This window comes from Salmo trutta, chromosome 13, assembly GCF_901001165.1.
Source record: "Salmo trutta chromosome 13, fSalTru1.1, whole genome shotgun sequence".
NCBI lineage: Eukaryota > Metazoa > Chordata > Actinopteri > Salmoniformes > Salmonidae > Salmo > Salmo trutta.
The window spans coordinates 19,846,051-19,918,139 of NC_042969.1; the positions used below are offsets into that span (position 1 = coordinate 19,846,051).

The 72,089-nt window shown below is 43.4% G+C and overlaps 2 protein-coding genes across 2 annotated transcripts; both read left to right on the top strand.

Moving 5' to 3' along the window:
• The first annotated feature begins 7,795 nt into the window (after positions 1-7,795).
• LOC115205406 (A disintegrin and metalloproteinase with thrombospondin motifs 2) lies at positions 7,796-32,016 on the top strand. Its single transcript, XM_029771367.1, has 17 exons — positions 7,796-7,974; positions 14,259-14,364; positions 14,843-14,986; positions 15,302-15,434; positions 17,596-17,709; positions 17,968-18,113; positions 18,365-18,540; positions 20,548-20,681; positions 20,883-21,006; positions 21,516-21,596; positions 21,705-21,871; positions 21,943-22,102; positions 22,213-22,345; positions 22,546-22,753; positions 23,569-23,698; positions 24,431-24,523; positions 29,908-32,016. The coding sequence occupies exons 1-17, from the start codon at positions 7,821-7,823 to the stop codon at positions 30,849-30,851; spliced, it is 3,147 nt and encodes a 1,048-aa protein (XP_029627227.1). The 5' UTR covers positions 7,796-7,820; the 3' UTR covers positions 30,852-32,016.
• A 13,725-nt stretch (positions 32,017-45,741) lies between these two features.
• Positions 45,742-51,724, top strand: LOC115205409 (uncharacterized). Its single transcript, XM_029771369.1, has 3 exons — positions 45,742-45,998; positions 48,539-48,622; positions 50,378-51,724. The coding sequence occupies exons 1-3, from the start codon at positions 45,917-45,919 to the stop codon at positions 50,899-50,901; spliced, it is 690 nt and encodes a 229-aa protein (XP_029627229.1). The 5' UTR covers positions 45,742-45,916; the 3' UTR covers positions 50,902-51,724.
• The last annotated feature ends 20,365 nt before the right edge of the window (positions 51,725-72,089 follow it).

Here is a 72,089-nt window from a genome sequence, read left to right on the forward strand (position 1 = left end):
ACATCATCTATATTCCTTTACCTCTATATCACATCATCTATATTCCTTTATCTCTATATCACATAATCTATATTCCTTTATCTCTATATCACACCATCTATATTCCTTTATATCACATCATCTATATTCCTTTACCTCTATATCACATCATCTATATTCCTTTATCTCTATATCACATCATCTATATTCCTCTATATCACATCATCTATATTCCTTTATCTCTATATCACATAATCTATATTCCTCTATATCACATCATCTATATTCCTTTATCTCTATATCACATCATCTTTATTCCTTTATCTCTACATCACATCATCTATATTCCTCTATATCACATCATCTATATTCCTTTATCTCTATATCACATCATCTATATTCCTTTATCTCTATATCACATCATCTATATTACTTTATCTCTATATCACATCATCTATATTCCTTTATCTCTATATCACATCATCTATATCCCTTTATCTCTATATCACATAATCTATATTACTTTATCTCTGTATCACATCATCTATATTCCTCTATATCACATCATCTATATTCCTCTATATCACATCATCTATATTCCTCTATATCACATCATCTATATTCCTCTATATCACATCATCTATATTCCTTTATCTCTATATCTCATCTATATTTCTTTACCATATCACATCATCTATATTCCTACCTCTATATCACATCATCTATATCCTTTACCTCTATATCACATCATCTATATTCCTTTATCCTATATCACATCATCTACATTCCTCTATATCACACCATCTATATTCCTTTATCTCTATATCACATCATCTATATTCCTCTATATCACATCATCTATATTCCTCTATATCACATCATCTATATTCCTCTATATCACACCATCTATATTCCGCTATGTCACATCATCTATATTCCTTTACCTCTCTATCACATCATCTATATTACTTTATCTCTATATCACATCATCTATATTCCTCTATATCACATCATCTATATTCCTCTATATCACATCATCTATATTCCTCTATATCACATCATCTATATTCCTCTATATCACATCATCTATATTCCTCTATATCACATCATCTATATTCCTCTATATCACATCATCTATATTCCTCTATGTCACATCATCTATATTCCTCTATATCACATCATCTATATTCCTCTATATCACATAATCTATATTCCTCTATTTCACATCATCTATATTCCTCTATATCACATCATCTATATTCCTTTATATCACATTATCATCTATATTCCTTTACCTCTCTATCACATCATCTATATTCCTCTATATCACATCATCTATATTCCTTTACCTCTCTATCACATCATCTATATTCCTCTATATCACATCATCTATATTCCTTTACCTCTCTATCACATCATCTATATTCCTTTATCTCTATATCACATCATCTATATTCCTTTATATCACATCATCTATATTCCTCTATATCACATCATCTATATTCCTCTATGTCACATCATCTATATTCCTCTATATCACATCATCTATATACCTCTATATCACATCATCTATATCCCTTTATCTATATATCACATCATCTATATTCCTTTATCTCTATATCACGTAATCTATATTCCTCTATATCACATCATCTATATTCCTTTATCTCTATATCACATCATCTATATTCCTTTATCTCTATATCACATCATCTATATTCCTTTACCTCTATATCACATCATCTATATTCCTTTACCTCTATATCACATCATCTATATTCCTTTATCTCTATATCACATCATCTATATTCCTCTATATCACATCATCTATATTCCTTTATCTCTATATCACATCATCTATATTCCTCTATATCACACCATCTATATTCCTTTATCTCTATATCACATCATCTATATTCCTCTATATCACATCATCTATATTCCTCTATATCACATCATCTATATTCCTTTACCTCTATATCACATCATCTATATTCCTTTATCTCTATATCACATAATCTATATTCCTTTATCTGTATATCACACCATCTACATTCCTTTATATCACATCATCTATATTCCTTTATCTCTATATCACATCATCTATATTCCTTTATCTCTATATCACATCATCTATATTCCTCTATATCACATCATCTATATTCCTTTATCTCTATATCACATAATCTACATTCCTCTATATCACATCATCTATATTCCTTTATCTCTATATCACATCATCTTTATTCCTTTATCTCTACATCACATCATCTATATTCCTCTATATCACATCATCTATATTCCTTTATCTCTATATCACATCATCTATATTCCTTTATCTCTATATCACATCATCTATATTACTTTATCTCTATATCACATCATCTATATTCCTTTATCTCTATATCACATCATCTATATTCCTCTCTATCACATCATCTATATTCCTTTATCTCTATATCACATCATCTATATTCCTCTATATCACATCATCTATATTCCTTTATATCACATCATCTATATTCCTTTATCTCTATATCACATCATCTATATTCCTCTATATCACATCATCTATATTCCTTTATATCACATCATCTATATTCCTTTACCTCTATATCACATCATCTATATTCCTCTATATCACATCATCTATATTCCTTTATCTCTATATCACATCATCTATATTCCTCTATATCACATTATCATCTATATTCCTTTACCTCTATATCACATCATCTATATTCCTTTATCTCTATATCACATCATCTATATTCCTCTATATCACATTATCATCTATATTCCTTTACCTCTATATCACATCATCTATATTCCTTTATCTCTATATCACATCATCTATATTCCTTTATCTCTATATCACATCATCTATATTCCTTTATATCACATCATCTATATTCCTCTATTTCACATCATCTATATTCCTCTATGTCACATCATCTACAGTATATTCCTCTATGTCACATCATCTATATTCCGCTATATCACATCATCTATATTCCTCTATGTCACATCATCTATATTCCGCTATATCACATCATCTATATTCCTCTATGTCACATCATCTACAGTATATTACTCTATATCACATCATCTTTATTCCTTTATATCACACCATCTATATTCCTTTACCTCTATATCACATCATCTATATTCCTTTACCTCTATATCACATCATCTATATTCCTTTACCTCTATATCACATCATCTATATTACTTTATCTCTATATCACATCATCTATATTCCTCTATATCACATCATCTATATTCCTTTACCTCTATATCACATCATCTTTATTCCTTTATATCACACCATCTATATTCCTCTATATCACATCATCTATATTCCTTTATCTCTATATCACATCATCTATATTCCTCTATATCACATCATCTATATTCCTTTACCTCTCTATCACATCATCTATATTCCTTTATCTCTATATCACATCATCTATATTCCTCTATATCACATCATCTATATTCCTTTATATCACATCATCTATATTCCTTTATCTCTATATCACATCATCTATATTCCTTTATCTCTATATCACATCATCTATATTCCTTTATCTCTATATCACATCATCTATATTCCTCTATATCACATCATCTATATTCCTTTACCTCTCTATCACATCATCTATATTCCTTTATCTCTATATCACATCATCTATATTCCTCTATATCACATCATCTATATTCCTTTATCTCTATATCACATTATCATCTATATTCCTTTATCTCTATATCACATCATCTATATTCCTTTATCTCTATGTCACATCATCTATATTCCTTTATATCACATCATCTATATTCCTCTATATCACATCATCTATATTCCTTTATCTCTATATCACATCATCTATATTCCTTTATCTCTATATCACATCATCTATATTCCTTTACCTCTATATCACATCATCTATATTCCTCTATATCACATCATCTATATTCCTTTATATCACATCATCTATATTCCTCTATTTCACATAATCTACAGTATATTCCTCTATGTCACATCATCTATATTCCGCTATATCACATCATCTATATTCCTCTATGTCACATCATCTATATTCCGCTATATCACATCATCTATATTCCTCTATGTCACATCATCTACAGTATATTCCTCTATATCACATCATCTATATTCCTCTATATCACATCATCTATATTCCTTTATCTCTATATCACATTATCATCTATATTCCTTTATCTCTATATCACATCATCTATATTCCTTTATCTCTATGTCACATCATCTATATTCCTTTATATCACATCATCTATATTCCTCTATATCACATCATCTATATTCCTTTATCTCTATATCACATCATCTATATTCCTCTATATCACATTATCATCTATATTCCTTTACCTCTATATCACATCATCTATATTCCTTTATCTCTATATCACATCATCTATATTCCTTTATCTCTATATCACATCATCTATATTCCTTTACCTCTATATCACATCATCTATATTCCTCTATATCACATCATCTATATTCCTTTATATCACATCATCTATATTCCTCTATTTCACATAATCTACAGTATATTCCTCTATGTCACATCATCTATATTCCGCTATATCACATCATCTATATTCCTCTATGTCACATCATCTATATTCCGCTATATCACATCATCTATATTCCTCTATGTCACATCATCTACAGTATATTCCGCTATATCACATCATCTTTATTCCTTTATATCACATCATCTATATTCCTTTATCTCTATATCACATCATCTATATTCCTCTATATCACATCATCTATATTCCTTTATATCACATCATCTATATTCCTTTATCTCTATATCACATCATCTATATTCCTCTATATCACATCATCTATATTCCTTTATATCACATCATCTATATTCCTTTACCTCTATATCACATCATCTATATTCCTTTATCTCTATATCACATCATCTATATTCCTCTATATCACATCATCTATATTCCTTTATATCACATCATCTATATTCCTTTACCTCTATATCACATCATCTATATTCCTCTATATCACATCATCTATATTCCTTTATCTCTATATCACATCATCTATATTCCTCTATATCACATTATCATCTATATTCCTTTACCTCTATATCACATCATCTATATTCCTTTATCTCTATATCACATCATCTATATTCCTTTATCTCTATATCACATCATCTATATTCCTTTATATCACATCATCTATATTCCTCTATTTCACATCATCTATATTCCTCTATGTCACATCATCTACAGTATATTCCTCTATGTCACATCATCTATATTCCGCTATATCACATCATCTATATATCTCTATATCACATCATCTATATTCCTCTATGTCACATCATCTATATTCCGCTATATCACATCATCTATATTCCTCTATATCACATCATCTATATTCCTCTATATCACATCATCTTTATTCCTTTATATCACATCATCTATATTCCTTTACCTCTATATCACATCATCTATATTCCTTTACCTCTATATCACATCATCTATATTCCTCTATATCACATCATCTATATTCCTTTATCTCACATTATCATCTATATTCCTTTACCTCTATATCACATCATCTTTATTCCTTTAAATCACACCATCTATATTCCTCTATATCACACCATCTATATTCCTTTATCTCTATATCACATCATCTATATTCCTTTATCTCTATATCACATCATCTATATTCCTCTATATCACATCATCTATATTCCTCTATATCACATCATCTATATTCCTTTACCTCTATATCACATCGTCTTTATTCCTTTAAATCACATCATCTATATTCCTCTATATCACATCATCTATATTCCTTTACCTCTATATCACATCATCTTTATTCCTTTAAATCACATCATCTATATTCCTCTATATCACATCATCTATATTCCTTTACCTCTATATCACATCATCTATATTCCTCTATATCACATCATCTATATTCCTCTATATCACATCATCTATATTCCTTTATCTCTATATCACATCATCTATATTCCTTTACCTCTATATCACATCATCTATATTCCTTTATATCACATCATCTATATTCCTTTAAATCACATCATCTATATTCCTCTATATCACATCATCTATATTCCTTTATCTCTATATCACATCATCTATATTCCTTTATCTATATATCACATCATCTATATTCCTTTATCTCTATATCACATCATCTACATTCCTCTATATCACACCATCTATATTCCTTTATCTCTATATCACATCATCTATATTCCTTTATCGCTATATCACATCATCTATATTCCTTTACCTCTATATCACATCATCTATATTCCTTTATATCACATCATCTATATTCCTTTAAATCACATCATCTATATTCCTCTATATCACATCATCTTTATTCCTTTATATCACATCATCTATACTCCCTTCGCTTGACACTATCTGGCCAAGCTGCAACGCCAGAAGTTCTACTATTTATCTTCTTAAAATCTGATTTTTAACCTAACCTTAACCCTAACTTTAACCACACTGCTAACTTTATGTCTAACCCTAACCTTAAATGAAGACCAAAAAGCTCATTTTTGTTTTCCTACATTTTTACGATATAGCCTATTTTGACTTTTCAACTTGGCCCCTACCACCCCAGATTCACTACCCTCCTCTTCCTTCTCCTCTCGCTGTCTTGTCCCAATGGAACTCTTCAGAGTACAGACATACACACTCACGAGCACACAAACACACACTGGCATGCACACACACGCACACGCGCACACGCACACAAACAGACTCAGTCATAGACTGTCTCTCATGACCCCGCCCCTGTCCGCATGCAGCTCAGGCCAGATCTCCGGCTGTCCATCATCCCCAATTACTGTGGCAACGGAGCAGTGCACACAGGCAGCCTGCAGATTGGCCGAATGACCCTGAACACACACACACAAACAAACACACACACACACACACACAGAGATATGTTAGTGTACCACGTACACTTCATACTCCATCACGTGAGCAGAGAAGCGGTCATACGGTGTCTTCACTGCAGCAGAGAGGCTGAACTGAATTGTACCGTATGTATGTTGAAAATAGAAGGAGTTAGAGAACACAAAGGAGTGGCTGACATAGTAAGACAGAGCAGGAGAGGTGAAGCAGAGAGAGTGAAGGGTCTATATGTAGGTGTATGCATTATTCCGGGAAAATGTAACCATTGCGTACATGTTTTTGTATGAATTTCACAAAATCTAAAAAAATCTGTTAGAAAGGTGACTCGGTGTATGTGCAGTAGGAGAATATGTCTTTAAATGTTTGTGGTTTTAGGCAAGCATATATGTACCCCATAACACCCAAGGTGTATTAGCTTAGCTTGGAACCAGGACAAGCCTGTGGCTAACTGCCACTGCAGCACTGCCACCGACTGGTCATAGCAGGAATAATACGATGCATCAGAAGCTCTTGTCACTGATCGAGCCTGATTGAAGAGACACATGAATGTCTGTCTGAACATCTGCAACAATCTTTTTTCCTCTTTCCTTTTATCGCTCTCCCCCCCTCTTTCTCTTTCTCTCTCCCCCTCTCTCTCTCTCTCTCTCTCTCCATCTTTCTCTTTCTCTCTCCCCCATTTCGTACTCTCCCCCCTTTCTCTCTCTCTCCCCCTCTTTCTCTTTCTCTCTCCCCATCTCACTCTCTCCCCCCATCTCCCCCTCTCTCTCTCTCTCTCACTTTCTATCGCTCTCTATTCCTCTCTCTACTCTCTCTCTTCTCACTTTCTCTCTCTACTCTCCCTCTCTCTCTAGTCTATGAGTCTGATAGAGTTGGGGAACCCGTCTCAGAGTCTGGAGAATGTGTGTCGCTGGGCCTTCCTGCAGCAGAAACAGGAGACAGGAGATGCAGAGTACCACGACCACGCTATCTTCCTCACACGACAGGAGTTCGGGCCTACTGGCATGCAGGGTAATAAACACACACATACTGTACACACACACACACACACACACACACAAATGTACATACAGACATGCACACAATCGCAGATGCACACACACAAAAGGCACTGGCACACACAAACACCACCCAGTGGTACTCCGTTGTGTTGTTGTGTATGGTTTAGTGGTGTTTAGTACAGACAGAGTGAGAGCAGGCTAGCAGCCTGTCACAGGGGAGTGAGCTAGCTCTAAAGCTGCCCTTGGCTTCAGCTTTGGGCTGGAGAGAAAATCAATACACTTCAGCCACAGACCTGCTAGTGAGAACACAGAGAGACTACAGTCACAGACCTGCTAGTGAGAACAGAACAGAGAGACTACAGTCATAGACCTGCTAGTGAGAACACAGAGAGACTACAGCCACAGACCTGCTAGTGAGAACAGAACAGAGACTACAGTCACAGACCTGCTAGTGAGAACAGAACAGAGAGACTACAGTCACAGACCTGCTAGTGAGAACAGAACAGAGAGACTACAGCCACAGACATGCTAGTGAGAACAGAGAGAGAGACTACAGCCACAGACCTGCTAGTGAGAACAGAACAGAGAGACTACAGTCACAGACCTGCTAGTGAGAACAGAACAGAGACTACAGTCACAGACCTGCTAGTGAGAACAGAACCAGAGAGACTACAGCCACAGACCTGCTAGTGAGAACAGAGAGAGAGACTACAGTCACAGACCTGCTAGTGAGAACAGAACAGAGAGACTACAGTCATAGACCTGCTAGTGAGAACAGAACCAGAGAGAGAGACTACAGCCACAGACCTGCTAGTGAGAACAGAGAGAGAGACTACAGCCACAGACCTGCTAGTGAGAACAGAACAGAGAGAGACTGCAGTCATAGACCTGCTAGTGAGAACAGAACAGAGAGAGACTACAGTCACAGACCTGCTAGTGAGAACAGAACAGAGAGACTACAGCCACAGACCTGCTAGTGAGAACAGAGAGAGACTACAGTCACAGACCTGCTAGTGAGAACAGAACAGAGAGAGAGACTACAGCCACAGACCTGCTAGTGAGAACAGAACAGAGAGACTACAGCCACAGACCTGCTAGTGAGAACAGAACAGAGAGAGACTACAGCCACAGACCTGCTAGTGAGAACAGAACAGAGACTACAGTCACAGACCTGCTAGTGAGAACAGAACAGAGACTACAGTCACAGACCTGCTAGTGAGAACAGAACAGAGAGACTACAGCCACAGACCTGCTAGTGAGAACAGAACAGAGAGACTACAGTCACAGACCTGCTAGTGAGAACAGAACAGAGAGACTACAGTCACAGACCTGCTAGTGAGAACAGAGAGAGAGAGAGACTACAGTCACAGACCTGCTAGTGAGAACAGAACAGAGACTACAGTCACAGACCTGCTAGTGAGAACAGAACCAGAGACACTACAGCCACAGACCTGCTAGTGAGAACAGAACAGAGACTACAGTCACAGACCTGCTAGTGAGAACAGAACAGAGACTACAGCCACAGACCTGCTAGTGAGAACAGAACAAAGAGACTACCGCCACAGACCTGCTAGTGTGAACAGAACCAGAGAGACTACAGCCACAGACCTGCTAGTGAGAACAGAACAGAGAGACTACAGCCACAGACCTGCTAGTGAGAACAGAACAAAGAGACTACAGCCACAGACCTGCTAGTGAGAACAGAACAGAGAGACTACAGTCACAGACCTGCTAGTGAGAACAGAACAGAGAGAGAGACTACAGCCACAGACCTGCTAGTGAGAACAGAACAGAGACTACAGTCACAGACCTGCTAGTGAGAACAGAACAGAGAGACTACAGCCACAGACCTGCTAGTGAGAACAGAGAGAGAGACTACAGTCACAGACCTGCTAGTGAGAACAGAACAGAGAGAGAGACTACAGCCACAGACCTGCTAGTGAGAACAGAACAAAGAGACTACCACCACAGACCTGCTAGTGTGAACAGAACCAGAGAGACTACAGCCACAGACCTGCTAGTGAGAACAGAACAGAGAGACTACAGTCACAGACCTGCTAGTGAGAACAGAACCAGAGACACTACAGCCACAGACCTGCTAGTGAGAACAGAACAGAGAGACTACAGTCACAGACCTGCTAGTGAGAACAGAACAAAGAGACTACAGCCACAGACCTGCTAGTGAGAACAGAACCAGAGAGACTACAGTCATAGACCTGCTAGTGAGAACAGAACAGAGAGAGAGACTACCGCCACAGACCTGCTAGTGAGAACAGAACAGAGAGAGAGACTACAGTCACAGACCTGCTAGTGAGAACAGAACAGAGAGACTACAGTCACAGACCTGCTAGTGAGAACAGAACAGAGAGAGAGACTACAGTCACAGACCTGCTAGTGAGAACAGAACAGAGAGACTACAGTCACAGACCTGCTAGTGAGAACAGAACAGAGAGAGACTACAGCCACAGACCTGCTAGTGAGAACAGAACAGAGACTACAGTCACAGACCTGCTAGTGAGAACAGAACAGAGAGAGAGACTACAGCCACAGACCTGCTAGTGAGAACAGAACAGAGACTACAGTCACAGACCTGCTAGTGAGAACAGAACAGAGAGACTACAGCCACAGACCTGCTAGTGAGAACAGAACAGAGAGAGAGACTACAGTCACAGACCTGCTAGTGAGAACAGAACAGAGAGACTACAGCCACAGACCTGCTAGTGAGAACAGAACAGAGAGAGAGACTACAGCCACAGACCTGCTAGTGAGAACAGAACAGAGAGAGAGACTACAGTCACAGACCTGCTAGTGAGAACAGAACAGAGAGAGAGACTACAGTCACAGACCTGCTAGTGAGAACAGAACAGAGAGAGAGACTACAGTCACAGACCTGCTAGTGAGAACAGAACAGAGAGACTACAGCCACAGACCTGCTAGTGAGAACAGAACCAGAGACACTACAGCCACAGACCTGCTAGTGAGAACAGAACAGAGAGAAGACAGCCACAGACCTGCTAGTGAGAACAGAACCAGAGAGACTACAGCCACAGACCTGCTAGTGAGAACAGAACCAGAGACACTACAGTCACAGACCTGCTAGTGAGAACAGAACAGAGACTACAGCCACAGACCTGCTAGTGAGAACAGAACCAGAGACACTACAGCCACAGACCTGCTAGTGAGAACAGAACAGAGAGAAGACAGCCACAGACCTGCTAGTGAGAACAGAACCAGAGAGACTACAGTCACAGACCTGCTAGTGTGAACAGAACCAGAGAGACTACAGTCACAGACCTGCTAGTGAGAACAGAACCAGAGAGACTACAGCCACAGACCTGCTAGTGAGAACAGAACAGAGAGACTACAGCCACAGACCTGCTAGTGAGAACAGAACAGAGAGACTACAGCCACAGACCTGCTAGTGAGAACAGAACAGAGACTACAGTCACAGACCTGCTAGTGAGAACAGAACAGAGAGACTACAGCCACAGACCTGCTAGTGAGAACAGAACAGAGAGACTACAGCCACAGACCTGCTAGTGTGAACAGAACCAGAGAGAGAGACTACAGCCACAGACCTGCTAGTGAGAACAGAGAGAGAGACTACAGCCACAGACCTGCTAGTGAGAACAGAACAGAGAGAGACTGCAGTCATAGACCTGCTAGTGAGAACAGAACAGAGAGAGACTACAGTCACAGACCTGCTAGTGAGAACAGAACAGAGAGACTACAGCCACAGACCTGCTAGTGAGAACAGAACCAGAGAGACTACAGCCACAGACCTGCTAGTGAGAACAGAGAGAGAGACTACAGTCACAGACCTGCTAGTGAGAACAGAACAGAGAGACTACAGTCATAGACCTGCTAGTGAGAACAGAACCAGAGAGAGAGACTACAGCCACAGACCTGCTAGTGAGAACAGAACAGAGAGAAGACAGCCACAGACCTGCTAGTGAGAACAGAACAGAGAGACTACAGTCACAGACCTGCTAGTGAGAACAGAACAGAGAGACTACAGCCACAGACCTGCTAGTGAGAACAGAGAGAGAGACTACAGTCACAGACCTGCTAGTGAGAACAGAACAGAGAGACTACAGTCACAGACCTGCTAGTGAGAACAGAACAGAGACTACAGCCACAGACCTGCTAGTGAGAACAGAACAGAGAGACTACAGCCACAGACCTGCTAGTGAGAACAGAACAGAGACTACAGTCACAGACCTGCTAGTGAGAACAGAACAGAGAGACTACAGCCACAGACCTGCTTGTGAGAACAGAACAGAGAGAGAGACTACAGCCACAGACCTGCTAGTGAGAACAGAACAGAGAGACTACAGCCACAGACCTGCTAGTGAGAACAGAACAGAGACTACAGCCACAGACCTGCTAGTGAGAACAGAACAGAGAGACTACAGCCACAGACCTTCTAGTGAGAACAGAGAGAGAGAGAGACTACAGCCACAGCCCTGCTAGTTAAAACAGAGAGAGACTACAGCCACACACCTGCTAGCCACTAGAAAGAATAGACCCCTGAGAGACAGGGCATTCTCTGAGAGCCGTACAAGAGACACAGTCAGGTCACTGAGCTCTAGCTACTGAGAGGTTCCTGTTTGGTGTGAGTAGGTCAAAGTTGAATTTATTGTAATTCACAATGCTACATACTAACCGCACAAACCATACTATTTGTGACGTAAAATGAGTAGTATAGTATGGTTATTAGTTCTAGTATGGATAGAGTTAGTATGCCAAAAGTTTGCGGATGTCGTTCTACATTTGCCAAAATACAAAGAATTCAAGCAATGGACACTATTTCCCTAATGCAACTCTTCAGAAAATCCGCGTGGCGTCACAACGTTCTCACATTTGAAGAAAATGGCGGAAAATATGCAGCCGAAGTCCGACGAGATCAGATGTAAAAATGTCTTGCTTTAACTAATTATGACAAATGTTAAGAACATTTTGAGTAATGTAATAAAGTAATGACTTTTCAAAAAAGTTACGTTGGCTGACAATTTGTTAGCTACGCTATCCTTACGAACCACATAGCATATAAATTACAGCAGTATGTACCGGTATGTTAGCTACCTACTGTAACATTAGTTGGTTACATCGAACTTGCCAGTATATTTACTTTATGCTATCTAACTAACTACCCAACATTTATTGACTTGATTATTCACGTCATTCATAGTTTAGGTAAATGGTGTAGTCGTTCGTAAATTCGAAATCGACTCCGATTTCAGAGCACTCTCGTCTGAATAACTGATGAATTTACGAATGCTGAACACCCATTGAATGTTGCCGGTGTCAGTAAACGCTGGCAAAAAAAAGGTAGTTAAATTGTTGCCAACAGCACAGTTATAGGCACTAATGCTTTGGATAAAATTAAAACTGCCTAACCAGCTAACTAGTCAGAGGTAGGTTTTCTCTCATTTGTGTCTGGAAGAAGCTAGCCAATGACTGCAGTGGTGAGGTCAGAACGCTGGGATCAACCATTCTCCTCCGCCAGAGCGTCCTGTGTACTCTGAATTTAGAAACGGACAATCTGATAACGCCCTGAGCACACTCTGGCACTCCAGATTGAATTTACAAACACACCCAAAGTCTAGCAAGTAATTTGTTATGCTAACAAGCTAGCAAGAGGTTGCATAGCAACAGCATCAACTTCTGGTAGACAGGCGAAGAGCTAGTACGCTCAACTGAAAGGATATACTAAAATTACGGTATACTAAAATGAACTAATAGTATGTAGTATATACTAATTAAGTATGTAGTATACAGTATGGGTATTCAAACACAGCTATGGTCTCTTTTTTTCACTCTCTTTCTTGCTCCCTTTCTTCCTACCAATCCTTGACCACCCTTCTCTCTTTCAATTACAACTTCCCTGCCTCTCCTCCCTCCCTCCTCTCTCCCTCCCTGCCTCTCCTCCCTCCCTCCTCTCTCCCTCCCTGCCTCTCCTCCCTCCCTCCTCTCTCCCTCCCTGCCTCTCCTCCCTCCCTCCTCTCTCCCTCCCTGCCTCTCCTCCCTCCCTCCTCTCGTCCTCCCTCTCCCCTCCCTGCCTCTCCCTCTCCCTCCTCTCTCCCTGCCTCTCCTCCCTCCCTCCTCTCGTCCTTCCTCTCTCCCTCCCTGCCTCTCCCTCCCTCTCCCCTCCCTGCCTCTCCCTCTCCCTCCTCTCTCCCTGCCTCTCCTCCCTCCCTACTCTCTTCCTTCCTCTTACTTCCTCTCTCCTCCATTCCTCCCTCTCACTGCTCTCTCCCTTCCTCCTGTCTCCCTCCTGTCTCCTTTCTTCAGGTTATGCTCCAGTAACAGGGATGTGTCACCCAGTGAGGAGCTGTACTCTGAACCATGAGGATGGCTTCTCTTCTGCCTTTGTGGTAGCACACGAGACGGGACATGTGTGAGTACACACACACACACACACACACACACACACACACACACACACACACACACACACACACACACACACACACACACACACACACACACACACACACACACACACACATTCAACACAAACACTCAAACACACACACTTAATCACAGACAGACACACACACACGCACACTCACACACTCATACTCACTCACACACACTCAAATGCACATACATACACGCACACACAAACACACATACTCACACACACACACACACACACACACACACACACACACACACACACACACACACACACACACACACACACACACACACACACACACACACACACACACACACACACACACTGTATCGACTTAGGGCTACACACAATTATAAAAACCATTCTATCCACCATAACACATTGAAGTAGACCCATACACCTGTTCCTCGGTTCCCCCTCCCTCCCTCCCTGCCGACCTCTCTCTCTCCCCCAGGCTGGGTATGGAGCACGACGGCCAGGGGAATCGCTGTGGAGACGAGGTGCACATGGGGAGCATCATGGCCCCGTTGGTCCAAGCTGCCTTCCACCGCTTCCACTGGTCCCGCTGTAGCCAGCAGGAGCTAGGACGATACCTACAGTGAGTCTATCACACACCTACTGTATACACACACACTTACACACGTTACAATCCAAACAACTTGTTTACATTCCTTTTCACTAGAACTGAATGACTCCAGACCACAAACAAACTATAGGAACTCCACTCTGTTAGGTCTGCCAGTGTTCAGCATACAGTTCTCCAATATGAAAACTCATGCAGCCTGAGGAGGGGTCCTGAACTGAAATGTTGCTGTTCCAAACAATACAAAATATATTAAAATTCTACCACTCTCCTTTATTCACTGAATATGAAACCACTGCCAGCTCACATCTCTTTTGACTCCTCCCCCAGATCCTACGACTGTCTCCGTGACGACCCCTACGAACATAACTGGCCATCCCTGCCCAGACTTCCTGGTCTGCACTACTCCATGAACGAACAGTGTCGCTTCGACTTCGGCGTGGGCTACGTAATGTGTACCGCGGTAAGAAGTCCCCAAAGGAACAAGTGGTATACTAACACATCTACTAACTATATATTAATACTAATATATACGTAAAAATGTTACCAGAGAAACAAGTATCTGTTGCCACCTAACGGTCCTAACGTCTCCCACACTTTTACCATTTCTCAGTAGTTGAAAAGCCAATCACTTCAGCACCACTTCACACTTCAGTCCCCACTGATGCAGTAGGATGAGTAGGGTTACATCCACGCCTGGATAGAGTGGCTCCTCACTCCTCACTGAACTAAGTCCCCACTGACCTAAGCCCCCACTTGAAGAAGTATTTTCCTTAAAGCATCTTGACACTGAAGAGCTCATCTTTTTAGACAGACTGTTCAAGAGCTGTTCTGATTGAGAGTTGAGCTGACCTACTCTTTGCTTTGCACACGTTGCTAGATTACCCTGTATTCTGTTGTCAAACCATTCTTTAGCTGCAAAAGGTGAGCCAGGCTGGAACACAGGTAAGGTTACCCCCCCCACACCCCCCTCGGAGCCACGTGGCCGCTTTTTCTTTTTCCTCTGATTGATATCAGTATTGTCGTCGTCGTTGCAACGTTACTCGTACATTTTTTATTTATTTAGTTCTGCCCATCGTCACATTATTGTGCCTGGCATGTGTGCTGCAGGATTCTATACATGATCTCTGTTTCTGGTTCCCATATAGTACCTACCAAGGAGAAAAGTAAAACGCTGGATTTGTCCCGAACAGCTCCTGGATCTCATAGCCAGACAAAGTCAACAATAACAAATGAGCTCAACCCTGACACATGCATGGCACCTTTTACTGTAAATGTCTGAGTGACTTTTTGGCTGTTCAGAAAGACATATTGGCATGTAGAACATAGGTAGAAAAAGGGTGGAAAGAAAGAGAGAGAGAGAGAAGTTTCCAGACAGAAAGAAAAGTCTGGAGCAAAAGCTGCTTTTCTATGTTCAGGTTTAGGATCCTGCAGTGTCGCGTGCCAGCTTACCAAGCTGATGTCATCAGTGCCAACCAACCATCAGGCTGACTTTTGGCCCTGTTGTAACCTCAACTGGAGGAGTCACCTGAGGTCATTCTGGGTAGGGAGTCTGGCTCAGCTCTGTTATTGTGGCAAGGGGGACAGAGGGGGGAGCGGAGGGAAACAGCTGAGAGAGAAGAGAGTTTGTCACAGATCTAAGATCAGTTTATTCTCCCCAGCATCCTTACCTGAACCATTCTGGGCATAGAATGAAAAACTGACTAAGGACAACTTTATTCTTCTCTGAACCAATGATTGGTCATGTTGACCATTTTATATTCACCTTCTGCCCTCCTCTCTGACCCCACAGAGCTGCAGGGTGTCTCAGTCAGAGTCTCTCGCTCCTCATCCTCTTTGGTTGTGTCGGCATGCTCTCTGGCTTCCTGTACAGCCGTGTTGTTCTAACAGTGAACCAGTGATGGACTACTACAGTACACCACCGTCTGGACTCCTGTGGATGTTATTATTTTGTATATTTTCTTGTACATGTGCAGTGCAGTCAGTGGTACATTTGATTTGTTATCTCTGGTGTAGTAGGACTGAGGTGATTTATGGAATGTTCTGTGATGCTAGCTACTCCCAGTTCTGTGATGCTAGCTACTCCCAGTTCTGTGATGCTAGCTACACCCAGTTCTGTGATGCTAGCTACTCCCAGTTCTGTGATGCTAGCTACACCCAGTTCTGTGATGCTAGCTACACCCAGTTCTGTGATGCTAGCTACACCCAGTTCTGTGATGCTAGCTACACCCAGTTCTGTGATGCTAGCTACTCCCAGTTCTGTGATGCTAGCTACTCCCAGTTCTGTGATGCTAGCTACTCCCAGTTCTGTGATGCTAGCTACACCCAGTTCTGTGATGCTAGCTACACCCAGTTCTGTGATGCTAGCTACACCCAGTTCTGTGATGCTAGCTACACCCAGTTCTGTGATGCTAGCTACACCCAGTTCTGTGATGCTAGCTACTCCCAGTTCTGTGATGCTAGCTACTCCCAGTGACTGGTGTGCATATCAGACAGATCTGTTCTTTCTTGTGACTGTTGCAGGTCACCTGTCTACTCTGGTGATATGTTAAGGTACTGGCTGTGTGTGTTTAATGTGAGCGGGCGTGTGTGTGAGGATGTCTCTCTCTCTCTGTCCATTGCAGTACCGGACGTTTGACCCCTGCAAACAGCTGTGGTGCAGCCACCCTGACAACCCCTTCTTCTGCAAGACCAAGAAAGGACCGCCAATCGACGGAACCATGTGTGGGGACGGGAAGGTACACTAATATAAGCACGGACGCATGCAAACACACACGTACGCACGCACGCACACACACACACACACACACACACACACACACACACACACACACACATACACATAAACACACACGTAAACACACCCACACCCACACACATAAACACACAAACCTACATACATAATATTATTAATATTATACATACTCACACACACCACAGTAATGGTAAAAAATTATGCTATCTGACAGTCTCTCCCCTTTCTCATCCTACCACAGCACTGCTTCAAAGGTCACTGTATCTGGCTGACCAATGACATGATAAAGCAGGATGGTGGGTGGGGCGTGTGGAGCCAGTTTGGGTCCTGCACACATACCTGTGGAGGAGGGGTGCAGTTCAGAACCCGTGAATGTGACAACCCCAGGTACATAAATATCAAACAATATCAAACAACTATCAAACAAATCTACCTAGCAACATTTCCATGGTATCATAGTGGAAAGGTGTTAGATCTTGTCCTAACAGAACATAACCAACATGACATCACTGCTATCCATCACATTGTGATGGTTTTGCAAAAAGATATGCGTCATCACTGTTCACATCGTCCTAGTTTAACATTTCTACCCCTCCCTCCCTCTCTCTCGCTCTACCTTCTCCCCCTGTCCTCCCTAGGCCTGCTAACGGAGGTCGTACCTGTCTGGGTGCGAACTACCAGTTCCAGCTGTGTAACAGCCAGGAGTGTGAGGAGCTGTACAGTGACTTCAGGGAGGAGCAGTGCCGTAGGATGGACACTGAGTATGAGTTCCACAACAACAAACACCACTGGCTTCCTTATGAACACACCGAACGTAAGTGGCCTACACACAGACACACTTCCCCAAAAGGTCGGTTGGGACGGAGACACTTGCGGGCCTTAAGTCGGCTCCTTTTGCTTTGTGGCCAAAGTCTGTTGTATCTGATGTAGAGATTGTGTGGAGGCAGAGTGAGAGTTATGTTATGATCAACGACAGCTGGTTTTCTGCTGAGCAGTGTGAAAACACCTATATTCAAAAACAAAACTCTTGTCTTTCAACCTTTCTAAAACAACAACCCCTTTCCTGAACCCATCTTAAAAAAACTATATTTGAACTCTCTCACTCCACCTAATCACACTGACGTCATCTGAGCTCTTTTCCAGCCTCTCTCTCTTCCCCCTCTCTCATCCCCTATCTCTCTCTCTCTATCTCTCTCCGTCCCTCCCTCGCCAGCCAGCCAGCTGTTGTGAATCACAGAGCATATGTTTAAACCATCAGAACTCAGAAATAGGAATCCCATCTCTTCTTTCTCTCCATGTCTCCAAAAACTCCCTTCCGTCATCTAGAAGTGTGTGTGTGTGTGTGTGTGTTTGCAGAGTGTGTGAGGCTTGCGGATCCACTCCTTCTAAGTGGAGGTGTCAGTGCCTCCTCGCTGCGTATTAACTGATGCTCCCAGTAAAGGGCAGAGCTTGAGGAAAAACGCTGACACGTCTCTCAGTCTAATCCAGGGTCACAGTGGACTATGCACAGCGCTGCGCCCAGGATAACAGTCCCCACGCTAAATTGTTTTTCTCTACATTGTCATTTCTAAATGCCATCCTTTTGAGAAAGGCCTTCCCATGGTCTTTATTTGAGCTCAAATGATTCAAGTATGTGGGGAGAGAAAAGGAATGAAAGAGAAGGGGGGAAAGGTATAGGTAAGGAGAGAGGTTGGAATGAATTCCATTAGTGTGTTGTCATCTCCAGGGTTTAGAGATGTGAAAACGGGAGTTAGTCTGTGTTTGAGTCCAGACGTTGCTCCAGACCAAATAATCAGTTATGCCTGTTGTGAAATACTGTCGTTAACATCCTCCTAACAATAGTTTCAAAAAACACTTTTACAGGCACTGATTGTTCCAGCTGCTTTGGTCATCCAGGGTCCAGCTGGTCAGGGAGATCAGTCAACCCTTCTCACCCAGAGAACTCTCTCTCTTTCTGGGATGATCATTGGTGTCGGCCTCCTCCCTGGGGACTCTGGCTGGAAGATTGAGGGAGTGAGGGACTGCGTAATGGAATAGCATCACCATTAGTGGACTTGCGTTTCTAATACTCTGTCATATCCGTAAAGGAATCACAGTGCGTTCTGAACATAGCGTACAGAAGACAGTCATCTCAGATCACACAGTGGTTCTGCGGCTAGCTAAGTACAATCTGACTCGATAGGTCATGTGTACAATCAAACTCTGGGCAATTTTTGTTGCAGCAAGTAGACATACACATTGAACAGTCGAATCCACCTTAAAGCTAATCTCACATGCCATACTGTACATTATAGCCATGGCATAGTCGGGGTAGACACACGTCTGAGAGATTACATAAACACATACATGCTAGACAAAGATCCTCCACGGCCTTCTCTGAGCTGTGTCTTTATTGTAGAGGATATATGCTAGGTCTGCCTTGTACTCCTAAGTGATTTACCTGTTTAGTATCGATCCAGATCTCTTTACAACCTGTTCAGTATGAATCCAGATCTCTTTACAACCTGTTCAGTATGAATCCAGATCTCTTTACAACCTGTTCAGTATGAATCCAGATCTCTTTACAACCTGTTCAGTATGAATCCAGATCTCTTTACAACCTGTTCAGTATGAATCCAGATCTCTTTACAACCTGTTCAGTATGAATCCAGATCTCTTTACAACCTGTTCAGTATGAATCCAGATCTCTTTACAACCTGTTCAGTATGAATCCAGATCTCTTTACAACAGTATGTTGTCATAGTTCTGCATATGGGTCTGTTGCTAACTATATGTAAATATAGCATTGTAACGTGTGTGTGTGTGTGTGTGTGTTGTGCAGCTAAGCAGCGCTGCCACCTCCATTGCCAGTCCAAGGAGACCAGAGACAAGATCAACATGCAGAGGCTGGTCCAAGACGGCACGCTCTGCTCATATAGAGACCCCTACAGCGTGTGTGTGCATGGGGACTGTGAGGTCAGTCTGTGTGTCTGTGGGTTTGTTTTAAGGTTATGTGGGGTTACACAATGCTAGTCCATTTTGCAAACCAAATGATGCGTGTGTGACTGTGTGAGGTGTCAGTGTTCATAACTTTGTGAAGTGTGTGTGTCCATATTAAGTCTTGGTGTGTGTCTTTGTGTGTGTGTATGTGTGTGTGCATACACGTGTGTGTTGCAGAAAGTGGGCTGTGACGGCGTGGTAGGGTCCTCTCAACAGGAGGATAAGTGTGGCGTCTGTGGAGGAGACAACTCCAGCTGCAAGATCATCAATGGCAACTTCACACGAAGTGCCAAGAAACAAGGTACACACACACCATCACCACCACACTGGCAGGCAGAGACCAATGAGGTAAAGTGTAGCTCAGTTGTCAGACCCTGGAACATGAGAAAACAGATCAGAAAGTGAGATGTAGTTGTTTTCCCGGCCTGGGTTCCCGGCCTCTGATGATGATGATGATGATCCCCTGGATATCTAACTAAAGAGCCTCCTCTACTGGTCACAGAGAGACAGTGAGCTGGCCAGAGTCATGTCCAAACGCTATGCCAGGACGTCATATTAAATCAATATCATCCAGTTGAAATAAGGAAGGAACTCATTTTTCTACATTTCCTGGATGACTGTTGTTGACCCTGGCTTGCAAAACTTACAGCAGCGCAGTTAAAGTCTTATTTGAAGCAAGTAAAAAGTCGCTACATGAACCCTGTGTTCCTCAGATGAACAATAACGTTTAGTGAAAATGCATCCTGACCAAGTTGAAAAGACATCTGTGGGTGTCTGGACCTTATGGCAATGTGTGTGTTTTCCTTTCAGGTTTCCTCAAAGTACTTGAAATCCCTAGAGGGGCCAGACACCTACTGATCCAGGAGATTAAGCCAACAGCCCACATCCTAGGTGTGTGCGTGTGCATGCGTGCGTTTGCGTGCGAGTGCTTGTGTTTGTGCGCGTGTGTGTGTGCACATGTGTGTGTATTCCAATCTATAATTCCACCTCCCTCCCCAGCGGTGAAGAACCAGGCTTCAGGACAGTTTTTCCTGAACGCGGAGGGAGACCTCCCAGAATCCCGTGCGGTCATAGAAAAGGGCGTGGAGTGGGAGTATGTGAATAATGACCACGACAAGGAGACACTACAGACGAATGGACCGCTCAGACACGGGGTCCTAATCATGGTACGCACACACAGAAACACACACACTAACACCGACAAATGTAATACATACTGTTGTCTCCCTGTGTCCAGGTGCAGTCCCATGGAGATGCCAAGGTGACCCTGTCCTATAAGTACATCATCCATATGGACCTTCTCTCTGCCATAGAGAATAACATGCTGCTGGATGACACCTCCTTCTACGAGTGGGCCCTGAAGAAATGGTCCTACTGCTCCAAGCCCTGTGGGGGAGGTATTTTACAGTGACACCGCTTACACAGGAAGACATTGGGGAACATGATAGGAGTTTTGGATGAGGATCTATTTGTCTAACAGATGTTTGTGTGTGTTGTGCCTGGAAAGGTAAGCAGTACACCCGGTACGGCTGTAGAAGGAGAGCAGACAGTAAGATGGTCCACCGACGCTACTGTGAGAACATCAAGAAGCCTCGCGCCATCAGCAGAGACTGCAACCAGAAGGAGTGCTCACAGCCCATGTACGTATGGATGGGTGGTTTAGATGGATGTTTACATAGAGAATGGCCCCATACAATTTCACTCCTTGTTCCCTAAACTGTGAACCTGTCAACACCAAAGAGGTTAAAGAGGAAGGGGCTAGTGATCAAAATGTCACCAGGTCTAAGATGTATGTCTTTGTCTGTGCCTCCCTCTAACTCTCTGTTCTATGTCTGTCTAGCTGGGAGGATGGTCCGTGGGAGCCGTGCAGTAAGACGTGTGGTAAAACGGGGTACCAGATGAGATCTGTTCGCTGTGTCCAGCCCTTAGACAACGGCAACAAGCGCTCCATCCACAGCAAGTACTGCAACGACGACCGTCCTGAAGCACGCAGACCATGTAACAGAGAGCTCTGCCCCGCACAGTGGAGAGTAGGGTCCTGGACACAGGTAGGGATGGATGGGGGCTGGGGGTGCTGCGGGGACTGGGGGTGCTGGGAGGGTGGGACCAGGTGTGTAGGTGTGTCATTGAGGGTGAGACCAAGTGTGTAGGGATGTCTGTGAGGGTGGGAACAGGTGTGTAGGGGTGTCTGTGAGGGTGGGAACAGGTGTGTGGGGTGTCTGTGAGGGTGGGAACAGGTGTGTAGGGGTGTCTGTGAGGGTGGGAACAGGTGTGTAGGGGTGTCTGTGAGGGTGAGACCAAGTGTGTAGGGATGTCTGTGAGGGTGGGAACAGGTGTGTAGGGGTGTCTGTGAGGGTGGGAACAGGTGTGTAGGGGTGTCTGTGAGGGTGGGAACAGGTGTGTGGGGTGTCTGTGAGGGTGGGAACAGGTGTGTAGGGATGTCTGTGAGGGTGGGAACAGGTGTGTAGGGGTGTCTGTGAGGGTGGGAACAGGTGTGTAGGGATGTCTGTGAGGGTGGGAACAGGTGTGTAGGGGTGTGTGAGGGTGGGAACAGGTGTGTAGGGATGTCTGTGAGGGTGGGAACAGGTGTGTAGGGGTGTGTGAGGGTGGGAACAGGTGTTTTGTAGGTGTGTGTGTGTGTGTTGTTGTGTAGGTGTGTGTGTTGTTGTGTAGGTGTGTGTGTTGTTTTGTAGGTGTGTGTGTTGTTTTGTAGGTGTGTGTGTGTTGTTTTGTTGGTGTGTGTGTTGTTTTGTAGGCGTGTAGGTGTGTGTGTTGATTTGTAGGTGTGTGTGTTGTTTTGTAGGTGTGTGTGTTGATTTGTATAGCCTATTCCCACACTCTTTTCTGTGTTGTGTGACCACAGTGCTCCGTGACGTGTGCCAACGGGACACAGCAGAGGCAGGCGTTTTGTCACACGCGTGACAACACCATCGGTCTGTGTCTGGACAGCAAGCCAGACACCATACGCATATGTCGCCTGGTGCCCTGTCCCAGTGAGTATTATGGCCCCGTTATAACTCGTATTATTTCGTTCCCTTGTGCCACTACTCGCCAGCAGCATCCCACCCTGCATCCCACTGCTGGCTTACCTCTGAAGCTAAGCAGGGTCGGTCTTGGTCGGTCCCTAGATGAGAGACCAGATGCTGCTGGAAGAGATGTTGGAGGGCCAGTAGGGGGCCCTCTTTTCTCTGGTCTAAGAAGATCCCAATGTCGCAGGACATTGAAGGATACCCTGCCCTGCCCTGCCCTGCCCTGCCCTGCCCTGTCCTGCGCAGGTTGCTGTCTTTCAGATGGGATGTTAAGCGTGTGTCTTGACTCTCTGTGGTCATGAAAAATCATGTTACTTATCGTAAGAGTAGGGGTGTTAACCCCGGTGGCATGGCTAAATTCCCAACCTGGCTCCATTCCATCATGGCTACCTAATCATCTCCCTCATTCCTAATTGGCATATATCACTCCTCACCTCACCATCTGATAGCTGATGTTTGGTGGTTGTTGGTATCATCCAGGTTGGTGCTACACATTGGTGGTGGATGTTTCCCTCTGCTATGTAAAGTGCTTTGATTACCTCAGTTAGAAGAAAAGCTCTTTAGAAATAAAATCCATTATTCTTTATTATTACTACTGATTGGTGTACTAAGGTAATGTAAATAGACAGTAGAAGTCTCTCCTGACTCATAGTCGTTTTCCTCTCTGATGTTTTTCCCTCCTTGCTCCATCTCCAGGAGGCTCGTCGGACCTGAATAAGAACGGCAACATCCTGATCCAGTGGCTGTCCCGTCCAGACCCAGACTTGCCCTACCAGAGGAACACTTCACGTAAAAAACCATCCCTTTATAGCTCTGGGCCCGGCCTCCAGTGCATGGCTGTCCTGACCTGGACCCTGACCTCTCTCTCTGTCCTCTTCACCCTGCAACAGGCCTGGGCAAGGGGTCCTGGGGGCAGGCTCACCCCCTGACCACCCCCCCACCCCCACCCCTGTGTCCGTGCCTGTGCCCGCGCCCGCAAGCGAGTGCCAGCTTTTCGCTTCTCTTTTGGGGGGTGTGTGTCTCTCTCTCTCTGTGTGTGAGACAGCTCTGATTGGGGGAGGTCTCTGGCTCCTGTGTGCTGATTGGTTGGTTGGTTCTCTCTTGCTCTGTCTCTCTCTTCTCTTATCTCTCTCTCTCTTTTGTGGAGCATTGTGTTGTAACCGCTGGCCAGTCCAAACTAAAACGAAAAACAATTAAACATTGAAGAGAAGCTGGAAATGGAAAATGGCGAACAGGTTTGATTGGCGGCTCTTAGTGGTGTCGAAGAGCCAGTGAGGCGTGAGCCCACCCCTCTGTTTGGCGGCCATGTTTTGAGTGAGCTAGCTGCAAGATGTCATGGGTCACGCTCCTGAGATGCGGCTGCGATTGTGTTGGGGGTCACCACGCCGTCATCGTCCAAGGTGACAAGTGTGAAATTAACGAAGGGAAAATATATATAAATAAAAAAGAAGTGTAAAAAGAAAAGAAACTAAAGCTTTATTGTGAATGTGATCTTGTCACAATGAGGACATCTTTGCTAAAGTGCTCATCTCACATCCTGGTTCCATTCTAGAATGACAATGACGGTTTATCTCGTTCTCGGTCCCATTCTCAGACTGACAGGAACTCAGCACAGCAGGTGACACAAACCAACACTTTTTAGGAATATTATATACGGAGCTGTTGGGTGAAGAGGTCAAGAGTGCAGAAGAGTAAAAGGCTAATGAAAACAGGGTAGTTTTACCATGTGAGGTTGCTTCCGATTTCACCCTCATCAGACATCCTCTCTTTGACTGTTATATTAAAGTTCAATAACTGCAGCTTATTGATGCTTGCAAACTTTAAAACAAATACATCTATAAATATATTTGTGTATATATATATATATATATATATATATATATATATATATATATATATATATATATATATATATATATATATATATATATATATATATGTGTGTGTGTATATGTATGTACAGTACCAGTCAAAAGTTTGGACACACCTACTCATTCAAGGGTTTTTCTTTATTTTTACTATTAAAGAATAATAGTATAATACGAGAATAATAGTGAAGACATCAAAACTATGAAATAACACATATGGAATCATGTAGTAACCATAAAAGTGTTTCTGAAAAGATTTTAGATTTTAGATTCTTTAAAGAAGCCAACCTTTGCCTTGATTACAGCTTTGCACACTCTTGGCATTTTCTCAACCAGCTTCACATGGAATGCTTTTCCAACCATCTTAAAGGAGTTTCCACATATGTTGAGCACTTGTTGGCTGCTTTTCCTTCACTCTGCGGTCCAACTCATCCCAAACCATCTCAATTGGGTTGAGATCAGGTAATTGTGGAGGCCAGGTCATCTGATGCAGCACCATCACTCTCCTTCTTGGTCAAATAGCCCTTGAGGTGTGTTTTGGGTCATTGTCCTGTTGAAAAGCAAAATGATAGTCCCACTAAATGCAAACCAGATGGGATGGCATATTGCTGCAGAATGCTGTGGTAGCCATGCTGGTTAAGTGTGCCTTGAATTCTAAATAAATCACAGACAGTGTCACCAGAAAAGCACCCCCACACCATCACACCTCCTCCTCCATGCTTCACGGTGAGAACCACACATGCGGAGATCATCCGTTCACCTACTCTGAATCTCACAAAGACTCATCAGACAAAAGTACAGATTTCCACCGGTCTAATGTCCATTGCTCATGTTTCTTGGCCCAAGCAAATCTCTTCTTATTATTTGTGTCCGTTATTAGTGGTTTCCTTGCAGCAATTTAACCATTCGGCCATGAATGAACCATGAATGCCTGATTCACGCAGTCTCCTCTGAACAGTTGATGTTTAGATCTGTCTGTTACTTAAACTCTGTGAAGCATTTATTTGGGCTCTAATCTGAAGTGCAGTTAACTCTAATGAACTTATCCTCTGCAGCAGAGGTAACTCTGGGTCTTCCTTTCCTGTGGCGGTCCTCATGAGAGACAGTTTTGTCATAGCGCTTGATTGTTATTGCGACTGCACTTAAAGAAACATTCAAATTTCTTGATATTTTCCGGTTTGACCGACCTTCATATCTTAAAGTAATGATGGACTGTCGTTTATCTTTGGTTATTTGAGCTGTTCTTGACATAATATGGACTTGGTCTTTTACCAAATAGGGCTATCTTCTGTATACCATTCCTACCTTGTCACAACACAACTGATTGGCTCAAACGCATTAAGAAGGAAAGAAATTCCACAAATTAACTTTTAACAAGGCACACCTGTTAATTGAAATGCATTCCAGGTGACTACCTCATGAAGATGGTTGGGAGAATGCCAAGAGTGTGCAAAGCTGTCATCAAGGCTAAGGGTGGCTACTTTGAATAATCTCAAATAGAAAATATATTTGAATTTGTTTAACACTGTTTCGGTTACTACATGATTCCATATGTGTTATTTCATAGTTTTGATGTCTTCACTATTATTCTACAATGTAGACAATAGTACAAATAAAGAAAAACACTTGAATGATTAGGTGTGTCCAAACTTTTGACTGGTACTGTATATATACTGTATATGAAAATCTATATGAGTAACAATAATATGAATAATAATGTTTAACCATGAATAAGCTGTAGTTCATTATAACCTACAGACTGCTATTGATCACTTCGATCCTTGACTGTTAAGTGTATTTTTTGTTATTTATTTTACATGAATAATACAGAAGTTAATATTTATTATGAGTAAAGTGTCAGGGGGAAGGGGTATAGATCTATATTATGCAGGACTTGGTCAGTTAGTTGCCGCTCCATTTTTTTCAGATGGATGGGGTTTACTGTTGCTCCTTATTTTCTTTAGGGAAAGGATCACGTTTCTGTCATGCACATTTGCATCCCTTGTGTGTGTGTGTGTGTGTGTGTGTGTGTGTGTGTGTGTGTCTGTGTGTGTGTGTGTGTGTGTGTATGTGTGCAAAGGTGCATGTCTGAGTGTGTGTGTGTGTGTGTGTGTGTGTGTGTGTGTGTGTGTGTGTGTGTGTGTGTGTGTGTGTGTGTGTGTGTGTGTGTGTGTGTGTGTGTGTGTGTGTGTGTGTGAGTGTGTGTGTGTGTATGTTCATGCAGGCTTCTCGTAGACATACAACTCTGAAACAGAAATACCTCATAAACCTTCATTTGAAAGCATCAGATCTTGTTTTTCCTTTTTGTGATGAACATTTAACACATGAACAATGCCTTATCTTGGATTGAATGTAATGGCATTTATCTGTGAAAGAGAAGGCTTTACTCATTAAAACCTTTATTAATCACTTAAAGGCAGCTTCAAACTAACAGGCAAACACAGGCAAACCATCAGAACCTGCAACAAGCAAAAGGTTTGGACCGTGGTCTGACCACCGGGTACGGTTTACGAAGGGCCCAGGGTATCGATCGACACTGAGGACGGCATCTAGAAAAACACTTCAGTCTTATCATTGCATTGTGATCACATGTTTCTGTTGTGACTAGTAGCGAGCTATCCGATGTTTCGTGCTGGAGTCGGACGGTAGGAGGCCGATGAAGCTAGACCTTGCAGTGCGATACTGTATATAACGTTGGTGTTGACTATATTTAATAATGTTCATGACTGTTATCTTCTTACTTATGGAAAAAAAATCTATAATATTCTATACTATGGGTAACTCTTTTGTGGCTTCACTAGCCTGCTGGGTGGGGCTGGCTGACGTTGGATTGACGTTGGGGAAACATTCAGAAGGACTATGTGCACTACGTCTATATGCACTTTGATTTATCAGGGAAAAATGTATTCATGTTTTGTAAAAGTTTCATATGACACTTAAACGTGCCATTCCAGTTTTTACATCATTCATCATGGAGAATTCTGTATTTTATTTATTCAACTTCAAATCTATTTATTCATTTATGTAAATTATTCATTAGACTTCTTATCAATTGATTAACTAAACTAATTGATTGGTTTACTTCCCAGTAATGAAGTGTTTTACCAAAGTGACTGTGAACTTGTACCTTTCGATACAGTTGATTTATTTTTCTTAAGAAAATAATATATCTATATATTGAGGGGGGAGTACATCTCATTGTTTTAGTTCCTGTCATTATCAACTGCAAAGTTGTATAAATAAAAAAATGTTTTAAAATGCGCTCTCACTCTCTCCTCCTGAGTTTGTGATGGTTTGACTTGGTGTGAGTAGGAGCACATTACAAACTGTCAGTATAACACAACTCAAAGATTGCTCCAACCTTACAAAGGGTAAAACATTGTCCTATAAAGTGATATTGCCATGAATAATGAAAGACGGATTAAAGAAGATCAAGCCTCTTATCCTGCATAAAAAAGATTAACCAAATGATATTGATATAGTACGTTTACACTAATCTGAAACAAATAAAGAAACACAGATGAGATGTCAGAAACATTGTTTGGTCTGCAAAGAGACGAGCAGTGTTGGGGAAGATACTCTAAAATAAAATGTTTACCAAGCTAACAATCACTTCACGAACAATCACTTCAAGCCACACTAAACTTTAAGAAAAATACAGTTTACTAAACTAGAGTTACTGTGAAAAAGTAGTTCACTTCATCCAAACTACTTTCTGAAAAAGTATCATTTGTAAATCAGAAATGTCATAGACTAGAAATTACAAGAAAATATCACTTTTGGGTCATATGTTAACAGAATGTGTAATTCAGACGATTAAACACAACAACAATTGTTTCAAGTGAGAATTATACAGGTGATGAAAAAAAAAGAAAAGTTTTGCCTACTTCACCCATATATACTTTTTTTAAGTAGTGTGTGGTTCCAGTAGTTAGCTACACCGCTACATGGCAACAACAAAAAAATTAACTACTGAAAATACTACCTAGATTTTAATTTAGTTCAACTACCACAAAGCTACTGCACAATGTAGTTAACTCCTCCCCAAGACGGGAGCCAGGTTCCTGTTCCAGCAACACAACAACAAAGGACCCACTCCGGTCTTCTTTCCTTTTAGTTGCTATGGACTAATCTGTTGACTCTGCTGTCCATGCTGCTTGGGTCTTCTTTTTCTTCCTTCCTGCTCTAGTTGTTAATGGTTATGGCTTTACTACCTCTACTACTGGACCGTTTCTAAACACACACACTCCCACAGCGCCATCTCCAGCCCCGCCCAGTCTCAGCTCTGTGTTCTCTCCCCCACAGGCAAGCAGCGTTGCCATGGAGACAGGTCAGTGTTCTGTCGCATGGAGGTGCTGATCCACTACTGCACTCTGCCTGGCTACAAGCGCATGTGCTGCAAATCCTGCAGCAACGTGACGGACAGCAGCCTGAGCACCACCGCCCCTCCCCGGGTCACAGCTGTCCCCCTGCCTCGCCCCCGGCCTCTGCCTCAGCCCAAGGACAACAACACCCCCTTTCAGGCCACGGTTCATCCAAGAAGTACAACACATATACCTTATACCACGCCACGCCCAATGAGCACCACAGACACTTATACAACACCCCACCCATACTACACCACATACCCCATCCCCGTGACCCCCAGAGAGACAACCAGGAAGTACCCCTCATTCACCCTCTCCACCAGCACCAGCATATACACTACAACTCCCAGCAGCCCTTTCACTGATATCACCTTTGTCAGCAACAACACCACAGGTGCATCAACCACAACTCCCAGTAGCCTATTCTCCATGGATGATGTCATAAAGCCAACTGAAACCAACTACTTTGAGGATGTCACATCGCCCAGTGGAACTACTGTCCCCAGCGATGACATCATAGATATGACCACCCCTGATTGGCCAGATTTCACAGAGTACATATCTGTGAGGGCCACTGTTCCCACAACAGAGCAAACGACAGCCCTGCCTCCCACAACAACCATCGCCACAATGACAGCAAAAAACAAAAAACCCACGTGGCCACCAAGCCGCCAGGAGGAGACCAGAGAGAACAACTCCATCGATGATCCCTACAACCGGATCATCGGAGTGGACAACGACATCTCCCAAAACAACTTGATCCCCAGACGAAGCCGTGTGTTCCTCAGGGAGAGAACACGGAACAAACGCATCCAGGAACTCCTGGAGGAGAAAAGGAACTTTCTGTTGAGGATGAAGCGGGCCCACGGGGGCGCTGTGTGATGACCTTTGACCCTTACCTTCCCCTTTCTCTTATAGAGATTTACCTACGTCTGCTAACAGACTGGAGTTATTATTTAACCCTTAACCTGCCTTGGTGCTCTCAATCAGGCAAAGTCCCACCACACACCCAGAGCCACGGTACAGACATACCACCCTATTATTTTACACACACCAGCCAGCCACACGGCAAACTGAACTATTCGGAGAGAAAACCAAAGCCAGATGTTTGCACAATTGTTTTGAATGAAAGCGGTTGGTCTCGTTGTACGGCTGAGAGTAGAGCCAGATGAGATGTGGACCGTACATCCTCCTGGACCCGTACCACAACAAGGGAAACTTGTATCTCTCCAAACCTCCCCAGTGTGCTTTGGTTTTCAGAGCAAGGCACATACAGTAAAAATGTATTCTCTTTCATAAGCGGCACATACCTGGATAAGCTCAGGTTGTGAAAGGTTGGACCTTCAAGACATTAAAGTCGATAAAGCTCAAAGTAGATTTTATTTATTCTATTTAAATGAAGTCTTATTCCTAAGCACCATGCCTGGACCTAGGTAAGCTTGCTCATCCCGAACAAGTCTAACATTCCATGTTAGATTACAGCCTATGACTGCAGTTGATATGCCCCCTCTTTGAGTCAAACAGACATGAATACCACTCTGGTCCCATTGAATGAGACAGGTTAGATAGGAAGTGCCCATATGTATTTTGTCTAGGGGTAAGTCCCTAAGGGCCCTGGTCCAAAGTAATGTGCTGTAAAGGGAATAGACTAGGGCCGAGGTTTACCGGGATTTACCGCCCAAAACCACTCCCTTTTCTCTGGATAAATAACTGCAAGAAACCCGCAAATCATAATAAATGATTTATATGAACAGCATGGCGTGAAATGGAACTGTTACATTATATGCAATGTCTAAATTTGGCTTCTCCACAAAATAGAACTGTTCAATTATATGCAATGTCTATATCTGGCTTCTCTCCAGCCTCTGCATGATGAGTCAACGTTTAGGGTGGGGACAGACCCATCTCAGGGTGGAGCGCAGTTCAAAATGCATGTATACCTATCATCTCATTATGGTAACTTGTGACAGGTAGGCCTACATTTGCTGCAGCATAGCCTATGCTACAGTAAAATAAAGAGCGAATGCAAGTCTTATTTACACATCTCCTTCTGGCTTTCGGGGGTCACCTTGTTTTTATAATTGTAAAGATGATTGTATTTTTTATTGCAGCTACAGAGTTTTAAAACAGCCTATCAGTCAAATATCATTGCTTTAAATCAGTGCACGCACGAGCTCTCTCGCAATCGTTCTCTCTCTCCATCAACTCCATTCAAATTGCATCCAAAACAGATAAGCCTGTTCTAGATTGATATATAGCCCTATATATAGATGACCTAGCCTACCTCTTTCAGGTAATATGTTATTTTCAGCCTTTGATTTAGCTAATAAATGATGGGTTATGCATAATAATCTTCTAATTTATAGCATCTGTCTCTCGTGCAATATGCAAGCACCTGTGCTCTGCTAGCCTCTCCTTATCTCTTGGCAGTGGTGGAAAAAGTATCCAAGTCATACTTGAGTAAAGGTAAAGATACCTTAATAGAAAATAACTAAAGTAAAAGTAAAAGACACCCAGTAAAATTCTACTTGAGTAAAAGTCTAAAAGTATTTGGTTTTAAATGTACTTAAGTATCAAAAGTAAAAGTATAAATCATTTCAAATTCCTTATATTAAGCAAACCAGATGGGACCATTTTCTTGTTTTTTTTTATTTAAGGAAAGCCAGGGACACTCCTACACTGAGACATAATTTACAAACATTGCATGTGGGCTCCCAAGTGGCACAGTGGTCTAAGACAGCTCAGTGCTAGAGGCATCACTACAGACAACCTGGTTTGAATCCAGACTGTATCACAACCTGCTGTGATTGGGAGTCCCATAGGATGGTGCATAGTTGGCCCAGCGTTGTCTGAGTTTGGCCAGTGTCATTGTAAATAAGAATTTGTTCTTAGCTGACTTGCCTAGTTAAGTAAATGTGTGTTTAGTGAGTCAGTCAGATCAGAGGCAGTAGGGATGACCAGGGATGTTCTCTGTTTAGTGAGTCAGTCAGATCAGAGGCAGTAGGGATGACCAGGGATGTTCTCTGTTTAGTGAGTCCACCAGATCAGAGGCAGTAGAGATGACCAGGGATGTTATCTGTTTAGTGAGTCCACCAGATCAGAGGCAGTAGGGATGACCAGGGATGTTCTCTGTTTAGTGAGTCCTCCAGATCAGAGGCAGTAGGGATGATCAGGGATGTTCTCTGTTTAGTGAGTCTACCAGATCAGAGGCAGTAGGGATGACCAGGGATTTTCTTTGTTTAGTAAGTCCACCAGATCAGAGGCAGTAGGGATGACCAGGGATATTCTCTGTTTAGTGAGTCCACCAGATCAGAGGCAGTAGGGATGACCAGGGATGTTCTCTGTTGAGTGAGTCCACCAGATCAGAGGCAGTAGGGATAACCAGGGATGTTCTCTGTTTAGTGAGTCCACCAGATCAGAGGCAGTAGGGATGACCAGGGATGTTCTCTGTTTAGTGAGTCCACCAGATCAGAGGCAGTAGGGATACATTTAAGTCATTTAAGTCATTTAAATGACTGGATGACCAGGGATGTTTGGTTGATAAGTGCTGAATTTAACTATTTTCCTGTCCTGCTAAGCATTGAAAATGTAAAAAGTACTTTTGGGTGTCAAGGAAAATGTATGGAGTAAAAAGTACAATATTTTCTTAAGGAATGTAGTGAAGTAAAAGTAAAAGTAGTCAAAAATATAAATAGTAAAGTAAAGTACAGATACCCCAAAAACTACATAATTAGTACTTTAAAGTATTTTTACTTAAGTACTTTACACCACTGTCTCTTGGGAGTTTCATGCAGGAAAAGCTATACTAGAATAGCTTGCTGGACATATATTGTTTTGTTAAGTACTTTACACCACTGTCTCTTGGGAGTTTCATGCAGGAAAAGCTATACTAGAATAGCTTGCTGGACATATATTGTTTTGTTAAGTACTTTACACCACTGTCTCTTGGGAGTTTCATGCAGGAAAAGCTATACTAGAATAGCTTGCTGGACATATATTGTTTTGTTAAGTACTTTACACCACTGTCTCTTGGGAGTTTCATGCAGGAAAAGCTATACTAGAATAGCTTGCTGGACATATATTGTTTTGTTAAGTACTTTACACCACTGTCTCTTGGGAGTTTCATGCAGGAAAAGCTATACTAGAATAGCTTGCTGGACATATATTGTTTTGTTAAGTACTTTACACCACTGTCTCTTGGGAGTTTCATGCAGGAAAAGCTATACTAGAATAGCTTGCTGGACATATATTGTTTTGTTAAGTACTTTACACCACTGTCTCTTGGGAGTTTCATGCAGGAAAAGCTATACTAGAATAGCTTGCTGGACATATATTGTTTTGTTACATTTCTTATTTCAGTAGACTATTCAAAAAGGGAAGCTCTTTTTTGCTGCATGTTAAATACAGCAGCCAATAGAAGTCGGGTAGAATGAAAATGATTTATTCAGACCCATAACCATTCAGTCTTCTTGAAGAGAAGTGAAAGCCTTCTGCAACTAATTCTAGTCCTAAATTATTCAAGGATGCCATTAGAATGATTAAGATAAGGATAACTAAATGTATTTCATTTAATTGTTGAAAGCAAGGAAGGAATGGGGCAACAATAGAGAGAGAAGGAGGAGGTAGGTTAATTACATTAGGTAAATATTATGAAAGGTATATATGTGTCAGCGTACCAATTATACAAATATGCCCTATTATATTTCAAAATTAAAATCCAATTCGCTAATCAATTGTAACTTTGTAGACCACAGGTGCTGCACCATAATCGAATGTTCTCTTCTGCTTTATCAAGGTTTGAACAATGTGACTTTCTGAATCAGGGTGCTGTACAGGGTAGAAAGACACTCTGGTTTGGAGATATAAAAACAGGCTATGCCATCAGTTCACCAGAGGTACATAGCAATAGTCCGAAGTGGCTTCCTCCCCTTTCGTCTCCTTTACCTCGTCTGCACGGATGAGAAAGAGTTGGAGTGGTAAAAGTAAATACCTGGTGGATATCTACCGTAGTGCCTTCACCTACATTGTTTTCCCCCTTCAGATCAGTGCAAATGAAGGAAGGGAGATACAGAGAAGAATCCTAGTTTAGACTATTAGGATTAAGCCACATATCTCATATTCCCCATAATATCCCTTCTCCTGGCCATGTAAAACGCTGGAAGCTAATGGGTTAGCGCAGTGCTGCCATTGCCATGTCCATTACACATCTACTGTATGACTCAGTGGGTTCTTTTTCACATGCTCCTTTCTGCTGCTTCTCAGAGTGTCAATGAACAAGAGCTCTGGGGGACTATGGAGGGCCATTACTGACAACTCTATTGGATTTTATTGGTGCGCTATTGGATTATGTGTGATTTGTAAATGATTTCATGGGCTCCATTTTATCAACCTTAACGGAATGGTAAATCTGAGCGCAGGTGGGAGCGCTATATGTTCAGGGATGTGTCAGAAATATTTTTGCTATTTTCACGATCACAATTATCTGTGCACTCTCTGCCGTTGCGCGAAAGGCCTGGGTTTTGATGAATAAACAAGTTGTGGGTGTGTGGAAGCCTGGCCCCTCACCGTCCAACCAGAACGTGCTCCATAAGAAATATGTGGTTGCTTCAAGTTGTGTATTTACAGCCTTTTTAGTTTGTTAAATGGCTTACAGAAACGAAATAACAACATGTAGACCTATCTTTCCTAGACATATTAACTTAAACCTATTTGCCGTCCACATTGCTGTAAGTAAGCGAATGGCTTCAACAGCGTTCACACTGATATATGGGCTTAGCCTGTTGTAAATTGCATTATGGCTTAGCATGGCCATGCCAAATATAGGGAATAAGCAATATTAAAGTAACTGTTGATAAGGATTAAAAAGATAATGAATAATTATAATCAAATTCTAAACAAACAATTTCTTATCATATTAAATAAAACAACGCAGACTATGGAGCGTTTTACGCACGTCCAAATCTTTCACAGTAGCTGGACAACGATCCATCCAATATAAAGAGAAATGGAGAATGTCCACTCACCGTTATACTGCTCCCAAATAGGCCTATGTTTTATTAACATAATCGGAACCATTTTACAGATCAGATCGCATTCACACATCTCCAGAAGTTGCATTGCCAGCGCGCCATGGACATTGTCACCATAAAACCAGGAAGGTGAATCATTCTAATACGTTTGGTTGTAATAAAATGTAACGGAAAAACAAGCCGTTTTTTTAAACAACAATAAATGCATTTAAAATGTAAAGATATGATAATAAAAAAAGACAAACATTGCTGTTGAACCAGCCTTCCTTAAAGTAGGCCTAACGGAGGGCTTGGGTTTTGAACAAATGAAACCGAAAACAAGCACTTATTACAGGGTACAGATAAAGTCTAAATAGGAGCTTCGCCGGTATTCACCGAGGTTCTCATCGCTCATTTCATGATGGCCATGGATATGTAGCCTTCATCATGGAGGGGGTTTTACACAAGTCCAAAACGGGACCTGCATGTCTAAAATAATGTGGGCCTGCCTACAAGGGATAGATACAAAGGGAATGTCAGCTCACTGTTTTACTCCTCTCAAACTTGATGTTTTAATTAAGCTTTGGTGATAAAGATTCATGTCCAAGTGATCTCAGGAGCCAAACCCTTATTCGACAGACTATTTTGGATTTCATTGGGCAGACAAAAAAAGGCTTCATTTAGAGGAGGGGAGGCTATGCTTGGAAAAAAGAAAGTAATTAGAAGAAACATATTTTTTTTAATGTTTCTAAATACGAAGTATATAGGCACCAAAAGCATATTGGGCTACTCTTGTTCCTTGAGCATATGGGCAGTGTGCGTCCCGGCTGGATAGGCTGCCTTCCCGCTGTCAAAATTCATGCCTTAACCGACTGCTAAAACCAGCTTTTGGTTGGTATTTTCAGCGCTGCCTGAAATTAGGATTTTGGATCATGTTTTTAAGGACACTCCTCAAATAGTTCCACCCGCCCATCGGAGCGCAAGAGAGTTTATATAAGACAGGTAAATTGCCGAACTTGGCGTTAGGGCTAGGAAATGGCAGTGCGACATTTTTTACATAACACAATTGCAAACTAACATGCATTTGACACTAGTGCCGCCTTAACTCCTGCCGAAAATAGAGCCCCATATCGCTCTTATAATAGACATGATCAAATGCATTATGTGTTATTAAGGTGAATTGGATGGTTAATAGAGGGAAATCCGTCACATAATCAGGTTTCTGAGTTGAAATGGTCAGTCGTGGTGCATTGTTTTTATCCTTGTTGGTACTAAAAACATTGCCCAACAAAGATTCACAGAGACCTTATCCATTCACTTGTGTTTATTACATTTTCAAAGAGCAAAGACAAAGAACAAAAAATTATAAAAAAATCTATTTGTATCTACTGCATCACAATAGAAGCTTTCAGGGCAACAGTTTTTTTTCTGCCAGTCGCCTTATTATCGGAGCATTTTGTCTTGCAGCTGCTGCAAAATCACCTACGGATCTGTCTGTTCATATGAATCAGAGCTTAAAGTTTCATATTTATTACATTTCAAGTTCCTGTGGTATTTGGCTCATCGGGTGTTGCATGATATTCCTGTTCTAATGTCTACAATGAGTCTCTCTTTCGCTGTCTCTTCTTTTCACTTTCATTCTCTCCTCACTGACCACTAGAGAGAAGCAGAGTAGCAGATGTAGTATGTACACGGAGTGTACAAAACATTAGGAACACCTGCTCTTTCCATGACGTAGACTGACCAGGTGAATCCAGGTGGAAGCTATGATCCCTTATTGATGTCACTTGTTAAATCCACAAATCAGTGTAGATGAAGGGGAGGAGACAGTTCAACATTTTTGCCTAAAATTACATACCCAAATCTTACTTCCTGTAGCTCAGAACCTGAAGCAAGGATATGCATATTCTTGATATAATTTGAAAGGAAATACTTTGAAGTTTGTGGAAATGTGAATTTAATGTAGGAGAATATAACACATTAGATCTGGTAAAAAATAATCAAAAGAAAAAAACAAGCGTTTTTTGGTTGTTTTTTTGTACCATTGTCTTTGAAATGCAAGACAAAGGCCATAATGTATTATTCCAGCGCAGGCGGAATTTAGATTTTGGCCACTAGATGGCAGCAGTGTATGTGCAAAGTTTTAGACTGATCCAATGAACCATTGTATATCTGTTCAAAATGTTGTATCAAGACTGCCAAATGTGCCTAATTGGTTAATTAATACATTTTCATGTTCATAATTGTGCACTCTCCTGAAACAATAGCATGGTGTTATTTCACTGTAGTATCTACTGTAAATTGGACAGTGCAGTTAGATTAACACGAATTTAAGCTTTCTGCCCATGTCAGATAGGTCTATGTCCTGGGATTTTTTGTTGTTCTTACTTACAACCTCATGCTAATCACATTAACCTACGTTAGCTCAACCGTCCCGCGTGGGGGACACCGATCCCTGTAGAGATTAAAGAAGGATTTTTAAGCCTTGAGACAATTGAGACATGGATTGTGTATGTGTGCCATTCAGAGAGTGAATGGGCAAGTCAAAATATTTAAGTGCCTTTGAACGGGGTATGGTAGTAGGTGCCAGACACACCGATTTGTGTCAAGAACTTCAGCGCTGCTGGGTTTTTCACGCTCAACAGTTTCCCGTGTGTATCAAGAATGGTCCACCACCCAAAGGACATCCAGCCAACTTTATCACAACTGTGGGAAGCATTGGAGTCAACATGGGCCAGTATCCATGTGGAACGCTTTCAACACCATGTGGAGTCCATACCTCGACAAATTGAGACTGTTCTGAGGGGAAAAGGGGGTGCAACTCAATATTAGGAAGGTGTTCCTAATGTTTTGTCCACTCAGTCCATGTCCGTATACTGGCTTCTGCTATGAATCAAAATAGCTCTTCACTTCTCTGTCTACTTCTGTCTACCTGTGCAGTGTTAAGTTGTTGCATTAACATATTGCTTGTAATAACAAAACCTGCCTTTCTTGTTCTCCATAAACCCTTCACACATGGCTCATAGAAACAGAAGTGTGCTGAACTGCCATGTAGTGCTCCAGATGGGATCGACCACACACACACACACACCACGCATGCACGACACATACACACACACATGCACACACACCTTCCCTCACCTTGATGCTGGCGACACAGAGGACACCTAAATTGATCTCCCGTTCCTTCTCTATCTGACACAGCCGGAGTTCTGTGTCTCATCGTAACCTTCTTCCTGGTCACCATTTCCTCTCTCTCTTCCCAACTAATCACATTTCCACGGGTTCCTTTAGCTAGCTTCTGGTTGAGCTTTGAATCTTCATTGACCCATCGTGCAGCCGTGGACTGTGGAGACAGTCCTAACATAAGGGGAAGTTATCTATAGTATTGACCCCTGTTCTCTCCAACATGTTTGTATCCTTGGTGTACCTCAAGGTAATACGTGTGTGTGTGTGTGTGTGTGTGTGTGTGTGTGTGTGTGTGTGTGTGTGTGTGTGTGTGTGTGTGTGTGTGTGTGTGTGTGTGTGTCTGTGTGTGTGTGTGTGTGTGTGTGTGTGTGTGTGTGTGTGTGTATGTGTGTGCGTATGTGTGAGAATACTGTGCTGTATCCTTGTTGATAGGTCATGGATATGTCACGATGTAGTGTGACAGGCATCACTTGAACTGCTGTCTTTCCCATCACTATGACACTCTCCCATCAAACATGAAGAACAACTATGAAAGGTTTGGAGACAGGGGAGAGCCTTGATGACTGGGGCTGTAAAACATGGCTATTTATAATGTGTCATTTAACATGTGAGAGTTGAATTCATGTTGATGAATTAAGTGTCCCCAAAGCTGCAGCAGTTGTTCCTCTAATCTCTCTCACCCTGATCTTATCAGCACGGGCACAGAACAACAAGAACAGAACAAGAACATAGATATTAGATTAGACCATTTCTGCTGTAGAAGGATGTTCTTTCTCAGAATTCAGTAGGAAACACGTGTCGGTGAGGAGGTAATTCACAGTAATGGTTTACATTGTGTCCTTTTCATGTTGAGCGTACACTTATAAATCCAGATCAAATGTTTGTTACAGACCAAGAACAGGTTGTTCTTAGCCAGTTGCGCTGATCTTCTGTTTGTTCTTTTAGGATGATTTTCTTTTAACATTTAAAGCTAGAGTCCTTTAATTGAAACAATAACAAAGCGGTCACTCTCGCCTCTGTTTTGGTCAAAAGCTGAGGAAAGGGCCTGGAGAAATGTAAACCCTCTCAAATGCATAGACATACACTACTTGACCAAAAGTATGTGGACACCTGCTCGTCGAACATCTCATTCCAAAATTAATGGGCATTAATATGTAGTTGTTCCCCCCTTTGCTGCTATAACAGCCTCCACTCTTCTGGGAATGCTTTCCCGCTAGATGTTGGAACATTGCTGCGGGGACTTGTTTCTATTCAGCCACAAGAGCATTAGTGAGGTCGGCACTGATGTTGGGTGATAAGGCCTGGCTCGCAGTCGGCGTTCCAATTCATCCCAAAGGTGTTCGATGGGGTTGAGGTCAGGGCTCTGTGCAGGCCAGTCAGGTTCTTCCACACCGACAAACCATTTCTGTATGGACCTCGCCATACACAGCGGCATTGTCATTTTGAAACAGGAAAGGTTCTTCCCAAAACTGTTGCAACAAAGTTGGAAGCACAGAATCGTCTAGAATGTCATTGAATGCTGTAGCGTTAATATTTTCCTTCACTGTAACGAAGGGGCCTAGCTCGAACCATGAAAAACAGCCCCAGATCATTATTCCTCATCCACCAAACTTTACAGGGGCTCCCGAGTGGCTCAGCATCCCATAGGGCGACGCACAATTGGCCCAGTGTCGTCCGGGTTAGGGTTTGGCCGGGATAGGCCAAAATGAGAATTTGATGAGAATTTGTTCTTAACTGACTTGCCTAGTTAAATAAAGGTTAAATAAAAAATGAATACAGTTGGCACTATGCATTGGGGCAAGTAGCGTTCTCCTGGCATCTGCCAAACCCAGATTCTTCCGTCGGGCTGGCAGATGGTGAAGCATGAATCAACACTCCAGAGAACGTGTTTCCACTCCTCCAGAGTCCAATGGCGGCGAGTTTTACACCACTCCAGCTGATGCTTGGCATTGCACATGGGAATATTAGGCTTGTGTGCGGCTGCACGGCCATGGAAATCCATTTCATGAAGCTCCAGATGAAGTGTTATTGTGCTGACGTGGCTTCCAGAGGCAGTTTGGAACTCGGTAGTGAGTGTTGCAACCCAGGACAGATGATTTTTAGGCACTACACGCTTCAGAACTCGGCAGTCCCGTTCTGAGCTTGTGTGGCCTACGACTTTGCGGCTGAGCCGTTAGACGTTTCCACTTCACAATGACAGCACTTACAGTTGACGGGGGCAGCTCTAGCAGGGCAGACATTTGATGAACTGACTTGTTAGAAAGGTGGTATCCTATGACGGTGCCACATTGAAAGTCACTGAGATCTTCAGTAAGGCCATTCTACTGCCAATGTTTGTCTATGGAGAATGCATGGCTGTGTGTTAGATTTTTATACTCCAGTCAACAACAAGTGTGGCTGAAATAGCTGAATCCACTAATTTGAAGGTGTGTCGACATACTTTTGTATACAGTTGAAGTCGGAAGTTAACATACACTTAGGTTGGAGTCATTAAAACTTGTTTTTCAACCACTCCACACATTTCTTGTTAACAAACTATAGTTTTGGCAAGTTGGTTAGGACATCTACTTTGTGCATGACACAAGTAATTTTTCCAACAATTGTTTACAGACAGATTATTTCACTTATAATTCACTGTATCACAATTCCAGTGGGTCAGAAGTTTACATACACTAAATTGACTGTGCCTTTAAACAGCTTGGAAAATTCCAGAAAATGATGTCATGGCTTTAGAAGCTTTTGATACCTGTTGATGTATTTCAAGGCTTACCTTCAGTGCCTCTTTGCTTGCCATCATGGGGAAATCAAGAGAAATCAGCCAAGACCTCAGAAAAAAAAGTCTGGACCTCCACAAGTCTGGTTCATCCTTGGGAGCAATTTACAAATGCCTGAAGGTACCACGTTCATCTGTACAAACAATAGTACGCAAGTGTAAACACCATGGGACCATGCAGCTGACATATCGCTCTGGAAGAAGACGCGTTCTGTCTCCTAGAGATGAACGTACTTTGGTGCCAAAAGTGCAAATCAATCCCAGAACAACAGCAAAGGCCCTTGTGAAGATGCTGGAGGAAACTGGTACAAAAGTATCTATATCCACATTAAAACAAGTCCTATATCGACATAACCTGAAAGGCCGCTCAGCAACGAAGAAGCCACTGCTCCAAAACCACCATGAAAAAATCCAGACTACAGTCTGCAACTGCACATGGGGACAAAGATCGTACTTTTTGGAAAAATGTCCTCTGGTCTGATGAAACAAAAATAGAAATGTTTGGCCATAATGACCATCGTTATGTTTGGAGGAAAAAGGGGGACGCTTGCAAGCCGAAGAACACCATCCCAACCGTGAAGCACGGAGGTGACCGCATCATGTTGTGGGGGTGCTTTGCTGCAGGAGGGTCTGGTGCACTTCACAAAATAGATGGCTTCATGATGAAGGAAAATTAGGTGGATATATTAAAGCAACATCTCAAGACATCAGTCAGGAAGTTAAAGCTTGGTGGCAAATGGATCTTCCAAATGGACAATGACCCCAAGCATACTTCCAAAGTTGTGGCAAAATGGCTTAAGAACAACAAAGTCAAGGTATTGGAGTGGCCATCACAAAGCCCTGACCTCAATCCTATAGAAAATGTGTGGGCAAAATTGAAAAAGTGTGTGCGAGCAAGGAGACCCAAGTTAAACAATTTAAAGGCAATGCTACCAAATACTAATTGAGTGTATGTAAACTTCTGACCCACTGGGAATGTGATGAAAGAAATAAAAGCTGAAATTAATCAATCTCTCTTCTATTATTCTGACATTTCACATTGTTAAAATAAAGTGGTGATCCTAACTGACCTAAGACAGGGAATTTTTACTAGGATTAAATGTCAGGAATTGTGAAAAACTTAAATGTATTTGGCTAAGGTGTATGTAAACTTCCAACTTCAACTGTATATAGTGTAGCTATGGATACCATCCATCCAATTTTTTAACATTTATTTTACTAGGCAAGTCAGTTAAGAACAAATTCTTATTTTACAATGACGGCCTATCCCGGTAAAACCCAGACGACGCTAGACCAATTGTGCGCCGCCCTATGGGACTCCCGATCATGGCCGGTTGTGATACAGCCTGAAATCGAACCAGGATCTGTAGTGAGGCCTCTATCACTGAGATGCAATGCCTGCTCCACTCAGGAACCTAATATCAATATCAATATTCTATATAAATATTCTGTTTTTAACCATTTTTTGAGGCTATACAGTGTTTGTTTACATTTAAATTGTTTACAAACATTGGAGTAAAACAAGCTTATATTTTGGAAACTGATGGAGTATGACAGTCGAACTAAGCTTATGAGGGATTTATTAGTTACACTATATATACAAAGTATATGGACACCTCTTTAAATTATTTTATAATAAGAAAAATATAATTTAATTTAGCTGAATTTAATAGAAATGACATTTTTCCCATTCCGGAGCTAGTGCACATAGGATGTGGCTAAGTTGAGTGTAAAAATTATAATTTGAAACAGTAAATTTAGAGTTATTTGGCAACTTTTGTAATGACACAAACCTCAGAATGCCTTAGAAATCAAAAGATACTGTATATAGGCCACATTATGCGGCTATATGCTATTGATGATTTGAGAAGGTTGCCTCAGGCTGCACAGCTGTTCTCTCAAGTGATCATATTTTCACCCATCAGACTATTCTCAATTTAATCTTATGTTTACTAATATGTAAAAAACTAAAAAATAAAAAAAGATTTAAAATGGCCCATTATCAAAAGAGCAAGAACAGGGGCATGGGAAAAAGACATCTTTATGCACTGGAATAGCGTATGGAGGACACACTTTCCCGCAGGACGGTTTTTCAATGATACTGGGTAGGCTACTTCGGGTTTATAGTGAAGCATGTGCTTAATATGAGCAGCTGAGAAATAAATATAAGAGAACTTATTTCACTCCACGCATCATCACTGTTTGAGGAGCATGCTCTCGCTGCCTGACAGGTGATATTCCACCCCATACTCTGTATGCCATGGGCTCTCCAACCATGTTCCTGTAGCTACCCAGTGCTTCATTTGGGAAACCAAGTGAAATGTGTTAAGAAACATTGATAGTAACATGTTTGTGCAACTTAACGTATTTCACTAAACTGTTGCCAGCCCCTCTGCATGCTGGAGAATGGAAAAAAGGAGAGAGAGCAGGAGATTAGAAACACATGGAGGTGAGAGAGTATGTATAGCTAAAGGTAATATGTCACTCAATTAATTAAGAAAATATAAACAATTCCCTATTAATAGGCTATTCAACATCAAATAGAAATTCACCATAATTGTAGGCTAACTGTAAGCCGCCCGGCACAATCAATGAACCAACAGCATCGCCTAGGGCTATACGTTTTCTCCCAGACTCATGGATAGACATTTTGGAGCGTAGCATAAGGTAACCAGTCCATACAGTATGCATAACAATACAGTCCACACTACTCAAATTTGTTTAATTTTGGAGTATAGGCTCGCCCAATTATGCACCAAAGACATCTTAAATCAGTTGTATTTTTTGGTGTGGGGGGGGGTTCTGCCGTGCATAATATGCGGTAGGCTAATTGTTGTATAGCAGCACAATCATAATTTGAATTCAGGTAATTTTAGGGGGGCTTGTGCTCATATAAGCCTATTCATATGCATAAGCTCTAAGATGCATATGGATGTTTTGAATTAATCATCACCTTAGAAAAGCTGTCCATTTTGTTGTGTTAGGCTTTGAAACAACATCCACAACGACCATGTTTTACATTCAGTTTCAACCTGCTGTTGAACTTCTTTCTTCAAATTGATCATCACAGTGAGGTGAGTTTGAAATGGACCATACCGTTTTGATGTGATTTTTGATTGCATTTTCATTCATGTCAGAGTGGTTAGAGGGACAATAGAGCCCTGAGTGCCAGGTCATTAGGACCTGTTGGTCGTTATCAAGTTGGGTACTACCAACGCATGTCCAGAGTGCATAAGAGGAGATTACCATGACTCAATGGTCATGTGGAATTTTACTGCGGTCATGACTCATGACTGCCGGTGTGGCTGTAATACAGTCTCCGTAACAGCTATACTCACCAGACATATCGCCCATTGAGCACGTTTGGGATGCTCTGGATCAACGTCTATGACAGCGTGTTTCAGTTCCTGCCTCATATCCAGCGACTTTGCACAGTCACAATCAACAGCCTGATCAACTCTATGCGAAGGAGATGTGTCGCGCTGCACGAGGCGAATGGTGGTCACACCAGATACTGAATAGTTTTCTGATCCACACACCTACTTTTTTTTAAGGTATCTGTGTCCAACAAATGCACATCTGTATTCCCAGTCATGTGAAATATTTATTTATTCAATATTAGAGCCTAATGAATTTATTTCAATGGATTGATTTCCTTACATGAACTGTAACTCAGTCAAATCCTTGAAATTATTGCATGTTGCGTTTATATTTTTGTTCAGTGTAGCAACTAAGGATTCTTGCTTTAACAGGTCATTTTATTTTTTGTATCATTTGTTAGTGCTTTGAACTCTCTAAAAAATCCAAGTGATATCTATCCTCAATGTATGAGCATCAGCCACAGGAAGACTGAAAGACGTCTATTGTTGTTTCTGTGCAATTTATAACTCTGGAAAGACGTAAGAGATGTGCCAATTTAGGATTCTGGAAAATGTATGTATAGCTAGCTGGTCATTGGTTCAAACTGACACACAAGGATGTTTGTTTTCCTCCAGTTCCGTGAAATCCATGAAACACAACGAGGTTGGTTATATCACCGTTTCATAGAAAATACATTTGGTAAGTGACATCCTGCTGGTAGACATCAATGGCTCACCACATGTCCGTCTCACACAATGCCACAGAAAACAGGTTGACTCCTCTGTCTCCTCTCCTCTGTCTCCTCTCTCTCTCCTCTCTGTCTCCTCTCTCTCTCCTCTGTCTCCTCTCCTCTGTCTCCTCTCCTCTGTCTCCTCGCCTCTGTCTCCTCTCTCTCCTCTCTCTCTCCTCTCCTCTGTCTCCTCTCTCTCTCCTCTCTCTCTCTCCTCTGTCTCCTCTCCTCTGTCTCCTCTCTCTCCTCTCTCTCTCCTCTCCTCTGTCTCCGTCTCCTCTCCTCTGTCTCCTCTCTCTCTCCTCTCTCTCTCCTCTCCTCTGTCTCCTCTGTCTCCTCTCTCTCTCCTCTCTCTCTGTCCTCTCCTCTGTCTCCTCTCCTCTGTCTCCTCTCTCTCTCTCCTCTCTGCCTCCTCTCTCTCCTCTGTCTCCTCTCCTCTCTCTCCTCTCCCCAAATTCCTATCTCTTCTATTCTAATGGGGGGGGGGGGTATATTTGGTTATTTTAAAGAAAATTTATGTGTGACAATTTTCCCTTTAACTTCAATATTGTTTCTCAGCCTGTCAAACATAACAGAGAGTTTGTGATGTCATGTTGCAGCATTCCTATCAATGATTTGTTCCTGTTCTGAATGAATGAATGTCCGTCCCGTATTGCTCTTAGAGCATATATGTGATCATATTTTTGTTGATAACAGTCAGGTACATTCATACAGGTACATTCATACAGGTCAACATTTTTGTTGAACACAGACAGGTACACCATTCAGAGGGTGAATACCTGGAGGGGGGTGGAGACAATCACACAAACACATCATTTTTCTACACTGTTTGGACAAAAAAAAGGCTTAATGCTTTAACGGCAGACAAATCCCTAGGATACACGTACACAGAGTGACGTGAGTAAAATTGGCTTCTGGTGAAGAGTCCACTGTAAAAAGTTCATATAATGTAAATAATAGTTCATCTTGTTGATTGGGTCCAGATGTTCAGAAGAGGCTGTAATAGGTTAAAGTGGTACTTCTGACTATTCAAAGCAGATTCAAAACTATTCAACAGCTCCTTGATGGTACTGGCTGATCAGGGTAGATATTCCTTACACGCAATGACTACATTAAGTTTGTGACTTTACAAACTCGTTGGATGAATTTGCAGTTTTTTTTTAATGTGTTTTGGGTTCTGTTTTGCCCAATAGTAACTGAATGGTGAATGATGACTTCAGTCATTTTCTTTCTAAGTGAGTAGATAAGATGTTTGTGAACACTTCTAAATTCATCCTGATAATGCCATGATTAAGAAAAATCCTGAATGAATGCTGAATAATGATGAGTTAGATGCCATTCAGAGGTTACAACAAAACATGTTTTGAGGGTATGATGTGCCTCTGTAACTTTCTCACTTATCATAATTCACGATTCATTCATGATTATCCATAGTTGTGGTAGCATCCACATGAATCTAGAAGTATTCAGAAACATATTCTATTCTTACTTACATAAAAAGGACTCCAAAATGGCACCATTAAGTTCCTATTGGGAAAAGCACAACCAAAACAAATGCATTTACCACATTTGTAGAGTCACAAGCTTGATGTAGTCATTGCCTGCAAGGAATATGGGACTACTACACTTTTGACTACTTTAATACACTATAAATACCAAATACCGATGACTTCAAATGTGGGGACTAGATACACGAAGTCATTTCTAAACAGTAAAACAGATATGTATGAAAATACCCTCAAATAAAAGGTGACTTTCTGTACTGTCACCTCATATGAAACATCTCCAATCTCAAATCCTGGAGCATAGAGCAGAATTAAAAGATTTAGCTTCACTGTCCAAATACACACACACACACACACACACACACACACACACACACACACACACACACACACACACACACACACACACACACACACACACATCATAAATCCACCTGGAGACATTATGGAATCAGTAATATTATCAGAGATATTGAGGCTACATTCTACCACATACGACCACTAGGTAGGAGTTAGCAGGACACTTTTTATCAGAGAAACATTGGTGTAGTATGCCAGCTTTATTATGTACAGTACCTGAGCTAATTACAACCTGGTAATAAACAAGGGTTGATTGAGAAGTGTTATTTTACCGCAACTCTCTCAACCTGCCCCCACTTTTACCTCTGTTCTCTTTAAAAAATATATATATATTTTTTTACTCAATCTCTTCATCTACCCCTCTCTTTCTGTCTCCCTCCATCAACACAATCGTCCAATGACAGTGCTCAGGGATAGGAAATGGAGGGTGATGCTATATTTAGAATCAGGGAAGGAGGGCAGACTGAGGGAGAGAGGGAAGGAGAGAGAGAGGGAGGAGATAAATCTGCAGTCTACTGCTGCCTCAGGACAGACACAGTCAGAGACAGTTAGAGCCACAGAGCGCGCTCAGAGACCAGCGTCGCTGCTTCTCTTTTTTTAAAGCTACGCAGCCAGATCTTATCTGCACAGACGTTCATTCACAGATTCTCCTGAAGAGTTAACGAGAGAAGCCACACGCTACAGGAGCAGAGAAAAGACTTGGATATATACTGCACCTTTTATTACAGGTGAGTCTGCAAAGCAGTTGTGCTAAATACCATTAAACTTATAGGTTTAACTACTGTATTAGGTTATACACATGATGCTAATATACAGGTAACTGCCAAAATAATGGAAACACTTCAGTAAATGAGAGTTCTGGCGGCTCTGTTATGGTGGATTTTCTTTGCATGGTCACTCAGCCCCTACGAGGACATGGTAAACGCCAATAAATACACAGCCATTCTGAGTGATCACCGCTGCTCCTGAGTGGCACAGCGGTCTTAGGTACTGCATCTCAGTGCTAGAGGTGTCACTACAGACCCTGGTTTGATTCCAGACTGTATCACAACTGGCCGTGATTGGGAGTCCCATAGGGCGGCGCACAATTGGCCCAGCGTTGTCCGTGTTAGGATTTGGCCAGGGTTGGCCCGTCATTGTAATTAAGAATTTGTTCCTAACTGACTTGCCTAGTTAAATGAAAGTTAAATAAACAATTAATTAATAAAATCACCTTCAACCTATGGTGAAGCACTTCTTTCCTGATGGGAGTGGATGACAATGCCTCCGTCCACATGGCATGAGTCATCACTGAAGGGTTTAATGAGCATGAAAACGATGTAAACCATATGCCATGGCCGTCTCAGTCACCAGATCTCAACCCAAATTAACACGTTTGGGAGATTCTGGAGCGGCACCTGAGACAGTGTTTCCCACCAACATTAACAAATCACAAAGTTATGGAATTTCTGGTGGAAGAACGGTGTGGCTTCCCTCCAATAGAGTTCCAGACACTTGTAGAATCTATACCACGCTGCAATGAAGCTGCTCTGGCTCGTGGTGGCCCAATGCCCTATTAAGACACTTTATGTTGGTGTTTCCATTATTTTGGCAATTACCTGTATCTTTGCTATGTATAGGAAGGATGCTAGTATGGTTCTGAGTCACTGTATACCAGCTAGGTGTGGTTCTATATTTAGCAGTTGTTCCAACTTGAAGGATACTGACAGAGGCTGGCTTTAGGGTTTGGCTGGAGCTATTTTTGACATTGAGGTTGGTATTGAAATACTCTGTGGGCTGCATTTAGGGCTGAAACAATATGGGTGGCATAAGAAAATATAGGCTACAGTATGTGGTTCTGGCTGGCTCTGGCAGGTTCTGGCTGGCTGGTCTGGTATCTATGGTATTTATATACCAGTGTGTTTATGTAGCTATGGTCATGGTGTGTTTGTCTCACAGATCTATTTACACAGCTCCTTCTGAGAAAACAGAGGAGAGAAGAGGAGAGCGGGGATAAGTGTAAAGAAATAGAAGGATCTGTGGGGCTTAGGTTACCAGGTATAGAATGGTGTTAGGTTACCAGGTATAGAATGGTTTTAGGTTACCAGGTATAGAATGGTGTTAGGTTACCAGGTATAGAATGGTTTTAGGTTACCAGGTATAGAATGGTTTTAGGTTACCAGGTATAGAATGGTTTTAGGTTACCAGGTATAGAATGGTGTTAGGTTACCAGGTATAGAATGGTGTTAGGTTACCAGGTATAGAATGGTGTTAGGTTACCAGGTATAGAATGGTGTTAGGTTACCAGGTATAGAATAATGTTAGGTTACCAGGTATAGAATGGTGTTAGATTACCAGGTATAGAATAGTGTTGCAAAAGATCTTATTGCATAAAATACCCATTTCCCAAATGTCAGACCCCACGTCCATGAGGACAGTCACTCCAATATTATTCAAATATTATCTCTAGGTGACTAATGTATTTCTATGTCCGTCTCTCCCAGCAGCCAAGAGTCCCATGTCCAAACCGGTGTCCCAGAAGAGGAGATTACAGCTGCCCACTATCAGCGAGGGCTACGAGGACCTGGTCAGAGACATGAACCAGACGAACCAGTCCAACACCCTTCACTCTGCCCGGCCTACCGCCCACCCAGGGCCCTGTCCACACACCCTCTCCTCAGAGGACTACCTGCTGTCCATCTGCCACCTGGCTCACCCCACCTTCATTCACACCAATGACATCATCAACCCTCGCCAGCAGGTATCGCTGCACCAGAGGCCAAGGCTGCCGCGGCTCGCTGTGCAAGATGAAAACTCTCCGAAGACCACTGCACTTAGTCACAGGGAAAAGTCCCATGGGAAGGATAGGCCTGGGATGTACTCTGACTTCATCACTGTATGCGGCAGACAAGGGAAAGATTCCAACTGCGATGAGCCTGAGTTTGGTTGCCTTGGTGCGTCAGACCCCTTAGAGTTCCTGTACGGCAGCCCCGCCCACTCCACCTGTCAATCAGGGAATTGGGTTTAAGGAGACATGGGGTGGTGTCTGAGGGCCAGTCCCACCCACGGGCACACAGTTACCCCCGCTCTTGCCTCTCTGACCTGCCCTCTGACTTCCAGCAGAATCGTAAGAGCAGCTGCCCTGAGTTCAGTGACACAGCAACCCCTGACTGTGGCCCCTACCCCCTCTGACCTCACCACACAGCCCCCACAGACATGCACACCTACACAGGGAACTGCAGAACAGCTACAGGCTAGGATAATTAGCCCATTATTAAACTAAAAAAATAACTGGGACGAAGAGAGGGAGAGAGAGAGTAAGGAGGAGAGAGAGAGGGAGAGCTCTACGGTCAAAACTTCTCTGATCTCTCAGTGGATCTCAGATTGTTGCTGTGTCTGGAAGGAGGCCCGTGTACGAGTTTGCATCCTCGCAGGTATATAGAGCTACCAGACACTGAACTTCATCAACAGACTATAGATCTATATGACAGGAGATGTACAATGACAAGACACCACAGTTTCACTATAACAGTAGATGCCTGCTGAATCGACACAATGGCAAATAGATGCTGATTTATGACAAATGGCACTGAATTATAGATATAGATCTAGCCAACAGACTGTTCATTCACCATAATATGTGAGATTGAGCCAAGAAAACAACATGATTATGTATTGTTATTCTTGAAAATTACTGTATTTTCTCATCTATGGTGTGCTTAAGGACATTTTCGTGTTGCTGTATACAATTAATACATGACTGATCATACCTGCACACTTTTTTATACCTCTATGTGTATCTGTATAGTGAATTGATACAAAAATATGTTTTTAATAAACCTAAGACTGTTTTCAGTGCGTGATCATTTGTTTGTGGGAACGTGTCAGAAACCCAATATTCTCTGGTTTCTATGGCAATGGCTGAGTGATTCCGAAGAGGCAAACAGATTGATTCCAAGAGTGAAGAGGACAAACAACATCTTGCTATATCAACATACAGACAAAAAGGCACAACAGAATTTGGAAAAGGGGTTATTTCAGATTAAATATGCAAACAAAACTCTCTTTACATCAGTGATGATCAATCTATAAGTGTGTGCAGGCTTTAGTGTTAGGGTTATGGCTAGTGTTAGAGTTAGGGTAATGGCTAATGTTAGTGTTAGGGTTAGGTTGTTGTTCGGTGGAGCAAACAAAGAGACAGACACGCACGCAGGAAGGCAGGAGAGAGAAGCTATGAACAGCAGACGAAGACGTGACTGTGGGCTTTGTTCCAAGCTGAATATCGTGCGGATAGACCGACATTTCAAGTCTGTCCATGCACTTAAGTCTGATACTATAGAATGGAAGCGTGCTATGCAATCTAGCCGGCGTTCGACTGAGAGACAGCAGCCCGAATCAGGGCAGTATATGCAGCCTAACAACGGTGTTGTACCGCGGCTGGAGCCCTGGGAGAACCCTGGGTGTTTGCAGTGTGTTGAAAGTGAGTTGTCCGTGGAGCAGCAGCTGGTGGACGAGGGTGAGCAGGCGGCAGCGACTGCAGTGCAGCCAACCAGTCAGATCCGTGGTGAACCGAGGCTGTGTCGGGGCGACTTCCACGGAGAGCAAGAGTGATGAAGGCGGCGGTGTGTCAACCAGAATTGAAGATTGGGGGAATGGAATTTTGACTGAATATGAACACTTTGCTATGGGTAAAAACCCTTCAGTTAAATGAATTGACAATAGTCGCACCAGTCTATCCCGTGTACGGGAATTCCTCCGCCATATGTCAGAGGGCAAGGCCGATGAAGGACTGTGTTCTCTGGGTAACTACAGACGTGTGTCTGAGTGGTATGGCCAATGTGAAGACTGTGGTTTGGCACCATCCACGTTAAAAATGTACCGAGCCGATGTTCGAAGTTTCCTGAATTATCTTATTCAGTTCCAGCCGAATAGTCTGCAGGCTAAAGCCAGCGGAATTCGAAAGGTGTTACTCTGCTTGGCAAAGATGGACAGGGACTCGCAGCAGATTTGACGAAGCGTTGCTACATTGAACTTTAATCAAGGCTCGGTTACAGACCGGGGAACTGTGGCTGACCATATGTGTCATTCTCTGGAAACGCAGGCACGGTACTACCGGTACCATAATTTGCCTCGTAACGCCAGCCGAGCGCGGTCACTAATTGAGGGACAAATCAATCCATGATTCACTGATAAATAAAGAACATTTATTTGAAATTCACCCTTGTTTTTGTGTGTCATTTGGTCACGGTTGAGAATGTATGGAGGCCTGGGGGTCTGAATGACCAGGGTGTTATAGGGTACCAGGTGTACCGAGCTGAAGTGACAGGCCGAGATAGAGGGCAGGCAGGGTAGAGAGTAAGCCCAGAGGCATGGAGATATGGAGCTCCCTTGGTAACCAGTTCAATCACCAGGTACACATGCTGGACTTAGTGCAATGAGAGAGAAGTATGACCCCATTACATTAAAACCTCCATAAATCACTAATGCCGGCCCCCATTGACTTGGGTCCGTAGTAGGGTGCTCCCATAGCAGGCATGGAGGTCTGGATGCCCCTAAATGCATTTTTAAACCATTTTGAAAATCTAGTCTTGGTTACCCTAAAATTAATACCAGGCCCACAGTCAAACATAACCTGATTTCTGAGAGGTGGGGACTTAGAAGTTTTTCAGACTTTTTTTCCAAACCTCCATAAATCACTAATGCCGGCCCCCATGTTTTTCGGCACCTGGTATTATTTTTGGGTTTACAGGACCAAATTTCAAAATGGTTTTAAATGCATTCAGGGGGCATCCAGACCTCAATGCCCACTCTGGGACCACCATACTACGGGCCCAAGTCAATGGGGGCCGGCATTAGTGATTTATGGAGGTTTGAAAAAAACATAGTCTGTCAGTGTCCACATACTTTTGTAGGCCTGGTGATTGAATGGTAACTACATTTTCAAAATGGTTTTAAATGCATTTAGGGGGCATCCAGACCTCCATGCCCGCTATGGGACCACCATACTACGGGCCATTGAGTGCAATGAACAGAGAAGTGGGGACTTAGTCGTTTTTCTGAAGATTTTTTCAAACCTCCGTAAATCACTAATGCCGTCCCCCATTGACTTGGGCCCGTAGTATGGTGGTCCCATAGCGGGCATGGAGGTCTGTATGCCCCCTAAATGCATTTAAAACCGTTTTGAAAATTTCGGCCTGGAATCCCAAAACATATACCAGGTGCCCGAAAAACAATGCAATGAACAGAGAAGTGGGGACTTAGTCATTTTTCGGAAGATTTTTTTCAAACTTCCATAAATCACTCAGGCCGGCCCCCATTGACTTGGGTCCGTAGTAGGGTGCTCCCATAATGGTCATTGAGGTCTGGATGCCCCCTAAATGCATTTAAAACCGTTTTGAAAATTTGGGCTTGGTAACTCAAAATAATACCAGGACCACAGTTGGACTTAGTCTCTGGAGCGAAAGGAAAAAGTGGGCACTTTGTCACATTTTCAACCAATTTCTGAAATTTTCAAATAATGATTAAAAATACTTCGAGGGGCTAGAGGTCCCAGATTTTGGCTCATACCCTCTCCCTTTTACCCCCTGTTTAAAAAAGTTCAAATCCATAGGAAGCTTTTTTCCGCCACCTACACTTTTTTTCACCAACTTAAAAAACGATTTTCTATTATACATTTTTATTGAAAAACGGTTTTAATTAGATGGAAATGCTCATCTATGTGTGCCCTTTCGTGCAAACAAACCCATCCAGATTGGAGTTGTACTTTTTGATTTATTAAAGGTTAAAGTTTATTTTGGTGTACCGGATTTTGTCCCCTGAGAGCGGAGTACACTTGAAACGGTGTGAGTGACAGAGTAAAGATCGGTAATTCTACCTGTCCGGGGTTTACACACTCAGGCCCGGGTGGACCAGGCATGTACCGGCACAAAATCAGAAACCTGGTTTTTGACAACAAGACTTCCATGTCCTAGAAAGACGGGGGCGGTGGCAAACTACTCAGCCGGTATAGAAAATGAGAAACGGACACTTCTGAGGGTTGTGGGCCCCTCAGAACCATGGTACTTTGGACCATATCCCTTCGGCGACCGATTGGTGGTTTGACCAGCCCCTTCGGCGACCGATTGGTGGTTACTACTCAGCCCGTATAGCAAGTGATATATGGACACTTTTGAGGGTTGTGGGCCCCTCAGAACCATGGTACTTTGGGCCATATCCCTTCGGCACCCGATTTGTCCTAACTTTTGATCCGAGTTTCCCAGCTTGGTGGTGGGAGGATATTGAGCTCTGTCCTGGGCAGGTGCTCTATCCCAGCTATCACCTTGTGGGTTTGGGTCCTCCAGGACCATGGTTCTAGTCCTATCAAGGTGCCCGTCCCTTCGGCGACCGATTGGTGGTTGTTTATCCCCGGTAAGGGCCGGCTCTCCAGTCCAGTCCCCAGCTTGGTACACGTTGCGTCTCCATGGTTCTCCTCTGTTGTCCAGCCGGTTGAATATCTTCTGACCGATTTGGATTCGTTTTCCACCTGGTAGGGCCCCTGTCGGCCGGCCTTTGGCTGGTGTTCAGACGGACGGTTCCTCCCGCCCCATGTGGAAGTGCCTCTATCAGGGGAGCCCCTGTCGGAGACGGTTATCTCCGTTATAATGACAAGCTCCAGCCGCGCTCCGTCCGTGCGAGACCCAGCTGACCCGTCTGACTCAGTGGCCCTACATTGGTGCTCCGGTGCGCGGAGTGAAGTACCCAGGCAGCGATGCCTGTGGTGATGTTCACCCATGCCGTACCGGCGCCAGAAACACGTGTATTTCTCAAACCCTGTCTTGGAAAAGTTGATGGCGTTCCGAATAAACACTCCAGACAAGAGACCTCTGGCGCTTCGGCGATGACGGCGGGGGAGCACCTGGAGGCCCCCCTAACCTTAAACCTATTTGTCTTTGAACTATGGCCTCTCGCTCCCGACCCATCTTGAAACACGGACCAAGGAGTCTAACGCATGCGCAAGTCAGAGGGTTTTCTCCGAACACACCCCGTGGCGCAATGAAAGTGAGGGCCGGCGCGCGCTGGCTGAGGTCGGATCCCGGCCTTTTCGGGGCTAGGTGCACCACCGGCCCGTCTCGCCCGCTCTGTTGGGGAGGTGGAGCGTGAGCGTGTGCGATAGGACCCGAAAGATGGTGAACTATGCCTGGGCAGGGCGAAGCCAGAGAATACTCTGGTGGAGGTCCGTAGCGGTCCTGACGTGCAAATCGGTAGTCCGACCTGGGTATAGGGGCGAAAGACTAATCAAACCATCTAGTAGCTGGTTCCCTCCGAAGTTTCCCTCAGGATAGCTGGCGCTCGAAGTCTCGCAGTTTTATCTGGTAAAGCGAATGATTAGAAGTCTTGGGGCCAAAACGATCTCAACCTATTCTCAAACTTTAAATGGGTAAGAAGCCCGGCTCACTGTCCGGACGTGGAATGCGAGCCGCCCAGTGGGCCACTTTTGGTAAGCAGAACTGGCACTGCGGGATGAACCGAACGGCGGGTTAATAAGGCGCCCGATGCCGACTCTCATCAGACCCCAGAAAAGGTGTTGGTCGATATAGACAGCAGGACGGTGGCCATGGAAGTCGGAATCCGCTAAGGAGCGTGTAACAACTCACTTGTCGAATCAACTAGCCCTGAAAATGGCTGGCGCTGGAGCGTCGGGCCCATATCCGGCCGTTGCCGGCCACGAGAGCCTCGAGGGCTATGCCGCGACGAGTTGTGATTTTCCGGTCACAACTTGCAGACTTGTTTACGTGCTGCTGTGCGTTTTGTTGCCAACCTTACTTTGCTAACTGACAACTTTACAGTTTTTACGTTTTAATTACCGTTTATATTTTTAGTTTTTCCCTCACTGAACTTTTTTTCATTCAGCTTTTTCACTCCGGATGTTTTATCTGGACATGGTTCGTCAGGACTTCCAACAGCCGAAGCTAAGTAGTAACATTAACATGATGCCTTCTAATTGCAGTCGCTGTACTCATAATATACAGGAGAACGATCGTCTTACGGCGAGGATAGCTGTGCTGCAAGCCCAGCTTCAGACGCAATCGTTAGGCAAGGGTAATTTCAGTGTAGGAAAGGATGAAACAGCGTCTGTGCCACCAGTAAGTACAGATAGTAATGTTAGTATAAATCCCCTCGCACGGTCCCCGCAGCCAGACAACTTTCTCATGGCTTCTGGAGGGAAATGCTGTAGGAATGCTCAACCGGTGTCGCTCATTCAGCCAACAGAAACTTTCAACCGGTTCTCCCCATTAAGCAGCGAGTCGGAGTCAGAGGCCGAGCCTTCTCTGGTCTCTACTCCTCCCGTTACGGAGTCTGAGACGCCGAAGCTTCCCACCATTAGCTCTGACAAATTGAAAACCCTAGTCATTGGCGACTCCATTACCTGCAGTATTAGACTTAAAATGAATCATCCAGCAATCATACACTGTTTACCACGGGGCAGGGCTACTGACATTAAGGCTAATCTGAAGATGGTGCTGGCTAAAGCTAAAACTGGAGAGTGTAGAGAGTATAGAGATATTGTTATCCACGTCGGCACCAACGATGTTAGGATGAAACAGTCAGAGGTCACAAAGCGCAACACAGCATTAGCGTGTAAATCAGCTAGAAAGATGTGTCGGCATCGAGTAATTGTCTCTGGCCCGCTCCCAGTTAGGGGGTGTGATGAGCTCTACAGCAGAGTCTCACAACTCAATCGCTGGTTGAAAACTGTTTTCTGCCCCTCCCAAAAGATAGAATTTGTAGATAATTGGCCCTCTTTCTGGGACTCACCCACAAACAGGACCAAGCCTGGCCTGTTGAGGATTGACGGACTCCATCCTAGCTGGAGGGGTACTCTCATCTTATCTACGAACATAGACAGGGCTCTAAATCCCCTTGCTCCCCAATGAAATAGGGTGCAGGCCAGGCAGCAGGCTGTTAGCCAGCCTGCCAGCTTAGTGGAGTCTGCCACTAGCACAGTCAGTGTAGTCAACTCAGCTATCCCCATTGAGACCGTGTCTGTGCCTCGACCTAGGTTGGGCAAAACTAAACATGGCGGTGTTCGCCTTAGCAATCTCACTAGAATAAAGACCTCCTCCATTCCTGCCATTATTGAAAGAGATCGTGATACCTCACATCTCAAAATAGGGCTACTTAATGTTAGATCCCTCACTTCCAAGGCAGTTATAGTCAATTAACTAATCACTGATCATAATCTTGATGTGATTGGCCTGACTGAAACATGGCTTTAGCCTGATGAATTTACTGTGTTAAATGAGGCCTCACCTCCTGGTTACACTAGTGACCATATCCCCCGTGCATCCCCTCAAAGGCGGAGGTGTTGCTAACATTTACGATAGCAAATTTAATTTTACAAAAAAAAAACAACGACGTTTTCGTCTTTTGAGCTTCTAGTCATGAAATCTATGCAGCCTACTCAATCACTTTTTATAGCTACTGTTTACAGGCCTCCTGGGCCATATACTGCGTTCCTCACTGAGTTCCCTGAATTCCTATTGGACATTGTAGTTACAGCAGATAATATTATAATTTTTGGTGACTTTAATATTCACATGGAAAAGTCCACAGACCCACTCCAAAAGGCTTTCGGAGCCATCATCGACTCAGTGGGTTTTGTCCAACATGTCTCTGGACCTACTCACTGCCACAGTCATACTCTGGACCTAGTTTTGTCCCGTGGAATAAATGTTGTGGATCTTAATGTTTTTCCTCATAATCCTGGACTATCGGACCACCATTTTATTATGTTTGCAATCGCAACAAATAATCTGCTCAGACCCCAACCAAGGAGCATCAAAAGTCGTGCTATAAATTCTCAGACAACCCAAAGATTCCTTGATGCCCTTCCAGACTCCCTCTGCCTACCCAAGGACATCAGAGGACAAAAATCAGTTAACCACCTAACTGAGGAACTCAATTTAACTTTGCGCAATACCCTAGATGCAGTTCCACCCCTAAAAACTAAAAACATTTGTCAAAAGCAACTAGCTCCCTGGTATACAGAAAATACACAAGCTCTGAAGCAAGCTTCCAGAAAATTGGAACGGAAATGGCGCCACACCAAACTGGAAGTATTCCAGCTTGGAAAGACAGTACCGTGCAGTATCGAAGAGCCCTCACTGCTGCTCGATCATCCTATTTTTCCAACTTAATTGAGGAAAATAAGAACAATCCGAAATTTCTTTTTGATACTGTCGCAAAGCTAACTAAAAAGCAGCATTCCCCAAGAGAGGATGGCTTTCACTTCAGCAGTAATACATTCATGAACTTCTTTGAGGAAAAGATCATGATCATTAGAAAGCAAATTACGGACTCCTCTTTAAATCTGCGTATTCCTCCAAAGCTCCGTTGTCCTGAGTCTGCACAACTCTGCCAGGACCTAGGATCAAGGGAGACACTAAAGTGTTTTAGTACTATATCTCTTGACCCAATTATGAAAATAATCATGGCCTCTAAACCTTCAAGCTGCATACTGGACCCTATTCCAACTAAACTACTGAAAGAGCTGGTTTCTGTGCTTGGCCCTCCTATGTTGAACATAATAAACAGCTCTCTATACACCGGATGTGTACCAAACTCACTAAAAGTGAAAGTAATAAAGCCTCTCTTGAAAAAGCCAAATCTTGACCCAGAAATAATAAAAAACTATCGGCCTATATCGAATCTTCCATTACCTCTCAAAAAAATTGGAAAAAGCTGTTGTGCAGCAACTCACTACCTTCCTGAAGACAAACAATGTATACGAAACACTTCAGTCTGATTTTAGACCCCATCATAGCTTTGAGACTGCACTTGTGAAGGTGGTAAATTACCTTTTAATGGTGTCAGACCGAGGCTCTGCATCTGTCCTCGTGCTCCTAGATCTTAGTGCTGATTTTGATACCATCGATCACCACATTATTTTGGAGAGATTGGAAACCCAAATTGGTCTACACGGACAAGTTCTGGCCTGGTTTAGATGTTGTCTGTTGGATAGATATCAGTTTATCTCTGTGAATGGTTTGTCCTCTGACAAATCAACTGTAAATTTCAGTGTTCCTCGAGGTTCCGTTTTATTGTTTTCACTATATATTTTACCTCTTGGGGATGTCATTTGAAAACATAATGTTAAATTTCACTGCTATGCGGATGACACACAGCTGTACATTTCAATGAAACATGGTGAAGCCCCAAAATTGCCCTCGCTAAAAGCCTGTGTTTCAGACATAAGGAAGTGGATGGCTGCAAACTTTCTACTTTTAAACTCGGACTAAACAGAGAGGCTTGTTCTAGGTCCCAAGAAACAAAGAGATCTTCTGTTGAATCTGACAACATCTTGTACAGTCGTCTCAAATAAAACTGTGAAGGACCTCGGCGTTACTCTGGACCCTGATCTCTCTTTTGAAGAACATATCAAGACTGTTTCAAGGACAGCTTTTTTCCATCTACGTAACATTGCAAAAATCAGAAACTTTCTGTCCAAAAATGATGCAGAAAAATTAATCCATGCTTTTGTTACTTCTAGGTTGGACTACTAAAACGCTCTACTTTCCGGCTACCCGGATAAAGCACTAAATAAACTTCAGCTAGTGCTAAATACGGCAGCTAGAATCCTGACTAGAACCAAAAAATTTGATCATATTACTCCAGTACTAGCCTCCCTACACTGGCTTCCTGTTAAGGCAAGGGCTGATTTCAAGGTTTTAATGCTAACCTACAAAGCATTACATGGGCTTGCTCCTACCTATCTTTCCGATTTGGTCCTGCCGTACATACCTACACGTACGCTATGGTCACAAGACGCAGGCCTCCTAATTGTCCCTAGAATTTCTAAGCAAACAGCTGGAGGCAGGGCTTTCTCCTATAGAACTCAATTTTTATGGAATGGTCTGCCTACCCATGTGAGAGATGCAGACTCGGTCTCAACCTTTAAGTCTTTACTGAAGACTCATCTCTTCAGTAGGTCCTATGATTGAGTGTAGTCTGGCCCAGGAGTGTGAAGGTGAACGGAAAGGCTCTGGAGCAACGAACCGCCCTTGCTGTCTCTGCCTGGTCAGTTCCCCTCTCTCCACTGGGATTCTCTGCCTCTAACCCTATTACAGTGGCTGAGTCACTGGCTTATTGGTGTTCTTCCATGCCGTCCCTAGGAGGGGTGCGTTATTTGAGTAGGTTGAGTCACTGACGTGGTCTTCCTGTCTGGGTTGGCGCCCCCCCTTGGGTTGTGCCGTGGCGGAGATCTTTGTGGGCTATACTCGGCCTTGTCTCAGGATGGTAAGTTGGTGGTTGAAGGTATACCTATAGTGGTGTTGGGGCTGTGCTTTGGCAAAGTAGGTGGGGTTATATCCTTCCTGTTCGGCCCTGTCCGGGGATATCATCGGATGGGGCCACAGTGTCTCCTGACTATTTTACACCATTTTAAAGACAAGACTCTCCTTTATCTAACCACACTGTCCGATTTCAAAAAGGCTTTACAACGAAAGCAAAACATTAGATTATGTCAGCAGAGTACCCAGCCAGAAATAATCAGACACCCATTTTTCAAGCTAGCATATAATGTCACATAAATCCAAACCACAGCTAAATGCAGCACTAACCTTTGATGATCTTCATCAGATGACACCCCTAGGACATTATGTTATACAATACATGCATGTTTTGTTCAATCAATGTCACGGTTGTCGTTGGTGAATGAGGACCAAAATGCAGCAGGTACGTGTATGCTCATATTTAGATTTATTCACTTACAAAAACAACTGAATACAAAATAACAAAACCACTAGAACTAACAAACGAACAACAAAACAGTCTGGCAAAGCCTAGGGCTGAACACAGAACAATCACCCACAAAACACAAACACAAACACACCCTCATTTATGAGACTCTCAATCAAAGGCAGATAGAAAACACCTGCCTTCAACTGAGAGTCCCAACACCAATTCACCAGACATAGAAACAGACATACTAGACTCCACATAGAAATACATAAACAGACTATAAACCAAAACCCCGGAAATACTAAATCAAACACCCTTAATCAAACACACCACCCTGAACCACATAAAACAAATACCCTCTGTCACGCCCTGACCAAACTACAAAACAATTAACCTTATATACTGGCCAGGACGTGACAGTACCCCCCCCCCCTTAAAGGTGCTACCCCAGAAGCACCTTAACAACAAAAAAAATTACCCCCAAACAATACCCAAAAGAAAAATTCCCCCTTACTAAAGGGAGGGAAGGGAGGGTGGCTGCCGTCAACGACGGCACTGTGCTACACCCCCCCTCCCCAACCCACCTATATTGGAGGCGGCTCAGGTTCTGGCCGTTCCAGGCAGTCTGGCAGTTCGGGGCAGTCTGGTGGCTCGGGGCGGTCCGGGCAGTCTGTCAGCTCGGGGCGGTCCGGGCAGTCTGTCAGCTCGGGGCGGTCCGGGCAGTCTGTCAGCTCGGGGCGGTCCGGGCAGTCTGGCCACTCCGGCAGGTCAGGGCAGTCTGGCCACTCCGGCAGGTCAGGGCAGTCTGGCCACTCCGGCAGGTCAGGGCAGTCTGGCCACTCCGGCAGGTCAGGGCAGTCTGGCCACTCCGGCAGGTCAGGGCAGTCTGGCCACTCCGGCAGTTCAGCGCAGTCTGGCCACTCCGGCAGTTCAGCGCAGTCTGGCCACTCCGGCAGTTCAGCGCAGTCTGGCCACTCCGGCAGTTCAGCGCAGTCTGACCACTCCGGCAGTTCAGCGCAGTCTGACCACTCCGGCAGTTCAGCGCAGTCTGACCACTCCGGCAGTTCAGCGCAGTCTGACCACTCCGTTGACTGACGGGCAGCTCCGACGACTGTTGACTGACGGGCAGCTCCGACGACTGTTGACTGACGGGCAGCTCCGACGACTGTTGACTGACGGGCAGCTCCGACGACTGTTGACTGACGGGCAGCTCCGACGACTGTTGACTGACGGGCAGCTCCGACGACTGTTGACTGACGGGCAGCTCCGACGACTGTTGACTGACGGGCAGCTCCGACGACTGTTGACTGACGGGCAGCTCCGACGACTGTTGACTGGCGGGCAGCTCCGACGACTGTTGACTGGCGGGCAGCTCCGACGACTGTTGACTGGCGAGGCTGGGTTTACGCACTTGCCGTTTAGTGCGGGGAGCGGGAACAGGACGAGTCGGACTGGGTGGACGCACTTCCGGGTCCGCACGAGAGACAGGAGCTGGAAACCCAGAGCTATGGAGGCGCACAGCCGGTCTAGATCTTACCTCCTGCACAACCCGCCTTGGCTCGATGGAACTAGTAGCCCTGCACGAGCGGAGTGCTCGTACAGGGCAGACTGGGCTGTGCAGGGGCTTGATGGTAGCCGTGCGTAGAGCGGGAGTTGGGTAGCCTGGTCCTCGGAGGCGTACCGGCGACCAGATGCGCTGCGCAGGCATCCTCCTACCAGGCTGGATGCCCGCTCTAGCACGGCACCTGCGAGGGGCTGGAATAACTCGCACCGGACTGTGCGTGCGTATGGGTGAGATATTGCGCTTCTCAGCGAAACATGGCGCTCCCCACCTCATACGCTCCTCCATATAACCACGGGTAGCTGGCTTCCGGCTCTTCCTTCGCCTAGCCAAACTACCCGTGTGCCCCCCCCCAAAATTTTCTTGGGGGTGCCTCTCGTGCTTCTCCCTCAGCGCGTCTCTGGCCTCGTACCACCGCCTCTCTGCCTTGGCTGCTTCTATTTCCCACTGCGGGCGGCGGTACTCCCCAGCCTGATGCCAAGGTCCGGCCCCGTCCAGAACTTCCTCCCAAGTCCACTTCTCTCGTTTGTCCTCCTCGAACGCCGTCTGCTCCTTCCTCTGCTGCTTGGTCCTTTGGTGGTGGGTGATTCTGTCACGGTTGTCGTTGGTGAATGAGGACCAAAATGCAGCAGGTACGTGTATGCTCATATTTAGATTTATTCACTTACAAAAACAACTGAATACAAAATAACAAAACCACTAGAACTAACAAACGAACAACAAAACAGTCTGGCAAAGCCTAGGGCTGAACACAGAACAATCACCCACAAAACACAAACACAAACACACCCTCATTTATGAGACTCTCAATCAAAGGCAGATAGAAAACACCTGCCTTCAACTGAGAGTCCCAACACCAATTCACCAGACATAGAAACAGACATACTAGACTCCACATAGAAATACATAAACAGACTATAAACCAAAACCCCGGAAATACTAAATCAAACACCCTTAATCAAACACACCACCCTGAACCACATAAAACAAATACCCTCTGTCACGCCCTGACCAAACTACAAAACAATTAACCTTATATACTGGCCAGGACGTGACAATCAAGTTCATATTTATATCAAAAAACAGCTTTTTACATTAGCATGTGATGTTCAGAACTAGCATACCCACCGAAAACTTCCGGTGAATTTACTAAATTATTCTCAATAAACGTTGACAAAATACATAACAATTATTTTAAGAATTATAGATACAGAACTCCTTTATGCAATCGCGGTGTCAGATTTTAAAATAGCTTTTCGGCGAAAGCACATTTTGCAATATTCTGAGTACATAGCTCGGCCATCACGGCTAGCTATTTTGACACCCACCAAGTTTGGGGCTCACTAAACTCAGAATTACTATTAGAAAAATTGGATTACCTTTGCTGTTCTTCGTCAGAATGCACTCCCAGAACTTCTACTTCAACAACAAATGTTGTTTTGGTTCCAAATAATCCATAGTTATTTCAAATAGCTCCGTTTTGGTCGTGTGTTCAGGTCACTATCCGAAAAAAGTCAAAATATTCCATTACCGTACTTAGAAGCATGTCAAACGCTGATTAATATAAATTTTTATGCGATTTTTCTCGTAAAATAGCGATAATATTCCAACCGGGCAACGTTGTATTCATTCAAAGGCTGAAAGAAAAAAATGGAGTAGTCTCGTGACCACGCATCTCAGTCTCACTGTCCCCAGGCTGACCACTCACAAACTCTGCTGCTGTTCTTTGCCCAGAGACAGCAGACACCCCATTCCACTTTCTGGCGGCTTTAGAGAGCCAATGGAAGCCTTAGAAAATGTCACATGCTGTATTTTCGATAGAGATGCAACAGAAGGACAACAAATTGTCTGACAGGGCACTTCCTGTATGGAATCTTCTCAGGTTTTGGCCTGCCATATGAGTTCTGTTATACTCACAGACACCATTCAAATAGTTTTAGAAACTTTAGAGTGTTTCTATCCAAATCTACTAATTATATGCATATTCTCGTTTCTGGGCAAGAGTAGTAACCAGTTTAAATCGGGTACGTTTTTTATCCGGCCGTGCAAATACTGCCCCCTAGCCCCAACAAGTTAATTAAAACAAAGCATCGCGAAGGCCCAAGGTGGGTGTTGACACGATGTGATTTCTGCCCAGTGCTCTGAATATCAAAGTGAAGAAATTCAATGAAGCGCGGGTAAATCCCGGGAGTAACTATGACTCTCTTAATGAATCGTTAGCCCCGAACTCTAGGGGTTATTACGTTTCTGTATGAGGAACAGTCGGAGAAGGGCGTTATCCAATCCGACATGTCGTCCCTTGAGGGCAGGGACAGTGAAGCAATAGATAATCACATCTCGCTAATTGGGGCGGGGGAGGAAAGTGGAGAAAAGTCGAAGAAGGCTTGTAGAGGAAGGGCTCTCCCAACTCCTACCCTGTGTGACACCCGTAAAAAGGTGACCCCAATAGCGAACAAATAGACAGAAGGCCGGAGGACAAAACGGAGTCGGAGATGGGCATTCCCAACCATACATTGGTATAATGTGCAAGTTGCGAGTCTCGTTTTAGCGGCTGGAGGAATTGCTCCTGGCAGGTTAGTGTGGGGAGGTAAGGGGGGGCCCCTCCAGTAGGGAGGGCCCTTACCCTCCAGTAGGGCCTCCCCAACCCCTCCTTATATGACACCTGGTAGGGTGATAGATCTAACTCCGACGGTGGGGTATGGGGAGGTAAGGGGGGGCCCCTCCAGTAGGGAGGGCCCTTACCCTCCAGTAGGGCCTCCCCAACCCCTCCTTATATGACACCTGGTAGGGTGATAGATCTAACTCCGACGGTGGGGTATGGGGAGGTAAGGGGGGGCCCTCTAGCAGGGCCTCCCCAACCCCTCCTTGTATTACTGCTGGCGGGGTTGGATCAAAATGTCCTTGGCAGGCTAGTGCGAGGGGGTTAGGGAGGGGCCCTCTAGTAGGGCCTCTTCAGCCCCTCCTGACAGGACGTCTGACAGGGGCAAATCGTGCGTTCCCAGGCAGGACGGTATGGGGAGGTAAGGGGGGGCCCTTTTGACAGCCAATTGAAGCCTTAGGAAGTGCAACGTGACTCCACAGACACTGTAGTTTCGATAGAGATTCAAAAGAAGAACTACAATTCTCAGACTTTCCACTTCCTGGTTGGATTTTTCTCAGGTTTTTGCCTGCCATATGAGTTCCGTTATACTCACAGACATCATTCAAACATTTTTAGAAACTTCAGAGTGTTTTCTAGCCAAATATACTAATAATATGCATATTCTAGTTACTGGGCCAGAGTAGTAACCAGTTTCATTTGGGTACGTTTTTCATCCGGCCGTGAAAATACTGCCCCCTACACCTTAACAGGTTATTAACCATAAATAATACCAGGCCCACAGCTGGACATAGTCTCTGGAGAGAAAGTTGAACATAGTGCGATTTCTGAGAAGTTTGGACTTAATCATTTTTCAGCAAAGCTCTGTCACTAACTTACATTGATGCTTAAAATGTCCAGTGGCGCCCTCTTGTGGACAATCCCGGGTTGGGGGGGGGGGGCGCCTATAGGTTGCTCCCTACCCGGGCATGGACCTCCATCACCCCCTGAAGCCATTAAGAACCATCCCAAAATATAGACATGGTGACCCATCAATGAAGCGCGGGTAAAAGGGACTCTCTTAAGGTAGGGAAGGGATTTTTTTCAAACCTCCATAAATCACACCATTGACTTGGGCCCGTAGTATGGTGGTCCCATAGTGGGCATGGAGGTCTGGATGCCCCCTGAATGCATTTAAAACCCTTTTGAAAATCGGGTCTTGGTAACCCAAAAATAACACCAGGACCACAGCCAAACAAAAAGTGCAATGAACAGAGATGTCTGTCAATTTTCTGAAGATTTTTTAAAAACCTCCATAAATCACTAGGGGCAGCCCCCATTGATTTGGGCCCGTAGTGGGGTGCTCCCATGGTGGGCAGTGAGGCCTGGATCCCCCCTAAATGATTTTAAAACGTTTTTGAAAATCGGGTAACCCAAAAATAAGACATAGTGCAATTTTTGAGAAGTATAACATAGCCTGAATTGGAGACTTAGAGTGATATTTGGAGATTTTGTCAAAACCTCCATAAATAGACCAATGGCGCCCTCAAGTGACTTTTCCCAGTAGTGACGTGCTCCCATAGTGGGCATGGAGGTCTGGTACCCCCCTATATGGATGAAATATAATTTTAAAAAATCATTTTAAAAAACACAGCCAGTTGTTTTGGGGCCTTTTACCTTTAAGGGTGTAAGCCATTCTCTGAATCCCAATCAAAGTGCCTCTTGTCCGGCATAATGTCTTGCCCTGTATGCCCATGAATGATCCAGGGCAGAGCTGGGCCTTTTTGGGCCTTTGGGCCTTTTTGAGCCTTTGGGCCTTTCTGGGCCTTTGGGCCTTTCTGGGCCGTTGGGCCTTTCTGGGCCGGGGTGTGGACATGAAGCTAGGATCAAGGTTGAGCCGGGGTGTGGACATGAGGCTGGGGTCAAGGTTGAGCCGGGGTGTGGACATGAGGCTAGGGTCAAGGTTGAGCCAGGGTGTGGACATGAGGCTAGGGTCAAGGTTGAGCCGGGGTGTGGACATGAGGCTAGGGTCAAGGTTGAGCCAGGGTGTGGACATGAGGCTAGGGTCAAGGTTGAGCCGGGGTGTGGACATGAGGCTAGGGTCAAGGTTGAGCCGGGGTGTGGACATGAAGCTAGGGTCAATGTTGAGCCGGGGTGTGGACATGAGGCTAGGGTCAAGGTTGAGCCGGTGTTAGCTTGAGGACTCCTGATAAGATAAGAGACATAACACTCAGACAGGTTCATTAACCAACCCTGGTAAGAATGAACCAACAGAGGTTAGCCTGAGGACTCCTGATAAGATAGGAGACATAACACTCAGACAGGTTCATTAACCAACCCTGGTAAGAATGAAACAACAGAGGTTAGCCTGAGGACTCCTGATAAGATAGGAGACATAACACTCAAACGGGTTCATTAACCAACCCTGGTAAGAATGAACCAACAGAGGTTAGCCTGAGGACTCCTGATAAGATAGGAGACATAACACTCAGACGGGTTCATTAACCAACCCTGGTAAGAATGAACCAACAGAGGTTAGCCTGAGGACTCCTGATAAGATAAGAGACATAACACTCAGACGGGTTCATGAATGATGCTACAGTTATGATGATACTTAGTAAATGGTCTCTACAAGCAGGTTTATGGCTCTACATTTATTCACTGTATATACAAAGCAAATGGCTCCACTTGTAGTCAGAGAGAAGCAGGACAAAACTATTTTCTCCACAGAATGAGAAGAGGAGTATTACACATGCACAAGCACACACAGGCTAAGCATACACCACAGACAACAACTGCCCTGGCAGGCATACGCACACGCACACACACACTGTTTGTGCAACCTGATCAACCCCGTCCAAAAAAGGAATGAGATAAGGTGACTGACGTACATTATGTTTGTGTTTTGACTGACCTTGTGTTTTTGGTCATTTGTTATCTATTAGATGAAAACACACATTTCAGTCCAGTTCTTTTTATTGGTATTTTCTTTCACAGTTACAGTAAACAATGCTTGAAGTACAGTACATTGCACATGTGGTTTTATACATTCGATATACCATGGGAACATGCTTTTTGAATGAGGTAGGAATGTATATGTCTATACGAAAATATAAAATACTTAAGTAATACTTTCATAATACAGTGAATCGCTTACACAGTCACATCCATAATTAGAGCAATAATAATCTGCCCTCTCCTTACTGGTCTGTGGGGGAAGAGATGATGACGCTCTAGCTAAGTGTTCCTCTGTGTTTTCATTCTCTGTGGTTTCTGTATAGGAAGAGGGCTTTTGCTGTGTAGTGGTTTGGATTGGAGCTGTGGTCAGCTTTATACTGATGATGCTGATACTGATATCCTGCGTTTGTTTTGAGCTAGGTGTCACGTCCTGACCAGCAGATGGAACTAGTGTTTTAGTTTTGGGGTCAGGACGTGGCATGTTTGTGTTGGGAATGTTTGTGTGGATGATTGGGACTTCCAATTGAAGGCAAGTGTGTATAGTTGCCTTTGATTGGAAGTCCTATATAGGTGTGTGTGTTTTTCTTTGGGGTTGTGGGTGGTTGTTTTTACACTGCGTTTTGTATGCCTGTAAGACTGTCACTGTGGTGTTTATTGTTTTTTCAGTGGATGCTCTACTCCTTTTTTGAAAATTAAAATATGAGTATCCACACTTCCGCTGCGCCTTGGTCCTCCTTACAACAGCACGAAGTATTCTGTGACACTAGGTGAGTGTCAAATGTCAAGTGACATTTAAGATGTTTCCAATAACAGCAGACAGTTACCTATATGGTATTAGTCCAAAAAGATAATAGACACTTTAAAAACATCACTGTTTTAGTTTGACGTGTATGCCTTTTTGAAAATGATTATTGTTCTTGATATGGCACTGCAATACAAACGAAGCAAACAATTTCTAAGTATGACCTCATCCTCCTTTTGAAATGTTTCTCCCCTCTCTCATCAGAATGAGACAGCAGGAGCATCGTGTACCTTTGCTCATCTATAACTGGCGGGCCGGATACGTACACTTTGCATCGCTATAAAAGAAAAACATGAAATATTCACTGGTATCTAACATAGAAGTGTGACCTGACAGAAGGCAGCCTACAGTGGAGAAAGAGCAGGGTTAGCTACGACTACATCGGCCCACAGCAACTCTCTAAGGCCTTTTCTATCTGAATAGAAAACCAAGTCGGGATGAAAAACTGAACTACATGAGATTTGAGAGATATGACACACACATACCCTCAAATCATGCATGCTGTCTCTACTGTAGCTTTAATGGAAAGTGCGTCAAATACACTTTTGTTCATAGCACTGCTTTTTAAGAGCAATGTGAACATTCAAGGCAGGAAGCAGCTGTCAGCGTCTAAAGCCTAATTCCAAATCAAAACCCCCTATAGGTGGTCATTATGAAGTGCTTTTACATCATGATGAAGTGCCTCTAGAGCATATGAGAGACCCTAATTATCTTAAATGTATAAAGGCAGTGTGTGGCTAGTGGCTAAACTTACTTCACCACAGGCCTCCTCAGTCAGAATGGGCTTTGTTTAGGTACTTTCCCTGCCGAAAGACGTGGATGTCGATTAAGGCAGCCCCCCCCCGCACCTCTCTGATTCAGAGGGGTTGGGTTAAATGTGAAAGACACATTTCAGTTGAATGCATTCAGTTGTACAACTGACTAGGTATCCCCTTTTCCTTTCCTTTCCAGTGTTGACCATGTGGAGATGTCATTCTCATCTCATTCCAATGTCTCAGTTGGTCAAATCACGGTGCTTGCGTACATCACCAAAGTTATGGGTTTGATCTTGCATACACATCCACTGAAACCAACAATCTGTGTTATATGTGAAGCTTTGAATAAAAGTGCCTGCTAAATGACCTTAATGTTTACTTTAACATTGCGCTATATCAGCTGGCCATAAGTCTCTTTCCCCACTCTCCCATAACCTTGGTGTTGGTTGACCTCCAGAGACATTAGGCATCTCATTTGACTTTCTCTAAACTGTCATGTCACTTCCTGTGAAACTCCATCTACACTTCACTTCCCATAGCATGTTCCAGACTCCTTTTCACCCAGGATGGCACCAAAAAAGGCATTCCCTTTTAGTCCTGAACTGCGCTCACTCTGCAACTACAGACCAAAAACAGGACCTGAAACTAATTAATTCCCCATCTTTCTGGGGATATTATCTCTACATTTGTGACAGTATAACTTTTACCCAAAACTTTTTTTTAAAGAGACAGGGAGAAAAAAGAATGAATGAAGACCGAAAGACAAGGGTCTCTTCATAGTAGCTCCAAGTCATTAACATTAATGCGCATAACTTGTCAGCAGCATACCACCTTGCATCCCACTCCTTGCTTGCCTCTGAAGCTAAGCAGGGTTGGCCCCTGGATGGAAGACCAGATGTTGCTTGGAAGTGCTGTTGGAGGGCCAGTAGGAGGCACTCTTGCCCCAGATTGCCCTGTGCTGGGATGTTATAGGGTGTCCTGACTTGCTGTGGACACTAAAGACCCCATGGCACTTATTGTAAGAGTAGGGATGTTAACCCTGATGTCCTGGCTAAATTCCCAATCTGGCCACCTAATCATTCCCAGCTTCCAAATGACTCATTCATCCCTGTTTAACTATTTCCCAGGTTGTTGCTGTGAATGTGATCTCAGTCAAAATGATAATTAGTCTCAAAATACTATGCAATGGATTGAAACACAATTACAATGAATCAAGCATACACACAATGTGAGCTAGAGGCAAAGTTCTGTTTGTCAACTGACCTTAACCCAGAACATGTACTCATGGTGTAAAAATGCATGTCACATGAGGTTTCACATTTTATGAGAGGGAATAGAAAGGTGAGAATTGTAAAGCTTTTCACGCAGGAAAGAGCCACAGCTTCAGAGACACTAGAGGTGTTAACCACACTGGCTCTGTTGACTAGTGGTCTGATGAGAGCAGCGCTGCAAAGAACTGGACTGGCTGATACCAAACTCAAAGTCTTCCTGACTTCAGAGTCTGGAAAGGGAGTTTTGATTTTGTCGGCACGATGCGTTGACAATGAATGTGGCTGTGTTTTTACTGGTTGGTTCTCCTCCAGTCTTTCTCATTCAAACACCCCCATGGACAACCACACACAGCTCCAGAGTGCTGCCCCCTTCCATTACAATGGTTGGATTTTCAATTCTTAACCAGGATTAGTGACATTTGTTCAAACTGTTGTGTGGATTAGTGACAGAGAATTTTTTTTACAAAATCAAGGTCCTTATGGGAAACTTGTTTCTCACGAGGAGATGCATATGTGTAAAACATTTCATGTCAGTAGCTCAAACAAGACAGGAGATAGGAATTTTCAAAGTT

Coding starts and splice junctions, on each gene's coding strand:
- LOC115205406 (XM_029771367.1), top strand. CDS start 7,821: ATGAGTCTGATAGAGTTGGGGAACCCGTCTCAGAGTCTGGAGAATGTG. Junction 14,365..14,842: donor GCACACGAGACGGGACATGT/GTGAGTACACAC, acceptor TCTCTCCCCCAG/GCTGGGTATGGAGCACGACG. Junction 21,007..21,515: donor ACGAAGTGCCAAGAAACAAG/GTACACACACAC, acceptor TTTTCCTTTCAG/GTTTCCTCAAAGTACTTGAA.
- LOC115205409 (XM_029771369.1), top strand. CDS start 45,917: ATGTTTGTTTTCCTCCAGTTCCGTGAAATCCATGAAACACAACGAGGT. Junction 45,999..48,538: donor TTTCATAGAAAATACATTTG/GTAAGTGACATC, acceptor GTTCATTCACAG/ATTCTCCTGAAGAGTTAACG. Junction 48,623..50,377: donor TACTGCACCTTTTATTACAG/GTGAGTCTGCAA, acceptor CGTCTCTCCCAG/CAGCCAAGAGTCCCATGTCC.